The sequence below is a fragment of the Osmerus eperlanus genome, chromosome 13, assembly GCF_963692335.1.
Source record: "Osmerus eperlanus chromosome 13, fOsmEpe2.1, whole genome shotgun sequence".
Taxonomy (NCBI): domain Eukaryota; kingdom Metazoa; phylum Chordata; class Actinopteri; order Osmeriformes; family Osmeridae; genus Osmerus; species Osmerus eperlanus.
In genome coordinates, this window is record NC_085030.1 from 2126641 (window position 1) to 2198729 (window position 72089).

Sequence of the window (72089 nt, forward strand, 5' to 3'; positions counted from 1 at the left end):
GGGCTTTTCAGCTCCTGAATAGCCGTTCTCGATGCATTTACAATGTTTGGCATTGTACTAGTTCACATTACATGACTTTGTCTTAGATTTCAGCTTGAAAACAGGACACACTGACTCAAATCAACTGGAAATCACCGAATCCATGCTACTTGACAAGATTTAGCCATTAGATTCCGAGTTTTCAGACTTTCATTATTTTATTGCTTTAAAATGCTTTTCAGCTCCTGAATAGCCGTTCTCGATGCATTTACAATGTTTGGCATTGTACTAGTTCACATTACATGACTTTGACTTAGATTTCAGCTTGAAAACAGGCCACACTGACTCAAATCAACTGGAAATCACCGAATTTTTGCTACTTGACAAGATTTAGCCATTAGAGTCCGAGTTTTCAGACTTTCATTCTTTTATTGCTTTAAAGGGCTTTTCAGCTCCTGAATAGCCGTTTTCAATGCATTTACAATGTTTGGCAATGGACTAGATCACATTACATGACTTTGACTTCAGCTTGAAAACAGGACACACTGACTCAAATCAACTGGAAGTCACCGAATCCATGCTACTTGACAAGATTTAGCCATTAGATTCCGATTTTCAGACTTTCATTCTTTTATTGCTTTAAAGGGCTTTTCAGATCCTGAATAGCCGTTCTCGATGCATTTACAATGTTTGGCATTGTACTAGTTCACATTACATGACTTTGTATTAGATTTCAGCTTGAAAACAGGCCACACTGACTCAAATCAACTGGAAGTCACCGAATCCATGCTACTTGACAAGATTTAGCCATTAGATTCCGAGTTTTCAGACTTTCATTTTTTTATTGCTTTAAAGGGCTTTTCAGCTCCTTAATAGCCGTTCTCGATGCATTTACAATGTTTGGCATTGTACTAGTTCACATTACATGACTTTGACTTAGATTTCAGCTTGAAAACAGGACACACTGACTCAAATCAACTGGAAATCACCGAATCCATGCTACCTGACAAGATTTAGCCATTAGATTCCGAGTTTTCAGACTTTCATTCTTTTATTGCTTTAAAGGGCTTTTCAGCTCCGGAATAGCCGTTTTCAAAGTATTTACAATTTTTGACATTGTACTAGTTCACATTACTTTGACTTAGATTTCAGCTTAAAACAGGACACACTGACTCAAATCAACTGGAAGTCACCGAATCCATGCTACTTGACAAGATTTAGCCATTAGATTCCGAGTTTTCAGACTTTCATTCTTTTATTGCTTTAAAGGGCTTTTCAGATCCTGAATAGCCGTTCTCGATGCATTTACAATGTTTGGCATTGTACTAGTTCACATTACATGACTTTGTCTTAGATTTCAGCTTGAAAACAGGACACAATGACTCAAATCAACTGGAAATCACAGAATCCATGCTACTTGACAAGATTTAGCCATTAGATTCCGAGTTTTGAGACTTTCATTCTATTATTGCTTTAAAGTGCTTTTCAGCTCCTGAATAGCCGTTCTCGATGCATTTACAATGTTTGGCATTGTACTAGTTCACATCACTTTGACTTAGATTTCAGTCTAAAACAGGGCACACTGACTCAAATCAACTGGAAATCACCGAATCCATGCTACTTGACAAGATTTAGCCATTAGATTCCGAGTTTTCAGACTTTCATTCTTTTATTGCTTTAAAGTGCTTTTCAGCTCCTCAATAGCCGTTTTCAATGCATTTACAATGTTTGGCAATGTACTAGATCACATTACATGACTTTGACTTCAGCTTGAAAACAGGACACACTGACTCAAATCAACTGCAAATCATCGAATCCATGCTACTTGACAAGATTTAGCCATTAGATTCCAAGTTTTTAGACTCATTCTTTTATTGCTTTAAAGTGCTTTTCAGCTCCTTAACAGCAGTTTTCAATGTATTTACAACGTTTGGCATTGTACTAGTTCACATTACTTTGACTTAGATTTGCCTAAAACAGGCCACACTGACTCAAATCAACTGGAAATCACCAAATCCATGCTACTTGACAAGATTTAGCCATTAGATTCCAAGTTTTGAGACTCATTCTTTTATTGCTTTAAAGTGCTTTTCAACTTCTGAATAGCCGTTTTCAATGCATTTACAATGTTTGGCATTGTACTTGTTCACATTACATGACTTTGACTTAGATTTCAGCTTGAACACAGGCCACACTGACTCAAATCAACTGGAAATCACCGAATTTTTGCTACTTGACAAGATTTTAGCCATTAGAGTCCGAGTTTTGAGACTTTCATTCTTTTATTGCTTTAAAGTGCTTTTCAGCTCCCGAACAGCCGTTTTCAATGCATTTACAATGTTTTGCATTGTACTAGTTCACATTACATGACTTTGACTTAGATTTCAGCTTGAACACAGGCCACACTGACTCAAATCAACTGGAAATCACCGAATTTTTGCTACTTGACAAGATTTAGCCATTAGAGTCCAAGTTTTGAGACTTTCATTCTTTTATTGCTTTAAAGTGCTTTTCAGATCCTGAATAGCCATTTTCAATGCATTTACAATGTTTGGCATTGTACTAGATCACATTACAGGACTTTGACTTAGATTTCAGCTTGAAAACAGGACACACTGACTCAAATCAACTGGAAATCACCGAATCCATGCTACTTGACAAGATTTAGCAATTAGAGTCCGAGTTTTCAGACTTTCATTCTTTTATTACTTTAAAGGGCTTTTCAGCTCCTGAATAGCCGTTTTCAGTGCATTTACAATGTTTTGCATTGTACTAGTTCACATTACATGACTTTGACTTAGATTTCAGCTTGAACACAGGCCACACTGACTCAAATCAACTGGAAATCACCGAATTTTTGCTACTTGACAAGATTTAGCCATTAGAGTCCAAGTTTTGAGACTTTCATTCTTTTATTGCTTTAAAATGCTTTTCAGCTCCTGAATAGCCGTTTTCAATGCATTTACAATGTTTGGCATTGTACTAGTTCACATCACTTCGACTTAGATTTCAGTCTGAAACAGGGCACACTGACTCAAATCAACTGGAAGTCACCAAATCCATGCTACTTGACCAGATTTAGCCATTAGATTCCGAGTTTTCAGACTTTCATTCTTTTATTGCTTTAAAGTGCTTTTCAGCTCCTGAATAGCCGTTCTCGATGCATTTACAATGTTTGGCATTGTACTAGTTCACATTACATGACTTTGACTTAGATTTCAGCTTGAAAACAGGCCACATTGACTCAAATCAACTGGAAATCACCGAATTTTTGCTACTTGACAAGATTTAGCCATTAGAGTCCGAGTTTTGAGACTTTCATTCTTTTATTGCTTTAAAGTGCTTTTCAGCTCCTGAATAGCCGTTTTCAATGCATTTACAATGTTTGGCAATGTACTAGATCACATTACATGACTTTGACTTCAGCTTGAAAACAGGACACACTGACTCAAATCAACTGGAAATCACCGAATCCATGCTACTTGACAAGATTTAGCCATTAGATTCAAAGTTTTGAGACTCATTCTTTTATTGCTTTAAAGTGCTTTTCAGCTCCTGAATAGCCGTTCTCAATGCATTTACAATGTTTGGCATTGTACTAGTTCACATTACTTTGACTTAGATTTCATCTTGAAAACAGGACGCACTGACTCAAATCAACTGGAAATCACCGAATCCATGCTACTTGACAGGATTTAGCCATTAGAGTCCGAGTTTTGAGACTTTCATTCTTTTATTGCTTTAGAGTGCTTTTCAGCTCCTGAATAGCCGTTCTCAATGCATTTACAATGTTTGGCATTGTACTAGTTCACATTACATGACTTTGACTTAGATTTCAGCTTGAAAACAGGCCACACTGACTCAAATCAACTGGAAATCACCGAATCCATGCTACTTGACAAGATTCAGCCATTAGATTCCGAGTTTTCAGACTTTCATTCTTTTATTGCTTTAAAGGGCTTTTCAGCTCCTGAATAGCCGTTCTCGATGCATTTACAATGTTTGGCATTGTACTAGTTCACATTACATGACTTTGTCTTAGATTTCAGCTTGAAAACAGGACACACTGACTCAAATCAACTGGAAATCACCGAATCCATGCTACTTGACAAGATTTAGCCATTAGATTCCGAGTTTTCAGACTTTCATTATTTTATTGCTTTAAAATGCTTTTCAGCTCCTGAATAGCCGTTCTCGATGCATTTACAATGTTTGGCATTGTACTAGTTCACATTACATGACTTTGACTTAGATTTCAGCTTGAAAACAGGCCACACTGACTCAAATCAACTGGAAATCACCGAATTTTTGCTACTTGACAAGATTTAGCCATTAGAGTCCGAGTTTTCAGACTTTCATTCTTTTATTGCTTTAAAGGGCTTTTCAGCTCCTGAATAGCCGTTTTCAATGCATTTACAATGTTTGGCAATGTACTAGATCACATTACATGACTTTGACTTCAGCTTGAAAACAGGACACACTGACTCAAATCAACTGGAAATCGCCGAATCCATGCTACTTGACAAGATTTAGCCATTAGATTCAAAGTTTCGAGACTCATTCTTTTATTGCTTTAAAGTGCTTTTCAGCTCCTGAATAGCCGTTCTCAATGCATTTACAATGTTTGGCATTGTACTAGTTCACATTACTTTGACTTAGATTTCATCTTGAAAACAGGACGCACTGACTCAAATCAACTGGAAATCACCGAATCCATGCTACTTGACAGGATTTAGCCATTAGATTCCGAGTTTTCAGACTTTCATTATTTTATTGCTTTAAAATGCTTTTCAGCTCCTGAATAGCCGTTCTCGATGCATTTACAATGTTTGGCATTGTACTAGTTCACATTACATGACTTTGACTTAGATTTCAGCTTGAAAACAGGCCACACTGACTCAAATCAACTGGAAATCACCGAATTTTTGCTACTTGACAAGATTTAGCCATTAGAGTCCGAGTTTTCAGACTTTCATTCTTTTATTGCTTTAAAGGGCTTTTCAGCTCCTGAATAGCCGTTTTCAGTGCATTTACAATGTTTTGCATTGTACTAGTTCACATTACTTTGACTTAGATTTCAGCTTGAAAACAGGACGCACTGACTCAAATCAACTGGAAATCACCGAATCCATGCTACTTGACAGGATTTAGCCATTAGAGTCAGAGTTTTGAGACTTTCATTCTTTTATTGCTTTAAAGTGCTTTTCAGCTCCTGAATAGCAATTTTCAATGCATTTACAATGTTTGGCATTGTACTAGTTCACATTACATGACTTTGACTTAGATTTCATCTTGAACACAGGACACACTGACCCAAATCAACTGGAAATCACCGAATCCATGCTACTTGACAAGATTTAGCAATTAGAGTCCGAGTTTTCAGACTTTCATTCTTTTATTGCTTTAAAGGGCTTTTCAGCTCCTGAATAGCCGTTTTCAGTGCATTTACAATGTTTTGCATTGTACAAAGTGCTCACATTACATGAATTTGACTTAGATTTCAGTCTAAAACAGGCCACACTGACTCAAATCAACTGGAAGTCACCGAATCCATGCTACTTGACAAGATTTAGCCATTAGATTCCGAGTTTTCAGACTTTCATTCTTTTATTTTTTTGCTACTTGACAAGATTTATCCATTAGAGTCCGAGTTTTGAGACTTTCATTCTTTTATTGCTTTAAAGTGCTTTTCAGCTCCTGAATAGCTGTTTTCAATGCATTTACAATGTTTGGCAATGTACTAGATCACATTACATGACTTTGACTTCAGCTTGAAAACAGGCCACACTGACTCAAATCAACTGGAAATCACCGAATCCATGCTACTTGACAAGATTTAGCCATTAGAATCCAAGTTTTGAGTCTCATTCTTTTATTTCTTTAAAGTGCTTTTCAGCTCCTGAATAGCCGTTTTCAATGCATTTACAATGTTTGGCAATGTACTAGATCACATTACATGACTTTGACTTCAGCTTGAAAACAGGACACACTGACTCAAATCAACTGGAAGTCACCGAATCCATGCTACTTGACAAGATATAGCCATTAGATTCCGATTTTCAGACTTTCATTCTTTTATTGCTTTAAAGGGCTTTTCAGATCCTGAATAGCCGTTCTTGATGCATTTACAATGTTTGGCATTGTACTAGTTCACATTACATGACTTTGACTTAGATTTCAGCTTGAAAACAGGCCACACTGACTCAAATCAACTGGAAATCACCGAATTTTTGCTACTTGACAAGATTTAGCCATTAGAGTCCGAGTTTTCAGACTTTCATTCTTTTATTGCTTTAAAGGGCTTTTCAGCTCCTGAATAGCCGTTTTCAGTGCATTTACAATGTTTTGCATTGTACTAGTTCACATTACTTTGACTTAGATTTCAGCTTGAAAACAGGACGCACTGACTCAAATCAACTGGAAATCACCGAATCCATGCTACTTGACAGGATTTAGCCATTAGAGTCAGAGTTTTGAGACTTTCATTCTTTTATTGCTTTAAAGTGCTTTTCAGCTCCTGAATAGCAATTTTCAATGCATTTACAATGTTTGGCATTGTACTAGTTCACATTACATGACTTTGACTTAGATTTCATCTTGAACACAGGACACACTGACCCAAATCAACTGGAAATCACCGAATCCATGCTACTTGACAAGATTTAGCAATTAGAGTCCGAGTTTTCAGACTTTCATTCTTTTATTGCTTTAAAGGGCTTTTCAGCTCCTGAATAGCCGTTTTCAGTGCATTTACAATGTTTTGCATTGTACAAAGTGCTCACATTACATGAATTTGACTTAGATTTCAGTCTAAAACAGGCCACACTGACTCAAATCAACTGGAAGTCACCGAATCCATGCTACTTGACAAGATTTAGCCATTAGATTCCGAGTTTTCAGACTTTCATTCTTTTATTTTTTTGCTACTTGACAAGATGTATCCATTAGAGTCCGAGTTTTGAGACTTTCATTCTTTTATTGCTTTAAAGTGCTTTTCAGCTCCTGAATAGCTGTTTTCAATGCATTTACAATGTTTGGCAATGTACTAGATCACATTACATGACTTTGACTTCAGCTTGAAAACAGGCCACACTGACTCAAATCAACTGGAAATCACCGAATCCATGCTACTTGACAAGATTTAGCCATTAGAATCCAAGTTTTGAGTCTCATTCTTTTATTTCTTTAAAGTGCTTTTCAGCTCCTGAATAGCCGTTTTCAATGCATTTACAATGTTTGGCAATGTACTAGATCACATTACATGACTTTGGCTTCAGCTTGAAAACAGGACACACTGACTCAAATCAACTGGAAGTCACCGAATCCATGCTACTTGACAAGATATAGCCATTAGATTCCGATTTTCAGACTTTCATTCTTTTATTGCTTTAAAGGGCTTTTCAGATCCTGAATAGCCGTTCTTGATGCATTTACAATGTTTGGCATTGTACTAGTTCACATTACATGACTTTGACTTAGATTTCAGCTTGAAAACAGGACACACTGACTCAAATCAACTGGAAGTCACCGAATCCATGCTACTTGACAAGATTTAGCAATTAGAGTCCGAGTTTTCAGACTTTCATTCTATTATTGCTTTAAAGTGCTTTTCAGCTCCTGAATAGCCGTTCTCGATGCATTTACAATGTTTGGCATTGTACTAGTTCACATCACTTTGACTTAGATTTCAGTCTAAAACAGGGCACTCTGACTCAAATCAACTGGAAATCACCGAATCCATGCTACTTGACAAGATTTAGCCATTAGATTCCGAGTTTTCAGACTTTCATTCTTTTATTGCTTTAAAGTGCTTTTCAGCTCCTCAATAGCCGTTTTCAATGCATTTACAATGTTTGGCAATGTACTAGATCACATTACATGACTTTGACTTCAGCTTGAAAACAGGACACACTGACTCAAATCAACTGCAAATCACCGAATCCATGCTACTTGACAAGATTTAGCCATTAGATTCCAAGTTTTTAGACTCATTCTTTTATTGCTTTAAAGTGCTTTTCAGCTCCTTAACAGCCGTTTTCAATGTATTTACAACGTTTGGCATTGTACTAGTTCACATTACTTTGACTTAGATTTGCCTAAAACAGGCCACACTGACTCAAATCAACTGGAAATCACCAAATCCATGCTACTTGACAAGATTTAGCCATTAGATTCCAAGTTTTGAGACTCATTCTTTTATTGCTTTAAAGTGCTTTTCAGCTTCTGAATAGCCGTTTTCAATGCATTTACAATGTTTGGCATTGTACTTCTTCACATTACATGACTTTGACTTAGATTTCAGCTTGAACACAGGCCACACTGACTCAAATCAACTGGAAATCACCGAATTTTTTCTACTTGACAAGATTTTAGCCATTAGAGTCCGAGTTTTGAGACTTTCATTCTTTTATTGCTTTAAAGTGCTTTTCAGCTCCCGAACAGCCGTTTTCAATGCATTTACAATGTTTTGCATTGTACTAGTTCACATTACATGACTTTGACTTAGATTTCAGCTTGAACACAGGCCACACTGACTCAAATCAACTGGAAATCACCGAATTTTTGCTACTTGACAAGATTTAGCCATTAGAGTCCAAGTTTTGAGACTTTCATTCTTTTATTGCTTTAAAGGGCTTTTCAGCTCCTGAATAGCCGTTCTCGATGCATTTACAATGTTTGGCATTGTACTAGTTCACATTACATGACTTTGTCTTAGATTTCAGCTTGAAAACAGGACACACTGACTCAAATCAACTGGAAATCACCGAATCCATGCTACTTGACAAGATTTAGCCATTAGATTCCGAGTTTTCAGACTTTCATTATTTTATTGCTTTAAAATGCTTTTCAGCTCCTGAATAGCCGTTCTCGATGCATTTACAATGTTTGGCATTGTACTAGTTCACATTACATGACTTTGACTTAGATTTCAGCTTGAAAACAGGCCACACTGACTCAAATCAACTGGAAATCACCGAATTTTTGCTACTTGACAAGATTTAGCCATTAGAGTCCGAGTTTTCAGACTTTCATTCTTTTATTGCTTTAAAGGGCTTTTCAGCTCCTGAATAGCCGTTTTCAATGCATTTACAATGTTTGGCAATGTACTAGATCACATTACATGACTTTGACTTCAGCTTGAAAACAGGACACACTGACTCAAATCAACTGGAAATCACCGAATCCATGCTACTTGACAAGATTTAGCCATTAGATTCAAAGTTTCGAGACTCATTCTTTTATTGCTTTAAAGTGCTTTTCAGCTCCTGAATAGCCGTTCTCAATGCATTTACAATGTTTGGCATTGTACTAGTTCACATTACTTTGACTTAGATTTCATCTTGAAAACAGGACGCACTGACTCAAATCAACTGGAAATCACCGAATCCATGCTACTTGACAGGATTTAGCCATTAGAGTCCGAGTTTTGAGACTTTCATTCTTTTATTGCTTTAAAGTGCTTTTCAGCTCCTGAATAGCCGTTCTCAATGCATTTACAATGTTTGGCATTGTACTAGTTCACATTACATGACTTTGACTTAGATTTCAGCTTGAAAACAGGCCACACTGACTCAAATCAACTGGAAATCACCGAATCCATGCTACTTGACAAGATTCAGCCATTAGATTCCGAGTTTTCAGACTTTCATTCTTTTATTGCTTTAAAGGGCTTTTCAGCTCCTGAATAGCCGTTCTCGATGCATTTACAATGTTTGGCATTGTACTAGTTCACATTACATGACTTTGTCTTAGATTTCAGCTTGAAAACAGGACACACTGACTCAAATCAACTGGAAATCACCGAATCCATGCTACTTGACAAGATTTAGCCATTAGATTCCGAGTTTTCAGACTTTCATTATTTTATTGCTTTAAAATGCTTTTCAGCTCCTGAATAGCCGTTCTCGATGCATTTACAATGTTTGGCATTGTACTAGTTCACATTACATGACTTTGACTTAGATTTCAGCTTGAAAACAGGCCACACTGACTCAAATCAACTGGAAATCACCGAATTTTTGCTACTTGACAAGATTTAGCCATTAGAGTCCGAGTTTTCAGACTTTCATTCTTTTATTGCTTTAAAGGTCTTTTCAGCTCCTGAATAGCCGTTTTCAGTGCATTTACAATGTTTTGCATTGTACTAGTTCACATTACTTTGACTTAGATTTCAGCTTGAAAACAGGACGCACTGACTCAAATCAACTGGAAATCACCGAATCCATGCTACTTGACAGGATTTAGCCATTAGAGTCAGAGTTTTGAGACTTTCATTCTTTTATTGCTTTAAAGTGCTTTTCAGCTCCTGAATAGCAATTTTCAATGCATTTACAATGTTTGGCATTGTACTAGTTCACATTACATGACTTTGACTTAGATTTCATCTTGAACACAGGACACACTGACCCAAATCAACTGGAAATCACCGAATCCATGCTACTTGACAAGATTTAGCAATTAGAGTCCGAGTTTTCAGACTTTCATTCTTTTATTGCTTTAAAGGGCTTTTCAGCTCCTGAATAGCCGTTTTCAGTGCATTTACAATGTTTTGCATTGTACAAAGTGCTCACATTACATGAATTTGACTTAGATTTCAGTCTAAAACAGGCCACACTGACTCAAATCAACTGGAAGTCACCGAATCCATGCTACTTGACAAGATTTAGCCATTAGATTCCGAGTTTTCAGACTTTCATTCTTTTATTTTTTTGCTACTTGACAAGATTTATCCATTAGAGTCCGAGTTTTGGGACTTTCATTCTTTTATTGCTTTAAAGTGCTTTTCAGCTCCTGAATAGCTGTTTTCAATGCATTTACAATGTTTGGCAATGTACTAGATCACATTACATGACTTTGACTTCAGCTTGAAAACAGGCCACACTGACTCAAATCAACTGGAAATCACCGAATCCATGCTACTTGACAAGATTTAGCCATTAGAATCCAAGTTTTGAGTCTCATTCTTTTATTTCTTTAAAGTGCTTTTCAGCTCCTGAATAGCCGTTTTCAATGCATTTACAATGTTTGGCAATGTACTAGATCACATTACATGACTTTGACTTCAGCTTGAAAACAGGACACACTGACTCAAATCAACTGGAAGTCACCGAATCCATGCTACTTGACAAGATATAGCCATTAGATTCCGATTTTCAGACTTTCATTCTTTTATTGCTTTAAAGGGCTTTTCAGATCCTGAATAGCCGTTCTTGATGCATTTACAATGTTTGGCATTGTACTAGTTCACATTACATGACTTTGACTTAGATTTCAGCTTGAAAACAGGACACACTGACTCAAATCAACTGGAAGTCACCGAATCCATGCTACTTGACAAGATTTAGCAATTAGAGTCCGAGTTTTCAGACTTTCATTCTATTATTGCTTTAAAGTGCTTTTCAGCTCCTGAATAGCCGTTTTCAATGCATTTACAATGTTTGGCAATGTACTAGATCACATGACTTTGACTTCAGCTTGAAAACAGGACACACTGACTCAAATCAACTGGAAATCACCGAATCCATGCTACTTGACAAGATTTAGCCATTAGATTCAAAGTTTTGAGACTCATTCTTTTATTGGTTTAAAGTGCTTTTCAGCTCCTGAATAGCCGTTCTCAATGCATTTACAATGTTTGGCATTGTACTAGTTCACATTACTTTGACTTAGATTTCATCTTGAAAACAGGACGCACTGACTCAAATCAACTGGAAATCACCGAATCCATGCTACTTGACAGGATTTAGCCATTAGAGTCCGAGTTTTGAGACTTTCATTCTTTTATTGCTTTAAAGTGCTTTTCAGCTCCTGAATAGCCGTTCTCAATGCATTTACAATGTTTGGCATTGTACTAGTTCACATTACATGACTTTGACTTAGATTTCAGCTTGAAAACAGGCCACACTGACTCAAATCAACTGGAAATCACCGAATCAATGCTACTTGACAAGATTCAGCCATTAGATTCCGAGTTTTCAGACTTTCATTCTTTTATTGCTTTAAAGGGCTTTTCAGCTCCTGAATAGCCGTTCTCGATGCATTTACAATGTTTGGCATTGTACTAGTTCACATTACATGACTTTGTCTTAGATTTCAGCTTGAAAACAGGACACACTGACTCAAATCAACTGGAAATCACCGAATCCATGCTACTTGACAAGATTTAGCCATTAGATTCCGAGTTTTCAGACTTTCATTATTTTATTGCTTTAAAATGCTTTTCAGCTCCTGAATAGCCGTTCTCGATGCATTTACAATGTTTGGCATTGTACTAGTTCACATTACATGACTTTGACTTAGATTTCAGCTTGAAAACAGGCCACACTGACTCAAATCAACTGGAAATCACCGAATTTTTGCTACTTGACAAGATTTAGCCATTAGAGTCCGAGTTTTCAGACTTTCATTCTTTTATTGCTTTAAAGGGCTTTTCAGCTCCTGAATAGCCGTTTTCAATGCATTTACAATGTTTGGCAATGGACTAGATCACATTACATGACTTTGACTTCAGCTTGAAAACAGGACACACTGACTCAAATCAACTGGAAGTCACCGAATCCATGCTACTTGACAAGATTTAGCCATTAGATTCCGATTTTCAGACTTTCATTCTTTTATTGCTTTAAAGGGCTTTTCAGATCCTGAATAGCCGTTCTCGATGCATTTACAATGTTTGGCATTGTACTAGTTCACATTACATGACTTTGTATTAGATTTCAGCTTGAAAACAGGCCACACTGACTCAAATCAACTGGAAGTCACCGAATCCATGCTACTTGACAAGATTTAGCCATTAGATTCCGAGTTTTCAGACTTTCATTCTTTTATTGCTTTAAAGGGCTTTTCAGCTCCTTAATAGCCGTTCTCGATGCATTTACAATGTTTGGCATTGTACTAGTTCACATTACATGACTTTGACTTAGATTTCAGCTTGAAAACAGGACACACTGACTCAAATCAACTGGAAATCACCGAATCCATGCTACCTGACAAGATTTAGCCATTAGATTCCGAGTTTTCAGACTTTCATTCTTTTATTGCTTTAAAGGGCTTTTCAGCTCCGGAATAGCCGTTTTCCAAGTATTTACAATTTTTGACATTGTACTAGTTCACATTACTTTGACTTAGATTTCAGCTTAAAACAGGACACACTGACTCAAATCAACTGGAAGTCACCGAATCCATGCTACTTGACAAGATTTAGCCATTAGATTCCGAGTTTTCAGACTTTCATTCTTTTATTGCTTTAAAGGGCTTTTCAGATCCTGAATAGCCGTTCTCGATGCATTTACAATGTTTGGCATTGTACTAGTTCACATTACATGACTTTGTCTTAGATTTCAGCTTGAAAACAGGACACAATGACTCAAATCAACTGGAAATCACCGAATCCATGCTACTTGACAAGATTTAGCCATTAGATTCCGAGTTTTGAGACTTTCATTCTATTATTGCTTTAAAGTGCTTTTCAGCTCCTGAATAGCCGTTCTCGATGCATTTACAATGTTTGGCATTGTACTAGTTCACATCACTTTGACTTAGATTTCAGTCTAAAACAGGGCACACTGACTCAAATCAACTGGAAATCACCGAATCCATGCTACTTGACAAGATTTAGCCATTAGATTCCGAGTTTTCAGACTTTCATTCTTTTATTGCTTTAAAGTGCTTTTCAGCTCCTCAATAGCCGTTTTCAATGCATTTACAATGTTTGGCAATGTACTAGATCACATTACATGACTTTGACTTCAGCTTGAAAACAGGACACACTGACTCAAATCAACTGCAAATCACCGAATCCATGCTACTTGACAAGATTTAGCCATTAGATTCCAAGTTTTTAGACTCATTCTTTTATTGCTTTAAAGTGCTTTTCAGCTCCTTAACAGCCGTTTTCAATGTATTTACAACGTTTGGCATTGTACTAGTTCACATTACTTTGACTTAGATTTGCCTAAAACAGGCCACACTGACTCAAATCAACTGGAAATCACCAAATCCATGCTACTTGACAAGATTTAGCCATTAGATTCCAAGTTTTGAGACTCATTCTTTTATTGCTTTAAAGTGCTTTTCAACTTCTGAATAGCCGTTTTCAATGCATTTACAATGTTTGGCATTGTACTTGTTCACATTACATGACTTTGACTTAGATTTCAGCTTGAACACAGGCCACACTGACTCAAATCAACTGGAAATCACCGAATTTTTGCTACTTGACAAGATTTTAGCCATTAGAGTCCGAGTTTTGAGACTTTCATTCTTTTATTGCTTTAAAGTGCTTTTCAGCTCCCGAACAGCCGTTTTCAATGCATTTACAATGTTTTGCATTGTACTAGTTCACATTACATGACTTTGACTTAGATTTCAGCTTGAACACAGGCCACACTGACTCAAATCAACTGGAAATCACCGAATTTTTGCTACTTGACAAGATTTAGCCATTAGAGTCCAAGTTTTGAGACTTTCATTCTTTTATTGCTTTAAAGTGCTTTTCAGATCCTGAATAGCCATTTTCAATGCATTTACAATGTTTGGCATTGTACTAGATCACATTACAGGACTTTGACTTAGATTTCAGCTTGAAAACAGGACACACTGACTCAAATCAACTGGAAATCACCGAATCCATGCTACTTGACAAGATTTAGCAATTAGAGTCCGAGTTTTCAGACTTTCATTCTTTTATTACTTTAAAGGGCTTTTCAGCTCCTGAATAGCCGTTTTCAGTGCATTTACAATGTTTTGCATTGTACTAGTTCACATTACATGACTTTGACTTAGATTTCAGCTTGAACACAGGCCACACTGACTCAAATCAACTGGAAATCACCGAATTTTTGCTACTTGACAAGATTTAGCCATTAGAGTCCAAGTTTTGAGACTTTCATTCTTTTATTGCTTTAAAATGCTTTTCAGCTCCTGAATAGCCGTTTTCAATGCATTTACAATGTTTGGCATTGTACTAGTTCACATCACTTTGACTTAGATTTCAGTCTGAAACAGGGCACACTGACTCAAATCAACTGGAAATCACCGAATCCATGCTACTTGACAAGATTTAGCAATTAGAGTCCGAGTTTTCAGACTTTCATTCTTTTATTGCTTTAAAGGGCTTTTCAGCTCCTGAATAGCCGTTTTTAGTGCATTTACAATGTTTTGCATTGTACTAGTTCACATTACATGACTTTGACTTAGATTTCAGTCTAAAACAGGCCACACTGACTCAAATCAACTGGAAATCACCGAATTTTTGCTACTTGACAAGATTTAGCCATTAAAGTCCAAGTTTTGAGACTTTCATTCTTTTATTGCTTTAAAATGCTTTTCAGCTCCTGAATAGCCGTTTTCAATGCATTTACAATGTTTGGCATTGTACTAGTTCACATCACTTTGACTTAGATTTCAGTCTGAAACAGGGCACACTGACTCAAATCAACTGGAAGTCACCGAATCCATGCTACTTGACAAGATTTAGCCATTAGATTCCGAGTTTTCAGACTTTCATTCTTTTATTGCTTTAAAGGGCTTTTCAGCTCCTGAATAGCCGTTTTCAATGCATTTACAATGTTTGGCAATGGACTAGATCACATTACATGACTTTGACTTCAGCTTGAAAACAGGACACACTGACTCAAATCAACTGGAAGTCACCGAATCCATGCTACTTGACAAGATTTAGCCATTAGATTCCGATTTTCAGACTTTCATTCTTTTATTGCTTTAAAGTGCTTTTCAGCTCCTGAATAGCCGTTCTCGATGCATTTACAATGTTTGGCATTGTACTAGTTCACATTACATGACTTTGACTTAGATTTCAGCTTGAAAACAGGCCACATTGACTCAAATCAACTGGAAATCACCGAATTTTTGCTACTTGACAAGATTTAGCCATTAGAGTCCGAGTTTTGAGACTTTCATTCTTTTATTGCTTTAAAGTGCTTTTCAGCTCCTGAATATCCGTTTTCAATGCATTTACAATGTTTGGCAATGTACTAGATCACATTACATGACTTTGACTTCAGCTTGAAAACAGGACACACTGACTCAAATCAACTGGAAATCACCGAATCCATGCTACTTGACAAGATTTAGCCATTAGATTCAAAGTTTTGAGACTCATTCTTTTATTGCTTTAAAGTGCTTTTCAGCTCCTGAATAGCCGTTCTCAATGCATTTACAATGTTTGGCATTGTACTAGTTCACATTACTTTGACTTAGATTTCATCTTGAAAACAGGACGCACTGACTCAAATCAACTGGAAATCACCGAATCCATGCTACTTGACAGGATTTAGCCATTAGAGTCCGAGTTTTGAGACTTTCATTCTTTTATTGCTTTAGAGTGCTTTTCATCTCCTGAATAGCCGTTCTCAATGCATTTACAATGTTTGGCATTGTACTAGTTCACATTACATGACTTTGACTTAGATTTCAGCTTGAAAACAGGCCACACTGACTCAAATCAACTGGAAATCACCGAATCCATGCTACTTGACAAGATTCAGCCATTAGATTCCGAGTTTTCAGACTTTCATTCTTTTATTGCTTTAAAGGGCTTTTCAGCTCTTGAATAGCCGTTCTCGATGCATTTACAATGTTTGGCATTGTACTAGTTCACATTACATGACTTTGTCTTAGATTTCAGCTTGAAAACAGGACACACTGACTCAAATCAACTGGAAATCACCGAATCCATGCTACTTGACAAGATTTAGCCATTAGATTCCGAGTTTTCAGACTTTCATTATTTTATTGCTTTAAAATGCTTTTCAGCTCCTGAATAGCAGTTCTCGATGCATTTACAATGTTTGGCATTGTACTAGTTCACATTACATGACTTTGACTTAGATTTCAGCTTGAAAACAGGCCACACTGACTCAAATCAACTGGAAATCACCGAATTTTTGCTACTTGACAAGATTTAGCCATTAGAGTCCGAGTTTTCAGACTTTCATTCTTTTATTGCTTTAAAGGGCTTTTCAGCTCCTGAATAGCCGTTTTCAATGCATTTACAATGTTTGGCAATGTACTAGATCACATTACATGACTTTGACTTCAGCTTGAAAACAGGACACACTGACTCAAATCAACTGGAAATCACCGAATCCATGCTACTTGACAAGATTTAGCCATTAGATTCAAAGTTTCGAGACTCATTCTTTTATTGCTTTAAAGTGCTTTTCAGCTCCTGAATAGCCGTTCTCAATGCATTTACAATGTTTGGCATTGTACTAGTTCACATTACTTTGACTTAGATTTCATCTTGAAAACAGGACGCACTGACTCAAATCAACTGGAAATCACCGAATCCATGCTACTTGACAGGATTTAGCCATTAGAGTCCGAGTTTTGAGACTTTCATTCTTTTATTGCTTTAAAGTGCTTTTCAGCTCCTGAATAGCCGTTCTCAATGCATTTACAATGTTTGGCATTGTACTAGTTCACATTACATGACTTTGACTTAGATTTCAGCTTGAAAACAGGCCACACTGACTCAAATCAACTGGAAATCACCGAATCCATGCTACTTGACAAGATTCAGCCATTAGATTCCGAGTTTTCAGACTTTCATTCTTTTATTGCTTTAAAGGGCTTTTCAGCTCCTGAATAGCCGTTCTCGATGCATTTACAATGTTTGGCATTGTACTAGTTCACATTACATGACTTTGTCTTAGATTTCAGCTTGAAAACAGGACACACTGACTCAAATCAACTGGAAATCACCGAATCCATGCTACTTGACAAGATTTAGCCATTAGATTCCGAGTTTTCAGACTTTCATTATTTTAATGCTTTAAAATGCTTTTCAGCTCCTGAATAGCCGTTCTCGATGCATTTACAATGTTTGGCATTGTACTAGTTCACATTACATGACTTTGACTTAGATTTCAGCTTGAAAACAGGCCACACTGACTCAAATCAACTGGAAATCACCGAATTTTTGCTACTTGACAAGATTTAGCCATTAGAGTCCGAGTTTTCAGACTTTCATTCTTTTATTGCTTTAAAGGGCTTTTCAGCTCCTGAATAGCCGTTTTCAGTGCATTTACAATGTTTTGCATTGTACTAGTTCACATTACTTTGACTTAGATTTCAGCTTGAAAACAGGACGCACTGACTCAAATCAACTGGAAATCACCGAATCCATGCTACTTGACAGGATTTAGCCATTAGAGTCAGAGTTTTGAGACTTTCATTCTTTTATTGCTTTAAAGTGCTTTTCAGCTCCTGAATAGCCGTTTTCAATGCATTTACAATGTTTGGCATTGTACTAGTTCACATTACATGACTTTGACTTAGATTTCATCTTGAACACAGGACACACTGACCCAAATCAACTGGAAATCACCGAATCCATGCTACTTGACAAGATTTAGCAATTAGAGTCCGAGTTTTCAGACTTTCATTCTTTTATTGCTTTAAAGGGCTTTTCAGCTCCTGAATAGCCGTTTTCAGTGCATTTACAATGTTTTGCATTGTACAAAGTGCTCACATTACATGAATTTGACTTAGATTTCAGTCTAAAACAGGCCACACTGACTCAAATCAACTGGAAGTCACCGAATCCATGCTACTTGACAAGATTTAGCCATTAGATTCCGAGTTTTCAGACTTTCATTCTTTTATTTTTTTGCTACTTGACAAGATTTATCCATTAGAGTCCGAGTTTTGAGACTTTCATTCTTTTATTGCTTTAAAGTGCTTTTCAGCTCCTGAATAGCTGTTTTCAATGCATTTACAATGTTTGGCAATGTACTAGATCACATTACATGACTTTGACTTCAGCTTGAAAACAGGCCACACTGACTCAAATCAACTGGAAATCACCGAATCCATGCTACTTGACAAGATTTAGCCATTAGAATCCAAGTTTTGAGTCTCATTCTTTTATTTCTTTAAAGTGCTTTTCAGCTCCTGAATAGCCGTTTTCAATGCATTTACAATGTTTGGCAATGTACTAGATCACATTACATGACTTTGACTTCAGCTTGAAAACAGGACACACTGACTCAAATCAACTGGAAGTCACCGAATCCATGCTACTTGACAAGATATAGCCATTAGATTCCGATTTTCAGACTTTCATTCTTTTATTGCTTTAAAGGGCTTTTCAGATCCTGAATAGCCGTTCTCGATGCATTTACAATGTTTGGCATTGTACTAGTTCACATTACATGACTTTGACTTAGATTTCAGCTTGAAAACAGGACACACTGACTCAAATCAACTGGAAGTCACCGAATCCATGCTACTTGACAAGATTTAGCAATTAGAGTCCAAGTTTTCAGAATTTCATTCTATTATTGCTTTAAAGTGCTTTTCAGCTCCTGAATAGCCGTTCTCGATGCATTTACAATGTTTGGCATTGTACTAGTTCACATCACTTTGACTTAGATTTCAGTCTAAAACAGGGCACACTGACTCAAATCAACTGGAAATCACCGAATCCATGCTACTTGACAAGATTTAGCCATTAGATTCCGAGTTTTCAGACTTTCATTCTTTTATTGCTTTAAAGTGCTTTTCAGCTCCTCAATAGCCGTTTTCAATGCATTTACAATGTTTGGCAATGTACTAGATCACATTACATGACTTTGACTTCAGCTTGAAAACAGGACACACTGACTCAAATCAACTGCAAATCACCGAATCCATGCTACTTGACAAGATTTAGCCATTAGATTCCAAGTTTTTAGACTCATTCTTTTATTGCTTTAAAGTGCTTTTCAGCTCCTTAACAGCCGTTTTCAATGTATTTACAACGTTTGGCATTGTACTAGTTCACATTACTTTGACTTAGATTTGCCTAAAACAGGCCACACTGACTCAAATCAACTGGAAATCACCAAATCCATGCTACTTGACAAGATTTAGCCATTAGATTCCAAGTTTTGAGACTCATTCTTTTATTGCTTTAAAGTGCTTTTCAGCTTCTAAATAGCCGTTTTCAATGCATTTACAATGTTTGGCATTGTACTTGTTCACATCACATCACTTTGACTTAGATTTCAGCTTGAACACAGGCCACACTGACTCAAATCAACTGGAAATCACCGAATTTTTTCTACTTGACAAGATTTTAGCCATTAGAGTCCGAGTTTTGAGACTTTCATTCTTTTATTGCTTTAAAGGGCTTTTCAGCTCCGGAATAGCCGTTTTCCAAGTATTTACAATTTTTGACATTGTACTAGTTCACATTACTTTGACTTAGATTTCAGCTTAAAACAGGACACACTGACTCAAATCAACTGGAAGTCACCGAATCCATGCTACTTGACAAGATTTAGCCATTAGATTCCGAGTTTTCAGACTTTCATTCTTTTATTGCTTTAAAGGGCTTTTCAGATCCTGAATAGCCGTTCTCGATGCATTTACAATGTTTGGCATTGTACTAGTTCACATTACATGACTTTGTCTTAGATTTCAGCTTGAAAACAGGACACAATGACTCAAATCAACTGGAAATCACCGAATCCATGCTACTTGACAAGATTTAGCCATTAGATTCCGAGTTTTCAGACTTTCATTCTTTTATTGCTTTAAAGTGCTTTTCAGCTCCTGAATAGCCGTTCTCGATGCATTTACAATGTTTGGCATTGTACTAGTTCACATTACATGACTTTGACTTAGATTTCAGCTTGAAAACAGGCCACATTGACTCAAATCAACTGGAAATCACCGAATTTTTGCTACTTGACAAGATTTAGCCATTAGAGTCCGAGTTTTGAGACTTTCATTCTTTTATTGCTTTAAAGTGCTTTTCAGCTCCTGAATAGCCGTTTTCAATGCATTTACAATGTTTGGCAATGTACTAGATCACATTACATGACTTTGACTTCAGCTTGAAAACAGGACACACTGACTCAAATCAACTGGAAATCACCGAATCCATGCTACTTGACAAGATTTAGCCATTAGATTCAAAGTTTTGAGACTCATTCTTTTATTGCTTTAAAGTGCTTTTCAGCTCCTGAATAGCCGTTCTCAATGCATTTACAATGTTTGGCATTGTACTAGTTCACATTACTTTGACTTAGATTTCATCTTGAAAACAGGACGCACTGACTCAAATCAACTGGAAATCACCGAATCCATGCTACTTGACAGGATTTAGCCATTAGAGTCCGAGTTTTGAGACTTTCATTCTTTTATTGCTTTAGAGTGCTTTTCAGCTCCTGAATAGCCGTTCTCAATGCATTTACAATGTTTGGCATTGTACTAGTTCACATTACATGACTTTGACTTAGATTTCAGCTTGAAAACAGGCCACACTGACTCAAATCAACTGGAAATCACCGAATCCATGCTACTTGACAAGATTCAGCCATTAGATTCCGAGTTTTCAGACTTTCATTCTTTTATTGCTTTAAAGGGCTTTTCAGCTCCTGAATAGCCGTTCTCGATGCATTTACAATGTTTGGCATTGTACTAGTTCACATTACATGACTTTGTCTTAGATTTCAGCTTGAAAACAGGACACACTGACTCAAATCAACTGGAAATCACCGAATCCATGCTACTTGACAAGATTTAGCCATTAGATTCCGAGTTTTCAGACTTTCATTATTTTATTGCTTTAAAATGCTTTTCAGCTCCTGAATAGCCGTTCTCGATGCATTTACAATGTTTGGCATTGTACTAGTTCACATTACATGACTTTGACTTAGATTTCAGCTTGAAAACAGGCCACACTGACTCAAATCAACTGGAAATCACCGAATTTTTGCTACTTGACAAGATTTAGCCATTAGAGTCCGAGTTTTCAGACTTTCATTCTTTTATTGCTTTAAAGGGCTTTTCAGCTCCTGAATAGCCGTTTTCAATGCATTTACAATGTTTGGCAATGTACTAGATCACATTACATGACTTTGACTTCAGCTTGAAAACAGGACACACTGACTCAAATCAACTGGAAATCACCGAATCCATGCTACTTGACAAGATTTAGCCATTAGATTCAAAGTTTCGAGACTCATTCTTTTATTGCTTTAAAGTGCTTTTCAGCTCCTGAATAGCCGTTCTCAATGCATTTACAATGTTTGGCATTGTACTAGTTCACATTACTTTGACTTAGATTTCATCTTGAAAACAGGACGCACTGACTCAAATCAACTGGAAATCACCGAATCCATGCTACTTGACAGGATTTAGCCATTAGATTCCGAGTTTTCAGACTTTCATTATTTTATTGCTTTAAAATGCTTTTCAGCTCCTGAATAGCCGTTCTCGATGCATTTACAATGTTTGGCATTGTACTAGTTCACATTACATGACTTTGACTTAGATTTCAGCTTGAAAACAGGCCACACTGACTCAAATCAACTGGAAATCACCGAATTTTTGCTACTTGACAAGATTTAGCCATTAGAGTCCGAGTTTTCAGACTTTCATTCTTTTATTGCTTTAAAGGGCTTTTCAGCTCCTGAATAGCCGTTTTCAGTGCATTTACAATGTTTTGCATTGTACTAGTTCACATTACTTTGACTTAGATTTCAGCTTGAAAACAGGACGCACTGACTCAAATCAACTGGAAATCACCGAATCCATGCTACTTGACAGGATTTAGCCATTAGAGTCAGAGTTTTGAGACTTTCATTCTTTTATTGCTTTAAAGTGCTTTTCAGCTCCTGAATAGCAATTTTCAATGCATTTACAATGTTTGGCATTGTACTAGTTCACATTACATGACTTTGACTTAGATTTCATCTTGAACACAGGACACACTGACCCAAATCAACTGGAAATCACCGAATCCATGCTACTTGACAAGATTTAGCAATTAGAGTCCGAGTTTTCAGACTTTCATTCTTTTATTGCTTTAAAGGGCTTTTCAGCTCCTGAATAGCCGTTTTCAGTGCATTTACAATGTTTTGCATTGTACAAAGTGCTCACATTACATGAATTTGACTTAGATTTCAGTCTAAAACAGGCCACACTGACTCAAATCAACTGGAAGTCACCGAATCCATGCTACTTGACAAGATTTAGCCATTAGATTCCGAGTTTTCAGACTTTCATTCTTTTATTTTTTTGCTACTTGACAAGATTTATCCATTAGAGTCCGAGTTTTGAGACTTTCATTCTTTTATTGCTTTAAAGTGCTTTTCAGCTCCTGAATAGCTGTTTTCAATGCATTTACAATGTTTGGCAATGTACTAGATCACATTACATGACTTTGACTTCAGCTTGAAAACAGGCCACACTGACTCAAATCAACTGGAAATCACCGAATCCATGCTACTTGACAAGATTTAGCCATTAGAATCCAAGTTTTGAGTCTCATTCTTTTATTTCTTTAAAGTGCTTTTCAGCTCCTGAATAGCCGTTTTCAATGCATTTACAATGTTTGGCAATGTACTAGATCACATTACATGACTTTGACTTCAGCTTGAAAACAGGACACACTGACTCAAATCAACTGGAAGTCACCGAATCCATGCTACTTGACAAGATATAGCCATTAGATTCCGATTTTCAGACTTTCATTCTTTTATTGCTTTAAAGGGCTTTTCAGATCCTGAATAGCCGTTCTCAATGCATTTACAATGTTTGGCATTGTACTAGTTCACATTACTTTGACTTAGATTTCATCTTGAAAACAGGACGCACTGACTCAAATCAACTGGAAATCACCGAATCCATGCTACTTGACAGGATTTAGCCATTAGATTCCGAGTTTTCAGACTTTCATTATTTTATTGCTTTAAAATGCTTTTCAGCTCCTGAATAGCCGTTCTCGATGCATTTACAATGTTTGGCATTGTACTAGTTCACATTACATGACTTTGACTTAGATTTCAGCTTGAAAACAGGCCACACTGACTCAAATCAACTGGAAATCACCGAATTTTTGCTACTTGACAAGATTTAGCCATTAGAGTCCGAGTTTTCAGACTTTCATTCTTTTATTGCTTTAAAGGGCTTTTCAGCTCCTGAATAGCCGTTTTCAGTGCATTTACAATGTTTTGCATTGTACTAGTTCACATTACTTTGACTTAGATTTCAGCTTGAAAACAGGACGCACTGACTCAAATCAACTGGAAATCACCGAATCCATGCTACTTGACAGGATTTAGCCATTAGAGTCAGAGTTTTGAGACTTTCATTCTTTTATTGCTTTAAAGTGCTTTTCAGCTCCTGAATAGCAATTTTCAATGCATTTACAATGTTTGGCATTGTACTAGTTCACATTACATGACTTTGACTTAGATTTCATCTTGAACACAGGACACACTGACCCAAATCAACTGGAAATCACCGAATCCATGCTACTTGACAAGATTTAGCAATTAGAGTCCGAGTTTTCAGACTTTCATTCTTTTATTGCTTTAAAGGGCTTTTCAGCTCCTGAATAGCCGTTTTCAGTGCATTTACAATGTTTTGCATTGTACAAAGTGCTCACATTACATGAATTTGACTTAGATTTCAGTCTAAAACAGGCCACACTGACTCAAATCAACTGGAAGTCACCGAATCCATGCTACTTGACAAGATTTAGCCATTAGATTCCGAGTTTTCAGACTTTCATTCTTTTATTTTTTTGCTACTTGACAAGATTTATCCATTAGAGTCCGAGTTTTGAGACTTTCATTCTTTTATTGCTTTAAAGTGCTTTTCAGCTCCTGAATAGCTGTTTTCAATGCATTTACAATGTTTGGCAATGTACTAGATCACATTACATGACTTTGACTTCAGCTTGAAAACAGGCCACACTGACTCAAATCAACTGGAAATCACCGAATCCATGCTACTTGACAAGATTTAGCCATTAGAATCCAAGTTTTGAGTCTCATTCTTTTATTTCTTTAAAGTGCTTTTCAGCTCCTGAATAGCCGTTTTCAATGCATTTACAATGTTTGGCAATGTACTAGATCACATTACATGACTTTGACTTCAGCTTGAAAACAGGACACACTGACTCAAATCAACTGGAAGTCACCGAATCCATGCTACTTGACAAGATATAGCCATTAGATTCCGATTTTCAGACTTTCATTCTTTTATTGCTTTAAAGGGCTTTTCAGATCCTGAATAGCCGTTCTTGATGCATTTACAATGTTTGGCATTGTACTAGTTCACATTACATGACTTTGACTTAGATTTCAGCTTGAAAACAGGCCACACTGACTCAAATCAACTGGAAATCACCGAATTTTTGCTACTTGACAAGATTTAGCCATTAGAGTCCGAGTTTTCAGACTTTCATTCTTTTATTGCTTTAAAGGGCTTTTCAGCTCCTGAATAGCCGTTTTCAGTGCATTTACAATGTTTTGCATTGTACTAGTTCACATTACTTTGACTTAGATTTCAGCTTGAAAACAGGACGCACTGACTCAAATCAACTGGAAATCACCGAATCCATGCTACTTGACAGGATTTAGCCATTAGAGTCAGAGTTTTGAGACTTTCATTCTTTTATTGCTTTAAAGTGCTTTTCAGCTCCTGAATAGCAATTTTCAATGCATTTACAATGTTTGGCATTGTACTAGTTCACATTACATGACTTTGACTTAGATTTCATCTTGAACACAGGACACACTGACCCAAATCAACTGGAAATCACCGAATCCATGCTACTTGACAAGATTTAGCAATTAGAGTCCGAGTTTTCAGACTTTCATTCTTTTATTGCTTTAAAGGGCTTTTCAGCTCCTGAATAGCGTTTTCAGTGCATTTACAATGTTTTGCATTGTACAAAGTGCTCACATTACATGAATTTGACTTAGATTTCAGTCTAAAACAGGCCACACTGACTCAAATCAACTGGAAGTCACCGAATCCATGCTACTTGACAAGATTTAGCCATTAGATTCCGAGTTTTCAGACTTTCATTCTTTTATTTTTTTGCTACTTGACAAGATTTATCCATTAGAGTCCGAGTTTTGAGACTTTCATTCTTTTATTGCTTTAAAGTGCTTTTCAGCTCCTGAATAGCTGTTTTCAATGCATTTACAATGTTTGGCAATGTACTAGATCACATTACATGACTTTGACTTCAGCTTGAAAACAGGCCACACTGACTCAAATCAACTGGAAATCACCGAATCCATGCTACTTGACAAGATTTAGCCATTAGAATCCAAGTTTTGAGTCTCATTCTTTTATTTCTTTAAAGTGCTTTTCAGCTCCTGAATAGCCGTTTTCAATGCATTTACAATGTTTGGCAATGTACTAGATCACATTACATGACTTTGGCTTCAGCTTGAAAACAGGACACACTGACTCAAATCAACTGGAAGTCACCGAATCCATGCTACTTGACAAGATATAGCCATTAGATTCCGATTTTCAGACTTTCATTCTTTTATTGCTTTAAAGGGCTTTTCAGATCCTGAATAGCCGTTCTTGATGCATTTACAATGTTTGGCATTGTACTAGTTCACATTACATGACTTTGACTTAGATTTCAGCTTGAAAACAGGACACACTGACTCAAATCAACTGGAAGTCACCGAATCCATGCTACTTGACAAGATTTAGCAATTAGAGTCCGAGTTTTCAGACTTTCATTCTATTATTGCTTTAAAGTGCTTTTCAGCTCCTGAATAGCCGTTCTCGATGCATTTACAATGTTTGGCATTGTACTAGTTCACATCACTTTGACTTAGATTTCAGTCTAAAACAGGGCACACTGACTCAAATCAACTGGAAATCACCGAATCCATGCTACTTGACAAGATTTAGCCATTAGATTCCGAGTTTTCAGACTTTCATTCTTTTATTGCTTTAAAGTGCTTTTCAGCTCCTCAATAGCCGTTTTCAATGCATTTACAATGTTTGGCAATGTACTAGATCACATTACATGACTTTGACTTCAGCTTGAAAACAGGACACACTGACTCAAATCAACTGCAAATCACCGAATCCATGCTACTTGACAAGATTTAGCCATTAGATTCCAAGTTTTTAGACTCATTCTTTTATTGCTTTAAAGTGCTTTTCAGCTCCTTAACAGCCGTTTTCAATGTATTTACAACGTTTGGCATTGTACTAGTTCACATTACTTTGACTTAGATTTGCCTAAAACAGGCCACACTGACTCAAATCAACTGGAAATCACCAAATCCATGCTACTTGACAAGATTTAGCCATTAGATTCCAAGTTTTGAGACTCATTCTTTTATTGCTTTAAAGTGCTTTTCAACTTCTGAATAGCCGTTTTCAATGCATTTACAATGTTTGGCATTGTACTTGTTCACATTACATGACTTTGACTTAGATTTCAGCTTGAACACAGGCCACACTGACTCAAATCAACTAGAAATCACCGAATTTTTGCTACTTGACAAGATTTTAGCCATTAGAGTCCGAGTTTTGAGACTTTCATTCTTTTATTGCTTTAAAGTGCTTTTCAGCTCCCGAACAGCCGTTTTCAATGCATTTACAATGTTTTGCATTGTACTAGTTCACATTACATGACTTTGACTTAGATTTCAGCTTGAACACAGGCCACACTGACTCAAATCAACTGGAAATCACCGAATTTTTGCTACTTGACAAGATTTAGCCATTAGATTCCGAGTTTTCAGACTTTCATTATTTTATTGCTTTAAAATGCTTTTCAGCTCCTGAATAGCCGTTCTCGATGCATTTACAATGTTTGGCATTGTACTAGTTCACATTACATGACTTTGACTTAGATTTCAGCTTGAAAACAGGCCACACTGACTCAAATCAACTGGAAATCACCGAATTTTTGCTACTTGACAAGATTTAGCCATTAGAGTCCGAGTTTTCAGACTTTCATTCTTTTATTGCTTTAAAGGTCTTTTCAGCTCCTGAATAGCCGTTTTCAGTGCATTTACAATGTTTTGCATTGTACTAGTTCACATTACTTTGACTTAGATTTCAGCTTGAAAACAGGACGCACTGACTCAAATCAACTGGAAATCACCGAATCCATGCTACTTGACAGGATTTAGCCATTAGAGTCAGAGTTTTGAGACTTTCATTCTTTTATTGCTTTAAAGTGCTTTTCAGCTCCTGAATAGCAATTTTCAATGCATTTACAATGTTTGGCATTGTACTAGTTCACATTACATGACTTTGACTTAGATTTCATCTTGAACACAGGACACACTGACCCAAATCAACTGGAAATCACCGAATCCATGCTACTTGACAAGATTTAGCAATTAGAGTCCGAGTTTTCAGACTTTCATTCTTTTATTGCTTTAAAGGGCTTTTCAGCTCCTGAATAGCCGTTTTCAGTGCATTTACAATGTTTTGCATTGTACAAAGTGCTCACATTACATGAATTTGACTTAGATTTCAGTCTAAAACAGGCCACACTGACTCAAATCAACTGGAAGTCACCGAATCCATGCTACTTGACAAGATTTAGCCATTAGATTCCGAGTTTTCAGACTTTCATTCTTTTATTTTTTTGCTACTTGACAAGATTTATCCATTAGAGTCCGAGTTTTGGGACTTTCATTCTTTTATTGCTTTAAAGTGCTTTTCAGCTCCTGAATAGCTGTTTTCAATGCATTTACAATGTTTGGCAATGTACTAGATCACATTACATGACTTTGACTTCAGCTTGAAAACAGGCCACACTGACTCAAATCAACTGGAAATCACCGAATCCATGCTACTTGACAAGATTTAGCCATTAGAATCCAAGTTTTGAGTCTCATTCTTTTATTTCTTTAAAGTGCTTTTCAGCTCCTGAATAGCCGTTTTCAATGCATTTACAATGTTTGGCAATGTACTAGATCACATTACATGACTTTGACTTCAGCTTGAAAACAGGACACACTGACTCAAATCAACTGGAAGTCACCGAATCCATGCTACTTGACAAGATATAGCCATTAGATTCCGATTTTCAGACTTTCATTCTTTTATTGCTTTAAAAGGCTTTTCAGATCCTGAATAGCCGTTCTTGATGCATTTACAATGTTTGGCATTGTACTAGTTCACATTACATGACTTTGACTTAGATTTCAGCTTGAAAACAGGCCACACTGACTCAAATCAACTGGAAATCACCGAATCAATGCTACTTGACAAGATTCAGCCATTAGATTCCGAGTTTTCAGACTTTCATTCTTTTATTGCTTTAAAGGGCTTTTCAGCTCCTGAATAGCCGTTCTCGATGCATTTACAATGTTTGGCATTGTACTAGTTCACATTACATGACTTTGTCTTAGATTTCAGCTTGAAAACAGGACACACTGACTCAAATCAACTGGAAATCACCGAATCCATGCTACTTGACAAGATTTAGCCATTAGATTCCGAGTTTTCAGACTTTCATTATTTTATTGCTTTAAAATGCTTTTCAGCTCCTGAATAGCCGTTCTCGATGCATTTACAATGTTTGGCATTGTACTAGTTCACATTACATGACTTTGACTTAGATTTCAGCTTGAAAACAGGCCACACTGACTCAAATCAACTGGAAATCACCGAATTTTTGCTACTTGACAAGATTTAGCCATTAGAGTCCGAGTTTTCAGACTTTCATTCTTTTATTGCTTTAAAGGGCTTTTCAGCTCCTGAATAGCCGTTTTCAATGCATTTACAATGTTTGGCAATGGACTAGATCACATTACATGACTTTGACTTCAGCTTGAAAACAGGACACACTGACTCAAATCAACTGGAAGTCACCGAATCCATGCTACTTGACAAGATTTAGCCATTAGATTCCGATTTTCAGACTTTCATTCTTTTATTGCTTTAAAGGGCTTTTCAGATCCTGAATAGCCGTTCTCGATGCATTTACAATGTTTGGCATTGTACTAGTTCACATTACATGACTTTGTATTAGATTTCAGCTTGAAAACAGGCCACACTGACTCAAATCAACTGGAAGTCACCGAATCCATGCTACTTGACAAGATTTAGCCATTAGATTCCGAGTTTTCAGACTTTCATTCTTTTATTGCTTTAAAGGGCTTTTCAGCTCCTTAATAGCCGTTCTCGATGCATTTACAATGTTTGGCATTGTACTAGTTCACATTACATGACTTTGACTTAGATTTCAGCTTGAAAACAGGACACACTGACTCAAATCAACTGGAAATCACCGAATCCATGCTACCTGACAAGATTTAGCCATTAGATTCCGAGTTTTCAGACTTTCATTCTTTTATTGCTTTAAAGGGCTTTTCAGCTCCGGAATAGCCGTTTTCCAAGTATTTACAATTTTTGACATTGTACTAGTTCACATTACTTTGACTTAGATTTCAGCTTAAAACAGGACACACTGACTCAAATCAACTGGAAGTCACCGAATCCATGCTACTTGACAAGATTTAGCCATTAGATTCCGAGTTTTCAGACTTTCATTCTTTTATTGCTTTAAAGGGCTTTTCAGATCCTGAATAGCCGTTCTCGATGCATTTACAATGTTTGGCATTGTACTAGTTCACATTACATGACTTTGTCTTAGATTTCAGCTTGAAAACAGGACACAATGACTCAAATCAACTGGAAATCACCGAATCCATGCTACTTGACAAGATTTAGCCATTAGATTCCGAGTTTTGAGACTTTCATTCTATTATTGCTTTAAAGTGCTTTTCAGCTCCTGAATAGCCGTTCTCGATGCATTTACAATGTTTGGCATTGTACTAGTTCACATCACTTTGACTTAGATTTCAGTCTAAAACAGGGCACACTGACTCAAATCAACTGGAAATCACCGAATCCATGCTACTTGACAAGATTTAGCCATTAGATTCCGAGTTTTCAGACTTTCATTCTTTTATTGCTTTAAAGTGCTTTTCAGCTCCTCAATAGCCGTTTTCAATGCATTTACAATGTTTGGCAATGTACTAGATCACATTACATGACTTTGACTTCAGCTTGAAAACAGGACACACTGACTCAAATCAACTGCAAATCACCGAATCCATGCTACTTGACAAGATTTAGCCATTAGATTCCAAGTTTTTAGACTCATTCTTTTATTGCTTTAAAGTGCTTTTCAGCTCCTTAACAGCCGTTTTCAATGTATTTACAACGTTTGGCATTGTACTAGTTCACATTACTTTGACTTAGATTTGCCTAAAACAGGCCACACTGACTCAAATCAACTGGAAATCACCAAATCCATGCTACTTGACAAGATTTAGCCATTAGATTCCAAGTTTTGAGACTCATTCTTTTATTGCTTTAAAGTGCTTTTCAACTTCTGAATAGCCGTTTTCAATGCATTTACAATGTTTGGCATTGTACTTGTTCACATTACATGACTTTGACTTAGATTTCAGCTTGAACACAGGCCACACTGACTCAAATCAACTAGAAATCACCGAATTTTTGCTACTTGACAAGATTTTAGCCATTAGAGTCCGAGTTTTGAGACTTTCATTCTTTTATTGCTTTAAAGTGCTTTTCAGCTCCCGAACAGCCGTTTTCAATGCATTTACAATGTTTTGCATTGTACTAGTTCACATTACATGACTTTGACTTAGATTTCAGCTTGAACACAGGCCACACTGACTCAAATCAACTGGAAATCACCGAATTTTTGCTACTTGACAAGATTTAGCCATTAGATTCCGAGTTTTCAGACTTTCATTATTTTATTGCTTTAAAATGCTTTTCAGCTCCTGAATAGCCGTTCTCGATGCATTTACAATGTTTGGCATTGTACTAGTTCACATTACATGACTTTGACTTAGATTTCAGCTTGAAAACAGGCCACACTGACTCAAATCAACTGGAAATCACCGAATTTTTGCTACTTGACAAGATTTAGCCATTAGAGTCCGAGTTTTCAGACTTTCATTCTTTTATTGCTTTAAAGGTCTTTTCAGCTCCTGAATAGCCGTTTTCAGTGCATTTACAATGTTTTGCATTGTACTAGTTCACATTACTTTGACTTAGATTTCAGCTTGAAAACAGGACGCACTGACTCAAATCAACTGGAAATCACCGAATCCATGCTACTTGACAGGATTTAGCCATTAGAGTCAGAGTTTTGAGACTTTCATTCTTTTATTGCTTTAAAGTGCTTTTCAGCTCCTGAATAGCAATTTTCAATGCATTTACAATGTTTGGCATTGTACTAGTTCACATTACATGACTTTGACTTAGATTTCATCTTGAACACAGGACACACTGACCCAAATCAACTGGAAATCACCGAATCCATGCTACTTGACAAGATTTAGCAATTAGAGTCCGAGTTTTCAGACTTTCATTCTTTTATTGCTTTAAAGGGCTTTTCAGCTCCTGAATAGCCGTTTTCAGTGCATTTACAATGTTTTGCATTGTACAAAGTGCTCACATTACATGAATTTGACTTAGATTTCAGTCTAAAACAGGCCACACTGACTCAAATCAACTGGAAGTCACCGAATCCATGCTACTTGACAAGATTTAGCCATTAGATTCCGAGTTTTCAGACTTTCATTCTTTTATTTTTTTGCTACTTGACAAGATTTATCCATTAGAGTCCGAGTTTTGGGACTTTCATTCTTTTATTGCTTTAAAGTGCTTTTCAGCTCCTGAATAGCTGTTTTCAATGCATTTACAATGTTTGGCAATGTACTAGATCACATTACATGACTTTGACTTCAGCTTGAAAACAGGCCACACTGACTCAAATCAACTGGAAATCACCGAATCCATGCTACTTGACAAGATTTAGCCATTAGAATCCAAGTTTTGAGTCTCATTCTTTTATTTCTTTAAAGTGCTTTTCAGCTCCTGAATAGCCGTTTTCAATGCATTTACAATGTTTGGCAATGTACTAGATCACATTACATGACTTTGACTTCAGCTTGAAAACAGGACACACTGACTCAAATCAACTGGAAGTCACCGAATCCATGCTACTTGACAAGATATAGCCATTAGATTCCGATTTTCAGACTTTCATTCTTTTATTGCTTTAAAAGGCTTTTCAGATCCTGAATAGCCGTTCTTGATGCATTTACAATGTTTGGCATTGTACTAGTTCACATTACATGACTTTGACTTAGATTTCAGCTTGAAAACAGGACACACTGACTCAAATCAACTGGAAGTCACCGAATCCATGCTACTTGACAAGATTTAGCAATTAGAGTCCGAGTTTTCAGACTTTCATTCTATTATTGCTTTAAAGTGCTTTTCAGCTCCTGAATAGCCGTTTTCAATGCATTTACAATGTTTGGCAATGTACTAGATCACATGACTTTGACTTCAGCTTGAAAACAGGACACACTGACTCAAATCAACTGGAAATCACCGAATCCATGCTACTTGACAAGATTTAGCCATTAGATTCAAAGTTTTGAGACTCATTCTTTTATTGGTTTAAAGTGCTTTTCAGCTCCTGAATAGCCGTTCTCAATGCATTTACAATGTTTGGCATTGTACTAGTTCACATTACTTTGACTTAGATTTCATCTTGAAAACAGGACGCACTGACTCAAATCAACTGGAAATCACCGAATCCATGCTACTTGACAGGATTTAGCCATTAGAGTCCGAGTTTTGAGACTTTCATTCTTTTATTGCTTTAAAGTGCTTTTCAGCTCCTGAATAGCCGTTCTCAATGCATTTACAATGTTTGGCATTGTACTAGTTCACATTACATGACTTTGACTTAGATTTCAGCTTGAAAACAGGCCACACTGACTCAAATCAACTGGAAATCACCGAATCAATGCTACTTGACAAGATTCAGCCATTAGATTCCGAGTTTTCAGACTTTCATTCTTTTATTGCTTTAAAGGGCTTTTCAGCTCCTGAATAGCCGTTCTCGATGCATTTACAATGTTTGGCATTGTACTAGTTCACATTACATGACTTTGTCTTAGATTTCAGCTTGAAAACAGGACACACTGACTCAAATCAACTGGAAATCACCGAATCCATGCTACTTGACAAGATTTAGCCATTAGATTCCGAGTTTTCAGACTTTCATTATTTTATTGCTTTAAAATGCTTTTCAGCTCCTGAATAGCCGTTCTCGATGCATTTACAATGTTTGGCATTGTACTAGTTCACATTACATGACTTTGACTTAGATTTCAGCTTGAAAACAGGCCACACTGACTCAAATCAACTGGAAATCACCGAATTTTTGCTACTTGACAAGATTTAGCCATTAGAGTCCGAGTTTTCAGACTTTCATTCTTTTATTGCTTTAAAGGGCTTTTCAGCTCCTGAATAGCCGTTTTCAATGCATTTACAATGTTTGGCAATGGACTAGATCACATTACATGACTTTGACTTCAGCTTGAAAACAGGACACACTGACTCAAATCAACTGGAAGTCACCGAATCCATGCTACTTGACAAGATTTAGCCATTAGATTCCGATTTTCAGACTTTCATTCTTTTATTGCTTTAAAGGGCTTTTCAGATCCTGAATAGCCGTTCTCGATGCATTTACAATGTTTGGCATTGTACTAGTTCACATTACATGACTTTGTATTAGATTTCAGCTTGAAAACAGGCCACACTGACTCAAATCAACTGGAAGTCACCGAATCCATGCTACTTGACAAGATTTAGCCATTAGATTCCGAGTTTTCAGACTTTCATTCTTTTATTGCTTTAAAGGGCTTTTCAGCTCCTTAATAGCCGTTCTCGATGCATTTACAATGTTTGGCATTGTACTAGTTCACATTACATGACTTTGACTTAGATTTCAGCTTGAAAACAGGACACACTGACTCAAATCAACTGGAAATCACCGAATCCATGCTACCTGACAAGATTTAGCCATTAGATTCCGAGTTTTCAGACTTTCATTCTTTTATTGCTTTAAAGGGCTTTTCAGCTCCGGAATAGCCGTTTTCCAAGTATTTACAATTTTTGACATTGTACTAGTTCACATTACTTTGACTTAGATTTCAGCTTAAAACAGGACACACTGACTCAAATCAACTGGAAGTCACCGAATCCATGCTACTTGACAAGATTTAGCCATTAGATTCCGAGTTTTCAGACTTTCATTCTTTTATTGCTTTAAAGGGCTTTTCAGATCCTGAATAGCCGTTCTCGATGCATTTACAATGTTTGGCATTGTACTAGTTCACATTACATGACTTTGTCTTAGATTTCAGCTTGAAAACAGGACACAATGACTCAAATCAACTGGAAATCACCGAATCCATGCTACTTGACAAGATTTAGCCATTAGATTCCGAGTTTTGAGACTTTCATTCTATTATTGCTTTAAAGTGCTTTTCAGCTCCTGAATAGCCGTTCTCGATGCATTTACAATGTTTGGCATTGTACTAGTTCACATCACTTTGACTTAGATTTCAGTCTAAAACAGGGCACACTGACTCAAATCAACTGGAAATCACCGAATCCATGCTACTTGACAAGATTTAGCCATTAGATTCCGAGTTTTCAGACTTTCATTCTTTTATTGCTTTAAAGTGCTTTTCAGCTCCTCAATAGCCGTTTTCAATGCATTTACAATGTTTGGCAATGTACTAGATCACATTACATGACTTTGACTTCAGCTTGAAAACAGGACACACTGACTCAAATCAACTGCAAATCACCGAATCCATGCTACTTGACAAGATTTAGCCATTAGATTCCAAGTTTTTAGACTCATTCTTTTATTGCTTTAAAGTGCTTTTCAGCTCCTTAACAGCCGTTTTCAATGTATTTACAACGTTTGGCATTGTACTAGTTCACATTACTTTGACTTAGATTTGCCTAAAACAGGCCACACTGACTCAAATCAACTGGAAATCACCAAATCCATGCTACTTGACAAGATTTAGCCATTAGATTCCAAGTTTTGAGACTCATTCTTTTATTGCTTTAAAGTGCTTTTCAACTTCTGAATAGCCGTTTTCAATGCATTTACAATGTTTGGCATTGTACTTGTTCACATTACATGACTTTGACTTAGATTTCAGCTTGAACACAGGCCACACTGACTCAAATCAACTAGAAATCACCGAATTTTTGCTACTTGACAAGATTTTAGCCATTAGAGTCCGAGTTTTGAGACTTTCATTCTTTTATTGCTTTAAAGTGCTTTTCAGCTCCCGAACAGCCGTTTTCAATGCATTTACAATGTTTTGCATTGTACTAGTTCACATTACATGACTTTGACTTAGATTTCAGCTTGAACACAGGCCACACTGACTCAAATCAACTGGAAATCACCGAATTTTTGCTACTTGACAAGATTTAGCCATTAGATTCCGAGTTTTCAGACTTTCATTATTTTATTGCTTTAAAATGCTTTTCAGCTCCTGAATAGCCGTTCTCGATGCATTTACAATGTTTGGCATTGTACTAGTTCACATTACATGACTTTGACTTAGATTTCAGCTTGAAAACAGGCCACACTGACTCAAATCAACTGGAAATCACCGAATTTTTGCTACTTGACAAGATTTAGCCATTAGAGTCCGAGTTTTCAGACTTTCATTCTTTTATTGCTTTAAAGGTCTTTTCAGCTCCTGAATAGCCGTTTTCAGTGCATTTACAATGTTTTGCATTGTACTAGTTCACATTACTTTGACTTAGATTTCAGCTTGAAAACAGGACGCACTGACTCAAATCAACTGGAAATCACCGAATCCATGCTACTTGACAGGATTTAGCCATTAGAGTCAGAGTTTTGAGACTTTCATTCTTTTATTGCTTTAAAGTGCTTTTCAGCTCCTGAATAGCAATTTTCAATGCATTTACAATGTTTGGCATTGTACTAGTTCACATTACATGACTTTGACTTAGATTTCATCTTGAACACAGGACACACTGACCCAAATCAACTGGAAATCACCGAATCCATGCTACTTGACAAGATTTAGCAATTAGAGTCCGAGTTTTCAGACTTTCATTCTTTTATTGCTTTAAAGGGCTTTTCAGCTCCTGAATAGCCGTTTTCAGTGCATTTACAATGTTTTGCATTGTACAAAGTGCTCACATTACATGAATTTGACTTAGATTTCAGTCTAAAACAGGCCACACTGACTCAAATCAACTGGAAGTCACCGAATCCATGCTACTTGACAAGATTTAGCCATTAGATTCCGAGTTTTCAGACTTTCATTCTTTTATTTTTTTGCTACTTGACAAGATTTATCCATTAGAGTCCGAGTTTTGGGACTTTCATTCTTTTATTGCTTTAAAGTGCTTTTCAGCTCCTGAATAGCTGTTTTCAATGCATTTACAATGTTTGGCAATGTACTAGATCACATTACATGACTTTGACTTCAGCTTGAAAACAGGCCACACTGACTCAAATCAACTGGAAATCACCGAATCCATGCTACTTGACAAGATTTAGCCATTAGAATCCAAGTTTTGAGTCTCATTCTTTTATTTCTTTAAAGTGCTTTTCAGCTCCTGAATAGCCGTTTTCAATGCATTTACAATGTTTGGCAATGTACTAGATCACATTACATGACTTTGACTTCAGCTTGAAAACAGGACACACTGACTCAAATCAACTGGAAGTCACCGAATCCATGCTACTTGACAAGATATAGCCATTAGATTCCGATTTTCAGACTTTCATTCTTTTATTGCTTTAAAAGGCTTTTCAGATCCTGAATAGCCGTTCTTGATGCATTTACAATGTTTGGCATTGTACTAGTTCACATTACATGACTTTGACTTAGATTTCAGCTTGAAAACAGGACACACTGACTCAAATCAACTGGAAGTCACCGAATCCATGCTACTTGACAAGATTTAGCAATTAGAGTCCGAGTTTTCAGACTTTCATTCTATTATTGCTTTAAAGTGCTTTTCAGCTCCTGAATAGCCGTTTTCAATGCATTTACAATGTTTGGCAATGTACTAGATCACATGACTTTGACTTCAGCTTGAAAACAGGACACACTGACTCAAATCAACTGGAAATCACCGAATCCATGCTACTTGACAAGATTTAGCCATTAGATTCAAAGTTTTGAGACTCATTCTTTTATTGGTTTAAAGTGCTTTTCAGCTCCTGAATAGCCGTTCTCAATGCATTTACAATGTTTGGCATTGTACTAGTTCACATTACTTTGACTTAGATTTCATCTTGAAAACAGGACGCACTGACTCAAATCAACTGGAAATCACCGAATCCATGCTACTTGACAGGATTTAGCCATTAGAGTCCGAGTTTTGAGACTTTCATTCTTTTATTGCTTTAAAGTGCTTTTCAGCTCCTGAATAGCCGTTCTCAATGCATTTACAATGTTTGGCATTGTACTAGTTCACATTACATGACTTTGACTTAGATTTCAGCTTGAAAACAGGACACACTGACTCAAATCAACTGGAAATCACCGAATCAATGCTACTTGACAAGATTCAGCCATTAGATTCCGAGTTTTCAGACTTTCATTCTTTTATTGCTTTAAAGGGCTTTTCAGCTCCTGAATAGCCGTTCTCGATGCATTTACAATGTTTGGCATTGTACTAGTTCACATTACATGACTTTGTCTTAGATTTCAGCTTGAAAACAGGACACACTGACTCAAATCAACTGGAAATCACCGAATCCATGCTACTTGACAAGATTTAGCCATTAGATTCCGAGTTTTCAGACTTTCATTATTTTATTGCTTTAAAATGCTTTTCAGCTCCTGAATAGCCGTTCTCGATGCATTTACAATGTTTGGCATTGTACTAGTTCACATTACATGACTTTGACTTAGATTTCAGCTTGAAAACAGGCCACACTGACTCAAATCAACTGGAAATCACCGAATTTTTGCTACTTGACAAGATTTAGCCATTAGAGTCCGAGTTTTCAGACTTTCATTCTTTTATTGCTTTAAAGGGCTTTTCAGCTCCTGAATAGCCGTTTTCAATGCATTTACAATGTTTGGCAATGGACTAGATCACATTACATGACTTTGACTTCAGCTTGAAAACAGGACACACTGACTCAAATCAACTGGAAGTCACCGAATCCATGCTACTTGACAAGATTTAGCCATTAGATTCCGATTTTCAGACTTTCATTCTTTTATTGCTTTAAAGGGCTTTTCAGATCCTGAATAGCCGTTCTCGATGCATTTACAATGTTTGGCATTGTACTAGTTCACATTACATGACTTTGTATTAGATTTCAGCTTGAAAACAGGCCACACTGACTCAAATCAACTGGAAGTCACCGAATCCATGCTACTTGACAAGATTTAGCCATTAGATTCCGAGTTTTCAGACTTTCATTCTTTTATTGCTTTAAAGGGCTTTTCAGCTCCTTAATAGCCGTTCTCGATGCATTTACAATGTTTGGCATTGTACTAGTTCACATCACTTTGACTTATATTTCAGTCTAAAACAGGCCACACTGACTCAAATCAACTGGAAGTCACCGAATCCATGCTACTTGACAAGATTTAGCCATTAGATTCCGAGTTTTCAGACTTTCATTCTTTTATTGCTTTAAAGTGCTTTTCAGCTCCTCAATAGCCGTTTTCAATGCATTTACAATGTTTGGCAATGTACTAGATCACATTACATGACTTTGACTTCAGCTTGAAAACAGGACACACTGACTCAAATCAACTGCAAATCACCGAATCCATGCTACTTGACAAGATTTAGCCATTAGATTCCAAGTTTTTAGACTCATTCTTTTATTGCTTTAAAGTGCTTTTCAGCTCCTTAACAGCCGTTTTCAATGTATTTACAACGTTTGGCATTGTACTAGTTCACATTACTTTGACTTAGATTTGCCTAAAACAGGCCACACTGACTCAAATCAACTGGAAATCACCAAATCCATGCTACTTGACAAGATTTAGCCATTAGATTCCAAGTTTTGAGACTCATTCTTTTATTGCTTTAAAGTGCTTTTCAACTTCTGAATAGCCGTTTTCAATGCATTTACAATGTTTGGCATTGTACTTGTTCACATTACATGACTTTGACTTAGATTTCAGCTTGAACACAGGCCACACTGACTCAAATCAACTAGAAATCACCGAATTTTTGCTACTTGACAAGATTTTAGCCATTAGAGTCCGAGTTTTGAGACTTTCATTCTTTTATTGCTTTAAAGTGCTTTTCAGCTCCCGAACAGCCGTTTTCAATGCATTTACAATGTTTTGCATTGTACTAGTTCACATTACATGACTTTGACTTAGATTTCAGCTTGAACACAGGCCACACTGACTCAAATCAACTGGAAATCACCGAATTTTTGCTACTTGACAAGATTTAGCCATTAGATTCCGAGTTTTCAGACTTTCATTATTTTATTGCTTTAAAATGCTTTTCAGCTCCTGAATAGCCGTTCTCGATGCATTTACAATGTTTGGCATTGTACTAGTTCACATTACATGACTTTGACTTAGATTTCAGCTTGAAAACAGGCCACACTGACTCAAATCAACTGGAAATCACCGAATTTTTGCTACTTGACAAGATTTAGCCATTAGAGTCCGAGTTTTCAGACTTTCATTCTTTTATTGCTTTAAAGGTCTTTTCAGCTCCTGAATAGCCGTTTTCAGTGCATTTACAATGTTTTGCATTGTACTAGTTCACATTACTTTGACTTAGATTTCAGCTTGAAAACAGGACGCACTGACTCAAATCAACTGGAAATCACCGAATCCATGCTACTTGACAGGATTTAGCCATTAGAGTCAGAGTTTTGAGACTTTCATTCTTTTATTGCTTTAAAGTGCTTTTCAGCTCCTGAATAGCAATTTTCAATGCATTTACAATGTTTGGCATTGTACTAGTTCACATTACATGACTTTGACTTAGATTTCATCTTGAACACAGGACACACTGACCCAAATCAACTGGAAATCACCGAATCCATGCTACTTGACAAGATTTAGCAATTAGAGTCCGAGTTTTCAGACTTTCATTCTTTTATTGCTTTAAAGGGCTTTTCAGCTCCTGAATAGCCGTTTTCAGTGCATTTACAATGTTTTGCATTGTACAAAGTGCTCACATTACATGAATTTGACTTAGATTTCAGTCTAAAACAGGCCACACTGACTCAAATCAACTGGAAGTCACCGAATCCATGCTACTTGACAAGATTTAGCCATTAGATTCCGAGTTTTCAGACTTTCATTCTTTTATTTTTTTGCTACTTGACAAGATTTATCCATTAGAGTCCGAGTTTTGGGACTTTCATTCTTTTATTGCTTTAAAGTGCTTTTCAGCTCCTGAATAGCTGTTTTCAATGCATTTACAATGTTTGGCAATGTACTAGATCACATTACATGACTTTGACTTCAGCTTGAAAACAGGCCACACTGACTCAAATCAACTGGAAATCACCGAATCCATGCTACTTGACAAGATTTAGCCATTAGAATCCAAGTTTTGAGTCTCATTCTTTTATTTCTTTAAAGTGCTTTTCAGCTCCTGAATAGCCGTTTTCAATGCATTTACAATGTTTGGCAATGTACTAGATCACATTACATGACTTTGACTTCAGCTTGAAAACAGGACACACTGACTCAAATCAACTGGAAGTCACCGAATCCATGCTACTTGACAAGATATAGCCATTAGATTCCGATTTTCAGACTTTCATTCTTTTATTGCTTTAAAAGGCTTTTCAGATCCTGAATAGCCGTTCTTGATGCATTTACAATGTTTGGCATTGTACTAGTTCACATTACATGACTTTGACTTAGATTTCAGCTTGAAAACAGGACACACTGACTCAAATCAACTGGAAATCACCGAATTTTTGCTACTTGACAAGATTTAGCCATTAGAGTCCGAGTTTTCAGACTTTCATTCTTTTATTGCTTTAAAGGGCTTTTCAGCTCCTGAATAGCCGTTTTCAATGCATTTACAATGTTTGGCAATGGACTAGATCACATTACATGACTTTGACTTCAGCTTGAAAACAGGACACACTGACTCAAATCAACTGGAAGTCACCGAATCCATGCTACTTGACAAGATTTAGCCATTAGATTCCGATTTTCAGACTTTCATTCTTTTATTGCTTTAAAGGGCTTTTCAGATCCTGAATAGCCGTTCTCGATGCATTTACAATGTTTGGCATTGTACTAGTTCACATTACATGACTTTGTATTAGATTTCAGCTTGAAAACAGGCCACACTGACTCAAATCAACTGGAAGTCACCGAATCCATGCTACTTGACAAGATTTAGCCATTAGATTCCGAGTTTTCAGACTTTCATTCTTTTATTGCTTTAAAGGGCTTTTCAGCTCCTTAATAGCCGTTCTCGATGCATTTACAATGTTTGGCATTGTACTAGTTCACATTACATGACTTTGACTTAGATTTCAGCTTGAAAACAGGACACACTGACTCAAATCAACTGGAAATCACCGAATCCATGCTACCTGACAAGATTTAGCCATTAGATTCCGAGTTTTCAGACTTTCATTCTTTTATTGCTTTAAAGGGCTTTTCAGCTCCGGAATAGCCGTTTTCCAAGTATTTACAATTTTTGACATTGTACTAGTTCACATTACTTTGACTTAGATTTCAGCTTAAAACAGGACACACTGACTCAAATCAACTGGAAGTCACCGAATCCATGCTACTTGACAAGATTTAGCCATTAGATTCCGAGTTTTCAGACTTTCATTCTTTTATTGCTTTAAAGGGCTTTTCAGATCCTGAATAGCCGTTCTCGATGCATTTACAATGTTTGGCATTGTACTAGTTCACATTACATGACTTTGTCTTAGATTTCAGCTTGAAAACAGGACACAATGACTCAAATCAACTGGAAATCACCGAATCCATGCTACTTGACAAGATTTAGCCATTAGATTCCGAGTTTTGAGACTTTCATTCTATTATTGCTTTAAAGTGCTTTTCAGCTCCTGAATAGCCGTTCTCGATGCATTTACAATGTTTGGCATTGTACTAGTTCACATCACTTTGACTTAGATTTCAGTCTAAAACAGGGCACACTGACTCAAATCAACTGGAAATCACCGAATCCATGCTACTTGACAAGATTTAGCCATTAGATTCCGAGTTTTCAGACTTTCATTCTTTTATTGCTTTAAAGTGCTTTTCAGCTCCTCAATAGCCGTTTTCAATGCATTTACAATGTTTGGCAATGTACTAGATCACATTACATGACTTTGACTTCAGCTTGAAAACAGGACACACTGACTCAAATCAACTGCAAATCACCGAATCCATGCTACTTGACAAGATTTAGCCATTAGATTCCAAGTTTTTAGACTCATTCTTTTATTGCTTTAAAGTGCTTTTCAGCTCCTTAACAGCCGTTTTCAATGTATTTACAACGTTTGGCATTGTACTAGTTCACATTACTTTGACTTAGATTTGCCTAAAACAGGCCACACTGACTCAAATCAACTGGAAATCACCAAATCCATGCTACTTGACAAGATTTAGCCATTAGATTCCAAGTTTTGAGACTCATTCTTTTATTGCTTTAAAGTGCTTTTCAACTTCTGAATAGCCGTTTTCAATGCATTTACAATGTTTGGCATTGTACTTGTTCACATTACATGACTTCTACTTAGATTTCAGCTTGAACACAGGCCACACTGACTCAAATCAACTAGAAATCACCGAATTTTTGCTACTTGACAAGATTTTAGCCATTAGAGTCCGAGTTTTGAGACTTTCATTCTTTTATTGCTTTAAAGTGCTTTTCAGCTCCCGAACAGCCGTTTTCAATGCATTTACAATGTTTTGCATTGTACTAGTTCACATTACATGACTTTGACTTAGATTTCAGCTTGAACACAGGCCACACTGACTCAAATCAACTGGAAATCACCGAATTTTTGCTACTTGACAAGATTTAGCCATTAGAGTCCAAGTTTTGAGACTTTCATTCTTTTATTGCTTTAAAGTGCTTTTCAGATCCTGAATAGCCATTTTCAATGCATTTACAATGTTTGGCATTGTACTAGATCACATTACAGGACTTTGACTTAGATTTCAGCTTGAAAACAGGACACACTGACTCAAATCAACTGGAAATCACCGAATCCATGCTACTTGACAAGATTTAGCAATTAGAGTCCGAGTTTTCAGACTTTCATTCTTTTATTACTTTAAAGGGCTTTTCAGCTCCTGAATAGCCGTTTTCAGTGCATTTACAATGTTTTGCATTGTACTAGTTCACATTACATGACTTTGACTTAGATTTCAGCTTGAACACAGGCCACACTGACTCAAATCAACTGGAAATCACCGAATTTTTGCTACTTGACAAGATTTAGCCATTAGAGTCCAAGTTTTGAGACTTTCATTCTTTTATTGCTTTAAAATGCTTTTCAGCTCCTGAATAGCCGTTTTCAATGCATTTACAATGTTTGGCATTGTACTAGTTCACATCACTTTGACTTAGATTTCAGTCTGAAACAGGGCACACTGACTCAAATCAACTGGAAATCACCGAATCCATGCTACTTGACAAGATTTAGCAATTAGAGTCCGAGTTTTCAGACTTTCATTCTTTTATTGCTTTAAAGGGCTTTTCAGCTCCTGAATAGCCGTTTTTAGTGCATTTACAATGTTTTGCATTGTACTAGTTCACATTACATGACTTTGACTTAGATTTCAGTCTAAAACAGGCCACACTGACTCAAATCAACTGGAAATCACCGAATTTTTGCTACTTGACAAGATTTAGCCATTAAAGTCCAAGTTTTGAGACTTTCATTCTTTTATTGCTTTAAAATGCTTTTCAGCTCCTGAATAGCCGTTTTCAATGCATTTACAATGTTTGGCATTGTACTAGTTCACATCACTTTGACTTAGATTTCAGTCTGAAACAGGGCACACTGACTCAAATCAACTGGAAGTCACCGAATCCATGCTACTTGACAAGATTTAGCCATTAGATTCCGAGTTTTCAGACTTTCATTCTTTTATTGCTTTAAAGGGCTTTTCAGCTCCTGAATAGCCGTTTTCAATGCATTTACAATGTTTGGCAATGGACTAGATCACATTACATGACTTTGACTTCAGCTTGAAAACAGGACACACTGACTCAAATCAACTGGAAGTCACCGAATCCATGCTACTTGACAAGATTTAGCCATTAGATTCCGATTTTCAGACTTTCATTCTTTTATTGCTTTAACCTTTTCATGTTCCTGTTAAATTTGCCTGAAAACGCCTAAACAGCATACCCAAAGTAAATTGGAAGCTGTTCTTGAACCATTTGGAGTACATGCATGTAAATGATCTCTTTTGAAAGCTGACACTCTGAAGTTATGTCCCCTGTTGTCAGGACCCCTGTCAGTCCTTCTAGTGTTGAGTAATAGAAGCTTGAACACAAGGAAAGTGAAAATTTCTATTTCCGCCTAGATTTTGTTTTGAAAACAGAGGCCTGAAGAGGCCTAGAGGTGGTAGGTATTATCTGGAAGACTAAATTGGACCACAGGTTGAAGCCTTACCCAATTCAAATCAAAAGTCAAACATAATACCACAATATATTCATATTTGACACATGTTTTTATAAGAGTACATCCAGGAATTTTCTAAAAGGGTCTTTTGGAGACTCCAAAATGACCCTTTGTAACCAAGGTCAAGGTCAAATAAAAAGGTATTATTTTTCATAATTGTTATCTCTAATGAAAGGTGGTACTTAGAACTATCATATATAATAGCTAAATCCCTAATTAGTAATACTGAAACACAAAAACTGAAGCATGAACACATTGGAGTGCTTTATCTGATTCCAAGGATTGGCGCACAAAGAACACTGATTCTGTCAACCATATTGCGCAATCGACTGTTATTTTGAAGGCTCCACAGACGCATACAAATGAGGTATTGGCATTTTCAGCTAGCTGTCAGCTACAAGGCTAACGAGCTAATTTCAGAGCCAGTCGAAGCCAGTTCGAGAAATTTGTTTAGAACGAGTGTGGGGGGGGGGGCGGGGGGGGGCAGGACGCACAGACCTAGTTGGCTTTAGAGGGCTGTCAACGGGGCATGGAAGCTCCTATTGGGTCGAACAAGGTGTCAATCAAAAGGGGAGGGTTCAACGGACATTTTGAGACCTTCATTTTGTAAATACTCCGTTGATAAATCGGAGAAAATAACACTTTTATGTGAACAAGTTGTTTCTTCCGTCGGCTAACTTGCATAATGAAACAAAGGATAATGGCTATTCATGAACGTAAAACATTGTATTTGGACGAATTACTTTACATGGTTAGATACTTTGAACCCTTGGGACTTACGCAGATCAAGTTTTGATGGCATGATTTGCACACCTGGACCTATTTGAACAACTTAGGGTGAGTACAACTTTTTTCTTTGGCATTGTTGAAGGAATGTTCACCGGAAAAAGACGTTGACTTTGCTTGCTATTGCGACTTGATCTTGAATTGGTTTATTTCAATGGAAGCACAAGAATCGTAGCTTTCCAACGATGTATAACATGTGTAGCGTCTAAAAAATATATTTTTTAGAATTTAGTGCGTCGTAACTGAGGAAGGGGGAGGCAGCATTTTTGTCTCGCGGGCGAAACAGGAGCGTAAACAGGTTAAAGTGCTTTTCAGCTCCTGAATAGCCGTTCTCGATGCATTTACAATGTTTGGCATTGTACTAGTTCACATTACATGACTTTGACTTAGATTTCAGCTTGAAAACAGGCCACATTGACTCAAATCAACTGGAAATCACCGAATTTTTGCTACTTGACAAGATTTAGCCATTAGAGTCCGAGTTTTGAGACTTTCATTCTTTTATTGCTTTAAAGTGCTTTTCAGCTCCTGAATATCCGTTTTCAATGCATTTACAATGTTTGGCAATGTACTAGATCACATTACATGACTTTGACTTCAGCTTGAAAACAGGACACACTGACTCAAATCAACTGGAAATCACCGAATCCATGCTACTTGACAAGATTTAGCCATTAGATTCAAAGTTTTGAGACTCATTCTTTTATTGCTTTAAAGTGCTTTTCAGCTCCTGAATAGCCGTTCTCAATGCATTTACAATGTTTGGCATTGTACTAGTTCACATTACTTTGACTTAGATTTCATCTTGAAAACAGGACGCACTGACTCAAATCAACTGGAAATCACCGAATCCATGCTACTTGACAGGATTTAGCCATTAGAGTCCGAGTTTTGAGACTTTCATTCTTTTATTGCTTTAGAGTGCTTTTCATCTCCTGAATAGCCGTTCTCAATGCATTTACAATGTTTGGCATTGTACTAGTTCACATTACATGACTTTGACTTAGATTTCAGCTTGAAAACAGGCCACACTGACTCAAATCAACTGGAAATCACCGAATCCATGCTACTTGACAAGATTCAGCCATTAGATTCCGAGTTTTCAGACTTTCATTATTTTATTGCTTTAAAATGCTTTTCAGCTCCTGAATAGCCGTTCTCGATGCATTTACAATGTTTGGCATTGTACTAGTTCACATTACATGACTTTGACTTAGATTTCAGCTTGAAAACAGGCCACACTGACTCAAATCAACTGGAAATCACCGAATCCATGCTACTTGACAAGATTCAGCCATTAGATTCCGAGTTTTCAGACTTTCATTCTTTTATTGCTTTAAAGGGCTTTTCAGCTCCTGAATAGCCGTTCTCGATGCATTTACAATGTTTGGCATTGTACTAGTTCACATTACATGACTTTGTCTTAGATTTCAGCTTGAAAACAGGACACACTGACTCAAATCAACTGGAAATCACAGAATCCATGCTACTTGACAAGATTTAGCCATTAGATTCCGAGTTTTCAGACTTTCATTATTTTATTGCTTTAAAATGCTTTTCAGCTCCTGAATAGCAGTTCTCGATGCATTTACAATGTTTGGCATTGTACTAGTTCACATTACATGACTTTGACTTAGATTTCAGCTTGAAAACAGGCCACACTGACTCAAATCAACTGGAAATCACCGAATTTTTGCTACTTGACAAGATTTAGCCATTAGAGTCCGAGTTTTCAGACTTTCATTCTTTTATTGCTTTAAAGGGCTTTTCAGCTCCTGAATAGCCGTTTTCAATGCATTTACAATGTTTGGCAATGTACTAGATCACATTACATGACTTTGACTTCAGCTTGAAAACAGGACACACTGACTCAAATCAACTGGAAATCACCGAATCCATGCTACTTGACAAGATTTAGCCATTAGATTCAAAGTTTCGAGACTCATTCTTTTATTGCTTTAAAGTGCTTTTCAGCTCCTGAATAGCCGTTCTCAATGCATTTACAATGTTTGGCATTGTACTAGTTCACATTACTTTGACTTAGATTTCATCTTGAAAACAGGACGCACTGACTCAAATCAACTGGAAATCACCGAATCCATGCTACTTGACAGGATTTAGCCATTAGAGTCCGAGTTTTGAGACTTTCATTCTTTTATTGCTTTAAAGTGCTTTTCAGCTCCTGAATAGCCGTTCTCAATGCATTTACAATGTTTGGCATTGTACTAGTTCACATTACATGACTTTGACTTAGATTTCAGCTTGAAAACAGGCCACACTGACTCAAATCAACTGGAAATCACCGAATCCATGCTACTTGACAAGATTCAGCCATTAGATTCCGAGTTTTCAGACTTTCATTCTTTTATTGCTTTAAAGGGCTTTTCAGCTCCTGAATAGCCGTTCTCGATGCATTTACAATGTTTGGCATTGTACTAGTTCACATTACATGACTTTGTCTTAGATTTCAGCTTGAAAACAGGACACACTGACTCAAATCAACTGGAAATCACCGAATCCATGCTACTTGACAAGATTTAGCCATTAGATTCCGAGTTTTCAGACTTTCATTATTTTATTGCTTTAAAATGCTTTTCAGCTCCTGAATAGCCGTTCTCGATGCATTTACAATGTTTGGCATTGTACTAGTTCACATTACATGACTTTGACTTAGATTTCAGCTTGAAAACAGGCCACACTGACTCAAATCAACTGGAAATCACCGAATTTTTGCTACTTGACAAGATTTAGCCATTAGAGTCCGAGTTTTCAGACTTTCATTCTTTTATTGCTTTAAAGGGCTTTTCAGCTCCTGAATAGCCGTTTTTAGTGCATTTACAATGTTTTGCATTGTACTAGTTCACATTACATGACTTTGACTTAGATTTCAGTCTAAAACAGGCCACACTGACTCAAATCAACTGGAAATCACCGAATTTTTGCTACTTGACAAGATTTAGCCATTAAAGTCCAAGTTTTGAGACTTTCATTCTTTTATTGCTTTAAAATGCTTTTCAGCTCCTGAATAGCCGTTTTCAATGCATTTACAATGTTTGGCATTGTACTAGTTCACATCACTTTGACTTAGATTTCAGTCTGAAACAGGGCACACTGACTCAAATCAACTGGAAGTCACCGAATCCATGCTACTTGACAAGATTTAGCCATTAGATTCCGAGTTTTCAGACTTTCATTCTTTTATTGCTTTAAAGGGCTTTTCAGCTCCTGAATAGCCGTTTTCAATGCATTTACAATGTTTGGCAATGGACTAGATCACATTACATGACTTTGACTTCAGCTTGAAAACAGGACACACTGACTCAAATCAACTGGAAGTCACCGAATCCATGCTACTTGACAAGATTTAGCCATTAGATTCCGATTTTCAGACTTTCATTCTTTTATTGCTTTAAAGTGCTTTTCAGCTCCTGAATAGCCGTTCTCGATGCATTTACAATGTTTGGCATTGTACTAGTTCACATTACATGACTTTGACTTAGATTTCAGCTTGAAAACAGGCCACATTGACTCAAATCAACTGGAAATCACCGAATTTTTGCTACTTGACAAGATTTAGCCATTAGAGTCCGAGTTTTGAGACTTTCATTCTTTTATTGCTTTAAAGTGCTTTTCAGCTCCTGAATATCCGTTTTCAATGCATTTACAATGTTTGGCAATGTACTAGATCACATTACATGACTTTGACTTCAGCTTGAAAACAGGACACACTGACTCAAATCAACTGGAAATCACCGAATCCATGCTACTTGACAAGATTTAGCCATTAGATTCAAAGTTTTGAGACTCATTCTTTTATTGCTTTAAAGTGCTTTTCAGCTCCTGAATAGCCGTTCTCAATGCATTTACAATGTTTGGCATTGTACTAGTTCACATTACTTTGACTTAGATTTCATCTTGAAAACAGGACGCACTGACTCAAATCAACTGGAAATCACCGAATCCATGCTACTTGACAGGATTTAGCCATTAGAGTCCGAGTTTTGAGACTTTCATTCTTTTATTGCTTTAGAGTGCTTTTCATCTCCTGAATAGCCGTTCTCAATGCATTTACAATGTTTGGCATTGTACTAGTTCACATTACATGACTTTGACTTAGATTTCAGCTTGAAAACAGGCCACACTGACTCAAATCAACTGGAAATCACCGAATCCATGCTACTTGACAAGATTCAGCCATTAGATTCCGAGTTTTCAGACTTTCATTCTTTTATTGCTTTAAAGGGCTTTTCAGCTCTTGAATAGCCGTTCTCGATGCATTTACAATGTTTGGCATTGTACTAGTTCACATTACATGACTTTGTCTTAGATTTCAGCTTGAAAACAGGACACACTGACTCAAATCAACTGGAAATCACCGAATCCATGCTACTTGACAAGATTTAGCCATTAGATTACGAGTTTTCAGACTTTCATTATTTTATTGCTTTAAAATGCTTTTCAGCTCCTGAATAGCCGTTCTCGATGCATTTACAATGTTTGGCATTGTACTAGTTCACATTACATGACTTTGACTTAGATTTCAGCTTGAAAACAGGCCACACTGACTCAAATCAACTGGAAATCACCGAATCCATGCTACTTGACAAGATTCAGCCATTAGATTCCGAGTTTTCAGACTTTCATTCTTTTATTGCTTTAAAGGGCTTTTCAGCTCCTGAATAGCCGTTCTCGATGCATTTACAATGTTTGGCATTGTACTAGTTCACATTACATGACTTTGTCTTAGATTTCAGCTTGAAAACAGGACACACTGACTCAAATCAACTGGAAATCACAGAATCCATGCTACTTGACAAGATTTAGCCATTAGATTCCGAGTTTTCAGACTTTCATTATTTTATTGCTTTAAAATGCTTTTCAGCTCCTGAATAGCAGTTCTCGATGCATTTACAATGTTTGGCATTGTACTAGTTCACATTACATGACTTTGACTTAGATTTCAGCTTGAAAACAGGCCACACTGACTCAAATCAACTGGAAATCACCGAATTTTTGCTACTTGACAAGATTTAGCCATTAGAGTCCGAGTTTTCAGACTTTCATTCTTTTATTGCTTTAAAGGGCTTTTCAGCTCCTGAATAGCCGTTTTCAATGCATTTACAATGTTTGGCAATGTACTAGATCACATTACATGACTTTGACTTCAGCTTGAAAACAGGACACACTGACTCAAATCAACTGGAAATCACCGAATCCATGCTACTTGACAAGATTTAGCCATTAGATTCAAAGTTTCGAGACTCATTCTTTTATTGCTTTAAAGTGCTTTTCAGCTCCTGAATAGCCGTTCTCAATGCATTTACAATGTTTGGCATTGTACTAGTTCACATTACTTTGACTTAGATTTCATCTTGAAAACAGGACGCACTGACTCAAATCAACTGGAAATCACCGAATCCATGCTACTTGACAGGATTTAGCCATTAGAGTCCGAGTTTTGAGACTTTCATTCTTTTATTGCTTTAAAGTGCTTTTCAGCTCCTGAATAGCCGTTCTCAATGCATTTACAATGTTTGGCATTGTACTAGTTCACATTACATGACTTTGACTTAGATTTCAGCTTGAAAACAGGCCACACTGACTCAAATCAACTGGAAATCACCGAATCCATGCTACTTGACAAGATTCAGCCATTAGATTCCGAGTTTTCAGACTTTCATTCTTTTATTGCTTTAAAGGGCTTTTCAGCTCCTGAATAGCCGTTCTCGATGCATTTACAATGTTTGGCATTGTACTAGTTCACATTACATGACTTTGTCTTAGATTTCAGCTTGAAAACAGGACACACTGACTCAAATCAACTGGAAATCACCGAATCCATGCTACTTGACAAGATTTAGCCATTAGATTCCGAGTTTTCAGACTTTCATTATTTTATTGCTTTAAAATGCTTTTCAGCTCCTGAATAGCCGTTCTCGATGCATTTACAATGTTTGGCATTGTACTAGTTCACATTACATGACTTTGACTTAGATTTCAGCTTGAAAACAGGCCACACTGACTCAAATCAACTGGAAATCACCGAATTTTTGCTACTTGACAAGATTTAGCCATTAGAGTCCGAGTTTTCAGACTTTCATTCTTTTATTGCTTTAAAGGGCTTTTCAGCTCCTGAATAGCCGTTTTCAGTGCATTTACAATGTTTTGCATTGTACTAGTTCACATTACTTTGACTTAGATTTCAGCTTGAAAACAGGACGCACTGACTCAAATCAACTGGAAATCACCGAATCCATGCTACTTGACAGGATTTAGCCATTAGAGTCAGAGTTTTGAGACTTTCATTCTTTTATTGCTTTAAAGTGCTTTTCAGCTCCTGAATAGCCGTTTTCAATGCATTTACAATGTTTGGCATTGTACTAGTTCACATTACATGACTTTGACTTAGATTTCATCTTGAACACAGGACACACTGACCCAAATCAACTGGAAATCACCGAATCCATGCTACTTGACAAGATTTAGCAATTAGAGTCCGAGTTTTCAGACTTTCATTCTTTTATTGCTTTAAAGGGCTTTTCAGCTCCTGAATAGCCGTTTTCAGTGCATTTACAATGTTTTGCATTGTACAAAGTGCTCACATTACATGAATTTGACTTAGATTTCAGTCTAAAACAGGCCACACTGACTCAAATCAACTGGAAGTCACCGAATCCATGCTACTTGACAAGATTTAGCCATTAGATTCCGAGTTTTCAGACTTTCATTCTTTTATTTTTTTGCTACTTGACAAGATTTATCCATTAGAGTCCGAGTTTTGAGACTTTCATTCTTTTATTGCTTTAAAGTGCTTTTCAGCTCCTGAATAGCTGTTTTCAATGCATTTACAATGTTTGGCAATGTACTAGATCACATTACATGACTTTGACTTCAGCTTGAAAACAGGCCACACTGACTCAAATCAACTGGAAATCACCGAATCCATGCTACTTGACAAGATTTAGCCATTAGAATCCAAGTTTTGAGTCTCATTCTTTTATTTCTTTAAAGTGCTTTTCAGCTCCTGAATAGCCGTTTTCAATGCATTTACAATGTTTGGCAATGTACTAGATCACATTACATGACTTTGACTTCAGCTTGAAAACAGGACACACTGACTCAAATCAACTGGAAGTCACCGAATCCATGCTACTTGACAAGATATAGCCATTAGATTCCGATTTTCAGACTTTCATTCTTTTATTGCTTTAAAGGGCTTTTCAGATCCTGAATAGCCGTTCTCGATGCATTTACAATGTTTGGCATTGTACTAGTTCACATTACATGACTTTGACTTAGATTTCAGCTTGAAAACAGGACACACTGACTCAAATCAACTGGAAGTCACCGAATCCATGCTACTTGACAAGATTTAGCAATTAGAGTCCAAGTTTTCAGAATTTCATTCTATTATTGCTTTAAAGTGCTTTTCAGCTCCTGAATAGCCGTTCTCGATGCATTTACAATGTTTGGCATTGTACTAGTTCACATCACTTTGACTTAGATTTCAGTCTAAAACAGGGCACACTGACTCAAATCAACTGGAAATCACCGAATCCATGCTACTTGACAAGATTTAGCCATTAGATTCCGAGTTTTCAGACTTTCATTCTTTTATTGCTTTAAAGTGCTTTTCAGCTCCTCAATAGCCGTTTTCAATGCATTTACAATGTTTGGCAATGTACTAGATCACATTACATGACTTTGACTTCAGCTTGAAAACAGGACACACTGACTCAAATCAACTGCAAATCACCGAATCCATGCTACTTGACAAGATTTAGCCATTAGATTCCAAGTTTTTAGACTCATTCTTTTATTGCTTTAAAGTGCTTTTCAGCTCCTTAACAGCCGTTTTCAATGTATTTACAACGTTTGGCATTGTACTAGTTCACATTACTTTGACTTAGATTTGCCTAAAACAGGCCACACTGACTCAAATCAACTGGAAATCACCAAATCCATGCTACTTGACAAGATTTAGCCATTAGATTCCAAGTTTTGAGACTCATTCTTTTATTGCTTTAAAGTGCTTTTCAGCTTCTAAATAGCCGTTTTCAATGCATTTACAATGTTTGGCATTGTACTTGTTCACATCACATCACTTTGACTTAGATTTCAGCTTGAACACAGGCCACACTGACTCAAATCAACTGGAAATCACCGAATTTTTTCTACTTGACAAGATTTTAGCCATTAGAGTCCGAGTTTTGAGACTTTCATTCTTTTATTGCTTTAAAGGGCTTTTCAGCTCCGGAATAGCCGTTTTCCAAGTATTTACAATTTTTGACATTGTACTAGTTCACATTACTTTGACTTAGATTTCAGCTTAAAACAGGACACACTGACTCAAATCAACTGGAAGTCACCGAATCCATGCTACTTGACAAGATTTAGCCATTAGATTCCGAGTTTTCAGACTTTCATTCTTTTATTGCTTTAAAGGGCTTTTCAGATCCTGAATAGCCGTTCTCGATGCATTTACAATGTTTGGCATTGTACTAGTTCACATTACATGACTTTGTCTTAGATTTCAGCTTGAAAACAGGACACAATGACTCAAATCAACTGGAAATCACCGAATCCATGCTACTTGACAAGATTTAGCCATTAGATTCCGAGTTTTGAGACTTTCATTCTATTATTGCTTTAAAGTGCTTTTCAGCTCCTGAATAGCCGTTCTCGATGCATTTACAATGTTTGGCATTGTACTAGTTCACATCACTTTGACTTAGATTTCAGTCTAAAACAGGGCACACTGACTCAAATCAACTGGAAATCACCGAATCCATGCTACTTGACAAGATTTAGCCATTAGATTCCGAGTTTTCAGACTTTCATTCTTTTATTGCTTTAAAGTGCTTTTCAGCTCCTCAATAGCCGTTTTCAATGCATTTACAATGTTTGGCAATGTACTAGATCACATTACATGACTTTGACTTCAGCTTGAAAACAGGACACACTGACTCAAATCAACTGCAAATCACCGAATCCATGCTACTTGACAAGATTTAGCCATTAGATTCCAAGTTTTTAGACTCATTCTTTTATTGCTTTAAAGTGCTTTTCAGCTCCTTAACAGCCGTTTTCAATGTATTTACAACGTTTGGCATTGTACTAGTTCACATTACTTTGACTTAGATTTGCCTAAAACAGGCCACACTGACTCAAATCAACTGGAAATCACCAAATCCATGCTACTTGACAAGATTTAGCCATTAGATTCCAAGTTTTGAGACTCATTCTTTTATTGCTTTAAAGTGCTTTTCAACTTCTGAATAGCCGTTTTCAATGCATTTACAATGTTTGGCATTGTACTTGTTCACATTACATGACTTTGACTTAGATTTCAGCTTGAACACAGGCCACACTGACTCAAATCAACTGGAAATCACCGAATTTTTGCTACTTGACAAGATTTTAGCCATTAGAGTCCGAGTTTTGAGACTTTCATTCTTTTATTGCTTTAAAGTGCTTTTCAGCTCCCGAACAGCCGTTTTCAATGCATTTACAATGTTTTGCATTGTACTAGTTCACATTACATGACTTTGACTTAGATTTCAGCTTGAACACAGGCCACACTGACTCAAATCAACTGGAAATCACCGAATTTTTGCTACTTGACAAGATTTAGCCATTAGAGTCCAAGTTTTGAGACTTTCATTCTTTTATTGCTTTAAAGTGCTTTTCAGATCCTGAATAGCCATTTTCAATGCATTTACAATGTTTGGCATTGTACTAGATCACATTACAGGACTTTGACTTAGATTTCAGCTTGAAAACAGGACACACTGACTCAAATCAACTGGAAATCACCGAATCCATGCTACTTGACAAGATTTAGCCATTAGAGTCCGAGTTTTCAGACTTTCATTCTTTTATTACTTTAAAGGGCTTTTCAGCTCCGGAATAGCCGTTTTCCAAGTATTTACAATTTTTGACATTGTACTAGTTCACATTACTTTGACTTAGATTTCAGCTTAAAACAGGACACACTGACTCAAATCAACTGGAAGTCACCGAATCCATGCTACTTGACAAGATTTAGCCATTAGATTCCGAGTTTTCAGACTTTCATTCTTTTATTGCTTTAAAGGGCTTTTCAGATCCTGAATAGCCGTTCTCGATGCATTTACAATGTTTGGCATTGTACTAGTTCACATTACATGACTTTGTCTTAGATTTCAGCTTGAAAACAGGACACAATGACTCAAATCAACTGGAAATCACCGAATCCATGCTACTTGACAAGATTTAGCCATTAGATTCCGAGTTTTGAGACTTTCATTCTATTATTGCTTTAAAGTGCTTTTCAGCTCCTGAATAGCCGTTCTCGATGCATTTACAATGTTTGGCATTGTACTAGTTCACATCACTTTGACTTAGATTTCAGTCTAAAACAGGGCACACTGACTCAAATCAACTGGAAATCACCGAATCCATGCTACTTGACAAGATTTAGCCATTAGATTCCGAGTTTTCAGACTTTCATTCTTTTATTGCTTTAAAGTGCTTTTCAGCTCCTCAATAGCCGTTTTCAATGCATTTACAATGTTTGGCAATGTACTAGATCACATTACATGACTTTGACTTCAGCTTGAAAACAGGACACACTGACTCAAATCAACTGCAAATCACCGAATCCATGCTACTTGACAAGATTTAGCCATTAGATTCCAAGTTTTTAGACTCATTCTTTTATTGCTTTAAAGTGCTTTTCAGCTCCTTAACAGCCGTTTTCAATGTATTTACAACGTTTGGCATTGTACTAGTTCACATTACTTTGACTTAGATTTGCCTAAAACAGGCCACACTGACTCAAATCAACTGGAAATCACCAAATCCATGCTACTTGACAAGATTTAGCCATTAGATTCCAAGTTTTGAGACTCATTCTTTTATTGCTTTAAAGTGCTTTTCAACTTCTGAATAGCCGTTTTCAATGCATTTACAATGTTTGGCATTGTACTTGTTCACATTACATGACTTTGACTTAGATTTCAGCTTGAACACAGGCCACACTGACTCAAATCAACTGGAAATCACCGAATTTTTGCTACTTGACAAGATTTAGCCATTAGAGTCCAAGTTTTGAGACTTTCATTCTTTTATTGCTTTAAAGTGCTTTTCAGATCCTGAATAGCCATTTTCAATGCATTTACAATGTTTGGCATTGTACTAGATCACATTACAGGACTTTGACTTAGATTTCAGCTTGAAAACAGGACACACTGACTCAAATCAACTGGAAATCACCGAATCCATGCTACTTGACAAGATTTAGCAATTAGAGTCCGAGTTTTCAGACTTTCATTCTTTTATTACTTTAAAGGGCTTTTCAGCTCCTGAATAGCCGTTTTCAGTGCATTTACAATGTTTTGCATTGTACTAGTTCACATTACATGACTTTGACTTAGATTTCAGCTTGAACACAGGCCACACTGACTCAAATCAACTGGAAATCACCGAATTTTTGCTACTTGACAAGATTTAGCCATTAGAGTCCAAGTTTTGAGACTTTCATTCTTTTATTGCTTTAAAATGCTTTTCAGCTCCTGAATAGCCGTTTTCAATGCATTTACAATGTTTGGCATTGTACTAGTTCACATCACTTTGACTTAGATTTCAGTCTGAAACAGGGCACACTGACTCAAATCAACTGGAAATCACCGAATCCATGCTACTTGACAAGATTTAGCAATTAGAGTCCGAGTTTTCAGACTTTCATTCTTTTATTGCTTTAAAGGGCTTTTCAGCTCCTGAATAGCCGTTTTTAGTGCATTTACAATGTTTTGCATTGTACTAGTTCACATTACATGACTTTGACTTAGATTTCAGTCTAAAACAGGCCACACTGACTCAAATCAACTGGAAATCACCGAATTTTTGCTACTTGACAAGATTTAGCTATTAAAGTCCAAGTTTTGAGACTTTCATTCTTTTATTGCTTTAAAATGCTTTTCAGCTCCTGAATAGCCGTTTTCAATGCATTTACAATGTTTGGCATTGTACTAGTTCACATCACTTTGACTTAGATTTCAGTCTGAAACAGGGCACACTGACTCAAATCAACTGGAAGTCACCGAATCCATGCTACTTGACAAGATTTAGCCATTAGATTCCGAGTTTTCAGACTTTCATTCTTTTATTGCTTTAAAGGGCTTTTCAGCTCCTGAATAGCCGTTTTCAATGCATTTACAATGTTTGGCAATGGACTAGATCACATTACATGACTTTGACTTCAGCTTGAAAACAGGACACACTGACTCAAATCAACTGGAAGTCACCGAATCCATGCTACTTGACAAGATTTAGCCATTAGATTCCGATTTTCAGACTTTCATTCTTTTATTGCTTTAAAGTGCTTTTCAGCTCCTGAATAGCCGTTCTCGATGCATTTACAATGTTTGGCATTGTACTAGTTCACATTACATGACTTTGACTTAGATTTCAGCTTGAAAACAGGCCACATTGACTCAAATCAACTGGAAATCACCGAATTTTTGCTACTTGACAAGATTTAGCCATTAGAGTCCGAGTTTTGAGACTTTCATTCTTTTATTGCTTTAAAGTGCTTTTCAGCTCCTGAATATCCGTTTTCAATGCATTTACAATGTTTGGCAATGTACTAGATCACATTACATGACTTTGACTTCAGCTTGAAAACAGGACACACTGACTCAAATCAACTGGAAATCACCGAATCCATGCTACTTGACAAGATTTAGCCATTAGATTCAAAGTTTTGAGACTCATTCTTTTATTGCTTTAAAGTGCTTTTCAGCTCCTGAATAGCCGTTCTCAATGCATTTACAATGTTTGGCATTGTACTAGTTCACATTACTTTGACTTAGATTTCATCTTGAAAACAGGACGCACTGACTCAAATCAACTGGAAATCACCGAATCCATGCTACTTGACAGGATTTAGCCATTAGAGTCCGAGTTTTGAGACTTTCATTCTTTTATTGCTTTAGAGTGCTTTTCATCTCCTGAATAGCCGTTCTCAATGCATTTACAATGTTTGGCATTGTACTAGTTCACATTACATGACTTTGACTTAGATTTCAGCTTGAAAACAGGCCACACTGACTCAAATCAACTGGAAATCACCGAATCCATGCTACTTGACAAGATTCAGCCATTAGATTCCGAGTTTTCTGACTTTCATTCTTTTATTGCTTTAAAGGGCTTTTCAGCTCTTGAATAGCCGTTCTCGATGCATTTACAATGTTTGGCATTGTACTAGTTCACATTACATGACTTTGTCTTAGATTTCAGCTTGAAAACAGGACACACTGACTCAAATCAACTGGAAATCACCGAATCCATGCTACTTGACAAGATTTAGCCATTAGATTACGAGTTTTCAGACTTTCATTATTTTATTGCTTTAAAATGCTTTTCAGCTCCTGAATAGCCGTTCTCGATGCATTTACAATGTTTGGCATTGTACTAGTTCACATTACATGACTTTGACTTAGATTTCAGCTTGAAAACAGGCCACACTGACTCAAATCAACTGGAAATCACCGAATCCATGCTACTTGACAAGATTCAGCCATTAGATTCCGAGTTTTCAGACTTTCATTCTTTTATTGCTTTAAAGGGCTTTTCAGCTCCTGAATAGCCGTTCTCGATGCATTTACAATGTTTGGCATTGTACTAGTTCACATTACATGACTTTGTCTTAGATTTCAGCTTGAAAACAGGACACACTGACTCAAATCAACTGGAAATCACCGAATCCATGCTACTTGACAAGATTTAGCCATTAGATTCCGAGTTTTCAGACTTTCATTATTTTATTGCTTTAAAATGCTTTTCAGCTCCTGAATAGCAGTTCTCGATGCATTTACAATGTTTGGCATTGTACTAGTTCACATTACATGACTTTGACTTAGATTTCAGCTTGAAAACAGGCCACACTGACTCAAATCAACTGGAAATCACCGAATTTTTGCTACTTGACAAGATTTAGCCATTAGAGTCCGAGTTTTCAGACTTTCATTCTTTTATTGCTTTAAAGGGCTTTTCAGCTCCTGAATAGCCGTTTTCAATGCATTTACAATGTTTGGCAATGTACTAGATCACATTACATGACTTTGACTTCAGCTTGAAAACAGGACACACTGACTCAAATCAACTGGAAATCACCGAATCCATGCTACTTGACAAGATTTAGCCATTAGATTCAAAGTTTCGAGACTCATTCTTTTATTGCTTTAAAGTGCTTTTCAGCTCCTGAATAGCCGTTCTCAATGCATTTACAATGTTTGGCATTGTACTAGTTCACATTACTTTGACTTAGATTTCATCTTGAAAACAGGACGCACTGACTCAAATCAACTGGAAATCACCGAATCCATGCTACTTGACAGGATTTATTCATTAGAGTCCGAGTTTTGAGACTTTCATTCTTTTATTGCTTTAAAGTGCTTTTCAGCTCCTGAATAGCCGTTCTCAATGCATTTACAATGTTTGGCATTGTACTAGTTCACATTACATGACTTTGACTTAGATTTCAGCTTGAAAACAGGCCACACTGACTCAAATCAACTGGAAATCACCGAATCCATGCTACTTGACAAGATTCAGCCATTAGATTCCGAGTTTTCAGACTTTCATTCTTTTATTGCTTTAAAGGGCTTTTCAGCTCCTGAATAGCCGTTCTCGATGCATTTACAATGTTTGGCATTGTACTAGTTCACATTACATGACTTTGTCTTAGATTTCAGCTTGAAAACAGGACACACTGACTCAAATCAACTGGAAATCACCGAATCCATGCTACTTGACAAGATTTAGCCATTAGATTCCGAGTTTTCAGACTTTCATTATTTTATTGCTTTAAAATGCTTTTCAGCTCCTGAATAGCCGTTCTCGATGCATTTACAATGTTTGGCATTGTACTAGTTCACATTACATGACTTTGACTTAGATTTCAGCTTGAAAACAGGCCACACTGACTCAAATCAACTGGAAATCACCGAATTTTTGCTACTTGACAAGATTTAGCCATTAGAGTCCGAGTTTTCAGACTTTCATTCTTTTATTGCTTTAAAGGGCTTTTCAGCTCCTGAATAGCCGTTTTCAGTGCATTTACAATGTTTTGCATTGTACTAGTTCACATTACTTTGACTTAGATTTCAGCTTGAAAACAGGACGCACTGACTCAAATCAACTGGAAATCACCGAATCCATGCTACTTGACAGGATTTAGCCATTAGAGTCAGAGTTTTGAGACTTTCATTCTTTTATTGCTTTAAAGTGCTTTTCAGCTCCTGAATAGCCGTTTTCAATGCATTTACAATGTTTGGCATTGTACTAGTTCACATTACATGACTTTGACTTAGATTTCATCTTGAACACAGGACACACTGACCCAAATCAACTGGAAATCACCGAATCCATGCTACTTGACAAGATTTAGCAATTAGAGTCCGAGTTTTCAGACTTTCATTCTTTTATTGCTTTAAAGGGCTTTTCAGCTCCTGAATAGCCGTTTTCAGTGCATTTACAATGTTTTGCATTGTACAAAGTGCTCACATTACATGAATTTGACTTAGATTTCAGTCTAAAACAGGCCACACTGACTCAAATCAACTGGAAGTCACCGAATCCATGCTACTTGACAAGATTTAGCCATTAGATTCCGAGTTTTCAGACTTTCATTCTTTTATTTTTTTGCTACTTGACAAGATTTAGCCATTAGAGTCCGAGTTTTGAGACTTTCATTCTTTTATTGCTTTAAAGTGCTTTTCAGCTCCTGAATAGCTGTTTTCAATGCATTTACAATGTTTGGCAATGTACTAGATCACATTACATGACTTTGACTTCAGCTTGAAAACAGGCCACACTGACTCAAATCAACTGGAAATCACCGAATCCATGCTACTTGACAAGATTTAGCCATTAGAATCCAAGTTTTGAGTCTCATTCTTTTATTTCTTTAAAGTGCTTTTCAGCTCCTGAATAGCCGTTTTCAATGCATTTACAATGTTTGGCAATGTACTAGATCACATTACATGACTTTGACTTCAGCTTGAAAACAGGACACACTGACTCAAATCAACTGGAAGTCACCGAATCCATGCTACTTGACAAGATATAGCCATTAGATTCCGATTTTCAGACTTTCATTCTTTTATTGCTTTAAAGGGCTTTTCAGATCCTGAATAGCCGTTCTCGATGCATTTACAATGTTTGGCATTGTACTAGTTCACATTACATGACTTTGACTTAGATTTCAGCTTGAAAACAGGACACACTGACTCAAATCAACTGGAAGTCACCGAATCCATGCTACTTGACAAGATTTAGCAATTAGAGTCCAAGTTTTCAGAATTTCATTCTATTATTGCTTTAAAGTGCTTTTCAGCTCCTGAATAGCCGTTCTCGATGCATTTACAATGTTTGGCATTGTACTAGTTCACATCACTTTGACTTAGATTTCAGTCTAAAACAGGGCACACTGACTCAAATCAACTGGAAATCACCGAATCCATGCTACTTGACAAGATTTAGCCATTAGATTCCGAGTTTTCAGACTTTCATTCTTTTATTGCTTTAAAGTGCTTTTCAGCTCCTCAATAGCCGTTTTCAATGCATTTACAATGTTTGGCAATGTACTAGATCACATTACATGACTTTGACTTCAGCTTGAAAACAGGACACACTGACTCAAATCAACTGCAAATCACCGAATCCATGCTACTTGACAAGATTTAGCCATTAGATTCCAAGTTTTTAGACTCATTCTTTTATTGCTTTAAAGTGCTTTTCAGCTCCTTAACAGCCGTTTTCAATGTATTTACAACGTTTGGCATTGTACTAGTTCACATTACTTTGACTTAGATTTGCCTAAAACAGGCCACACTGACTCAAATCAACTGGAAATCACCAAATCCATGCTACTTGACAAGATTTAGCCATTAGATTCCAAGTTTTGAGACTCATTCTTTTATTGCTTTAAAGTGCTTTTCAGCTTCTAAATAGCCGTTTTCAATGCATTTACAATGTTTGGCATTGTACTTGTTCACATCACATCACTTTGACTTAGATTTCAGCTTGAACACAGGCCACACTGACTCAAATCAACTGGAAATCACCGAATTTTTTCTACTTGACAAGATTTTAGCCATTAGAGTCCGAGTTTTGAGACTTTCATTCTTTTATTGCTTTAAAGGGCTTTTCAGCTCCGGAATAGCCGTTTTCCAAGTATTTACAATTTTTGACATTGTACTAGTTCACATTACTTTGACTTAGATTTCAGCTTAAAACAGGACACACTGACTCAAATCAACTGGAAGTCACCGAATCCATGCTACTTGACAAGATTTAGCCATTAGATTCCGAGTTTTCAGACTTTCATTCTTTTATTGCTTTAAAGGGCTTTTCAGATCCTGAATAGCCGTTCTCGATGCATTTACAATGTTTGGCATTGTACTAGTTCACATTACATGACTTTGTCTTAGATTTCAGCTTGAAAACAGGACACAATGACTCAAATCAACTGGAAATCACCGAATAAATGCTACTTGACAAGATTTAGCCATTAGATTCCGAGTTTTGAGACTTTCATTCTATTATTGCTTTAAAGTGCTTTTCAGCTCCTGAATAGCCGTTCTCGATGCATTTACAATGTTTGGCATTGTACTAGTTCACATCACTTTGACTTAGATTTCAGTCTAAAACAGGGCACACTGACTCAAATCAACTGGAAATCACCGAATCCATGCTACTTGACAAGATTTAGCCATTAGATTCCGAGTTTTCAGACTTTCATTCTTTTATTGCTTTAAAGTGCTTTTCAGCTCCTCAATAGCCGTTTTCAATGCATTTACAATGTTTGGCAATGTACTAGATCACATTACATGACTTTGACTTCAGCTTGAAAACAGGACACACTGACTCAAATCAACTGCAAATCACCGAATCCATGCTACTTGACAAGATTTAGCCATTAGATTCCAAGTTTTTAGACTCATTCTTTTATTGCTTTAAAGTGCTTTTCAGCTCCTTAACAGCCGTTTTCAATGTATTTACAACGTTTGGCATTGTACTAGTTCACATTACTTTGACTTAGATTTGCCTAAAACAGGCCACACTGACTCAAATCAACTGGAAATCACCAAATCCATGCTACTTGACAAGATTTAGCCATTAGATTCCAAGTTTTGAGACTCATTCTTTTATTGCTTTAAAGTGCTTTTCAACTTCTGAATAGCCGTTTTCAATGCATTTACAATGTTTGGCATTGTACTTGTTCACATTACATGACTTTGACTTAGATTTCAGCTTGAACACAGGCCACACTGACTCAAATCAACTGGAAATCACCGAATTTTTGCTACTTGACAAGATTTTAGCCATTAGAGTCCGAGTTTTGAGACTTTCATTCTTTTATTGCTTTAAAGTGCTTTTCAGCTCCCGAACAGCCGTTTTCAATGCATTTACAATGTTTTGCATTGTACTAGTTCACATTACATGACTTTGACTTAGATTTCAGCTTGAACACAGGCCACACTGACTCAAATCAACTGGAAATCACCGAATTTTTGCTACTTGACAAGATTTAGCCATTAGAGTCCAAGTTTTGAGACTTTCATTCTTTTATTGCTTTAAAGTGCTTTTCAGATCCTGAATAGCCATTTTCAATGCATTTACAATGTTTGGCATTGTACTAGATCACATTACAGGACTTTGACTTAGATTTCAGCTTGAAAACAGGACACACTGACTCAAATCAACTGGAAATCACCGAATCCATGCTACTTGACAAGATTTAGCCATTAGAGTCCGAGTTTTCAGACTTTCATTCTTTTATTACTTTAAAGGGCTTTTCAGCTCCTGAATAGCCGTTTTCAGTGCATTTACAATGTTTTGCATTGTACTAGTTCACATTACATGACTTTGACTTAGATTTCAGCTTGAACACAGGCCACACTGACTCAAATCAACTGGAAATCACCGAATTTTTGCTACTTGACAAGATTTAGCCATTAGAGTCCAAGTTTTGAGACTTTCATTCTTTTATTGCTTTAAAATGCTTTTCAGCTCCTGAATAGCCGTTTTCAATGCATTTACAATGTTTGGCATTGTACTAGTTCACATCACTTTGACTTAGATTTCAGTCTGAAACAGGGCACACTGACTCAAATCAACTGGAAATCACCGAATCCATGCTACTTGACAAGATTTAGCCATTAGAGTCCAAGTTTTGAGACTTTCATTCTTTTATTGCTTTAAAGTGCTTTTCAGATCCTGAATAGCCATTTTCAATGCATTTACAATGTTTGGCATTGTACTAGATCACATTACAGGACTTTGACTTAGATTTCAGCTTGAAAACAGGACACACTGACTCAAATCAACTGGAAATCACCGAATCCATGCTACTTGACAAGATTTAGCCATTAGAGTCCGAGTTTTCAGACTTTCATTCTTTTATTACTTTAAAGGGCTTTTCAGCTCCTGAATAGCCGTTTTCAGTGCATTTACAATGTTTTGCATTGTACTAGTTCACATTACATGACTTTGACTTAGATTTCAGCTTGAACACAGGCCACACTGACTCAAATCAACTGGAAATCACCGAATTTTTGCTACTTGACAAGATTTAGCCATTAGAGTCCAAGTTTTGAGACTTTCATTCTTTTATTGCTTTAAAATGCTTTTCAGCTCCTGAATAGCCGTTTTCAATGCATTTACAATGTTTGGCATTGTACTAGTTCACATCACTTTGACTTAGATTTCAGTCTGAAACAGGGCACACTGACTCAAATCAACTGGAAATCACCGAATCCATGCTACTTGACAAGATTTAGCAATTAGAGTCCGAGTTTTCAGACTTTCATTCTTTTATTGCTTTAAAGGGCTTTTCAGCTCCTGAATAGCCGTTTTTAGTGCATTTACAATGTTTTGCATTGTACTAGTTCACATTACATGACTTTGACTTAGATTTCAGTCTAAAACAGGCCACACTGACTCAAATCAACTGGAAATCACCGAATTTTTGCTACTTGACAAGATTTAGCCATTAGAGTCCGAGTTTTCAGACTTTCATTCTTTTATTGCTTTAAAGGGCTTTTCAGCTCCTGAATAGCCGTTTTCAATGCATTTACAATGTTTGGCAATGTACTAGATCACATTACATGACTTTGACTTCAGCTTGAAAACAGGACACACTGACTCAAATCAACTGGAAATCACCGAATCCATGCTACTTGACAAGATTTAGCCATTAGATTCAAAGTTTCGAGACTCATTCTTTTATTGCTTTAAAGTGCTTTTCAGCTCCTGAATAGCCGTTCTCAATGCATTTACAATGTTTGGCATTGTACTAGTTCACATTACTTTGACTTAGATTTCATCTTGAAAACAGGACGCACTGACTCAAATCAACTGGAAATCACCGAATCCATGCTACTTGACAGGATTTAGCCATTAGAGTCCGAGTTTTGAGACTTTCATTCTTTTATTGCTTTAAAGTGCTTTTCAGCTCCTGAATAGCCGTTCTCAATGCATTTACAATGTTTGGCATTGTACTAGTTCACATTACATGACTTTGACTTAGATTTCAGCTTGAAAACAGGCCACACTGACTCAAATCAACTGGAAATCACCGAATCCATGCTACTTGACAAGATTCAGCCATTAGATTCCGAGTTTTCAGACTTTCATTCTTTTATTGCTTTAAAGGGCTTTTCAGCTCCTGAATAGCCGTTCTCGATGCATTTACAATGTTTGGCATTGTACTAGTTCACATTACATGACTTTGTCTTAGATTTCAGCTTGAAAACAGGACACACTGACTCAAATCAACTGGAAATCACCGAATCCATGCTACTTGACAAGATTTAGCCATTAGATTCCGAGTTTTCAGACTTTCATTATTTTATTGCTTTAAAATGCTTTTCAGCTCCTGAATAGCCGTTCTCGATGCATTTACAATGTTTGGCATTGTACTAGTTCACATTACATGACTTTGACTTAGATTTCAGCTTGAAAACAGGCCACACTGACTCAAATCAACTGGAAATCACCGAATTTTTGCTACTTGACAAGATTTAGCCATTAGAGTCCGAGTTTTCAGACTTTCATTCTTTTATTGCTTTAAAGGGCTTTTCAGCTCCTGAATAGCCGTTTTCAGTGCATTTACAATGTTTTGCATTGTACTAGTTCACATTACTTTGACTTAGATTTCAGCTTGAAAACAGGACGCACTGACTCAAATCAACTGGAAATCACCGAATCCATGCTACTTGACAGGATTTAGCCATTAGAGTCAGAGTTTTGAGACTTTCATTCTTTTATTGCTTTAAAGTGCTTTTCAGCTCCTGAATAGCCGTTTTCAATGCATTTACAATGTTTGGCATTGTACTAGTTCACATTACATGACTTTGACTTAGATTTCATCTTGAACACAGGACACACTGACCCAAATCAACTGGAAATCACCGAATCCATGCTACTTGACAAGATTTAGCAATTAGAGTCCGAGTTTTCAGACTTTCATTCTTTTATTGCTTTAAAGGGCTTTTCAGCTCCTGAATAGCCGTTTTCAGTGCATTTACAATGTTTTGCATTGTACAAAGTGCTCACATTACATGAATTTGACTTAGATTTCAGTCTAAAACAGGCCACACTGACTCAAATCAACTGGAAGTCACCGAATCCATGCTACTTGACAAGATTTAGCCATTAGATTCCGAGTTTTCAGACTTTCATTCTTTTATTTTTTTGCTACTTGACAAGATTTAGCCATTAGAGTCCGAGTTTTGAGACTTTCATTCTTTTATTGCTTTAAAGTGCTTTTCAGCTCCTGAATAGCTGTTTTCAATGCATTTACAATGTTTGGCAATGTACTAGATCACATTACATGACTTTGACTTCAGCTTGAAAACAGGCCACACTGACTCAAATCAACTGGAAATCACCGAATCCATGCTACTTGACAAGATTTAGCCATTAGAATCCAAGTTTTGAGTCTCATTCTTTTATTTCTTTAAAGTGCTTTTCAGCTCCTGAATAGCCGTTTTCAATGCATTTACAATGTTTGGCAATGTACTAGATCACATTACATGACTTTGACTTCAGCTTGAAAACAGGACACACTGACTCAAATCAACTGGAAGTCACCGAATCCATGCTACTTGACAAGATATAGCCATTAGATTCCGATTTTCAGACTTTCATTCTTTTATTGCTTTAAAGGGCTTTTCAGATCCTGAATAGCCGTTCTCGATGCATTTACAATGTTTGGCATTGTACTAGTTCACATTACATGACTTTGACTTAGATTTCAGCTTGAAAACAGGACACACTGACTCAAATCAACTGGAAGTCACCGAATCCATGCTACTTGACAAGATTTAGCAATTAGAGTCCAAGTTTTCAGAATTTCATTCTATTATTGCTTTAAAGTGCTTTTCAGCTCCTGAATAGCCGTTCTCGATGCATTTACAATGTTTGGCATTGTACTAGTTCACATCACTTTGACTTAGATTTCAGTCTAAAACAGGGCACACTGACTCAAATCAACTGGAAATCACCGAATCCATGCTACTTGACAAGATTTAGCCATTAGATTCCGAGTTTTCAGACTTTCATTCTTTTATTGCTTTAAAGTGCTTTTCAGCTCCTCAATAGCCGTTTTCAATGCATTTACAATGTTTGGCAATGTACTAGATCACATTACATGACTTTGACTTCAGCTTGAAAACAGGACACACTGACTCAAATCAACTGCAAATCACCGAATCCATGCTACTTGACAAGATTTAGCCATTAGATTCCAAGTTTTTAGACTCATTCTTTTATTGCTTTAAAGTGCTTTTCAGCTCCTTAACAGCCGTTTTCAATGTATTTACAACGTTTGGCATTGTACTAGTTCACATTACTTTGACTTAGATTTGCCTAAAACAGGCCACACTGACTCAAATCAACTGGAAATCACCAAATCCATGCTACTTGACAAGATTTAGCCATTAGATTCCAAGTTTTGAGACTCATTCTTTTATTGCTTTAAAGTGCTTTTCAGCTTCTAAATAGCCGTTTTCAATGCATTTACAATGTTTGGCATTGTACTTGTTCACATCACATCACTTTGACTTAGATTTCAGCTTGAACACAGGCCACACTGACTCAAATCAACTGGAAATCACCGAATTTTTTCTACTTGACAAGATTTTAGCCATTAGAGTCCGAGTTTTGAGACTTTCATTCTTTTATTGCTTTAAAGGGCTTTTCAGCTCCGGAATAGCCGTTTTCCAAGTATTTACAATTTTTGACATTGTACTAGTTCACATTACTTTGACTTAGATTTCAGCTTAAAACAGGACACACTGACTCAAATCAACTGGAAGTCACCGAATCCATGCTACTTGACAAGATTTAGCCATTAGATTCCGAGTTTTCAGACTTTCATTCTTTTATTGCTTTAAAGGGCTTTTCAGATCCTGAATAGCCGTTCTCGATGCATTTACAATGTTTGGCATTGTACTAGTTCACATTACATGACTTTGTCTTAGATTTCAGCTTGAAAACAGGACACAATGACTCAAATCAACTGGAAATCACCGAATAAATGCTACTTGACAAGATTTAGCCATTAGATTCCGAGTTTTGAGACTTTCATTCTATTATTGCTTTAAAGTGCTTTTCAGCTCCTGAATAGCCGTTCTCGATGCATTTACAATGTTTGGCATTGTACTAGTTCACATCACTTTGACTTAGATTTCAGTCTAAAACAGGGCACACTGACTCAAATCAACTGGAAATCACCGAATCCATGCTACTTGACAAGATTTAGCCATTAGATTCCGAGTTTTCAGACTTTCATTCTTTTATTGCTTTAAAGTGCTTTTCAGCTCCTCAATAGCCGTTTTCAATGCATTTACAATGTTTGGCAATGTACTAGATCACATTACATGACTTTGACTTCAGCTTGAAAACAGGACACACTGACTCAAATCAACTGCAAATCACCGAATCCATGCTACTTGACAAGATTTAGCCATTAGATTCCAAGTTTTTAGACTCATTCTTTTATTGCTTTAAAGTGCTTTTCAGCTCCTTAACAGCCGTTTTCAATGTATTTACAACGTTTGGCATTGTACTAGTTCACATTACTTTGACTTAGATTTGCCTAAAACAGGCCACACTGACTCAAATCAACTGGAAATCACCAAATCCATGCTACTTGACAAGATTTAGCCATTAGATTCCAAGTTTTGAGACTCATTCTTTTATTGCTTTAAAGTGCTTTTCAACTTCTGAATAGCCGTTTTCAATGCATTTACAATGTTTGGCATTGTACTTGTTCACATTACATGACTTTGACTTAGATTTCATCTTGAACACAGGCCACACTGACTCAAATCAACTGGAAATCACCGAATTTTTGCTACTTGACAAGATTTTAGCCATTAGAGTCCGAGTTTTGAGACTTTCATTCTTTTATTGCTTTAAAGTGCTTTTCAGCTCCCGAACAGCCGTTTTCAATGCATTTACAATGTTTTGCATTGTACTAGTTCACATTACATGACTTTGACTTAGATTTCAGCTTGAACACAGGCCACACTGACTCAAATCAACTGGAAATCACCGAATTTTTGCTACTTGACAAGATTTAGCCATTAGAGTCCAAGTTTTGAGACTTTCATTCTTTTATTGCTTTAAAGTGCTTTTCAGATCCTGAATAGCCATTTTCAATGCATTTACAATGTTTGGCATTGTACTAGATCACATTACAGGACTTTGACTTAGATTTCAGCTTGAAAACAGGACACACTGACTCAAATCAACTGGAAATCACCGAATCCATGCTACTTGACAAGATTTAGCCATTAGAGTCCGAGTTTTCAGACTTTCATTCTTTTATTACTTTAAAGGGCTTTTCAGCTCCTGAATAGCCGTTTTCAGTGCATTTACAATGTTTTGCATTGTACTAGTTCACATTACATGACTTTGACTTAGATTTCAGCTTGAACACAGGCCACACTGACTCAAATCAACTGGAAATCACCGAATTTTTGCTACTTGACAAGATTTAGCCATTAGAGTCCAAGTTTTGAGACTTTCATTCTTTTATTGCTTTAAAATGCTTTTCAGCTCCTGAATAGCCGTTTTCAATGCATTTACAATGTTTGGCATTGTACTAGTTCACATCACTTTGACTTAGATTTCAGTCTGAAACAGGGCACACTGACTCAAATCAACTGGAAATCACCGAATCCATGCTACTTGACAAGATTTAGCCATTAGAGTCCAAGTTTTGAGACTTTCATTCTTTTATTGCTTTAAAGTGCTTTTCAGATCCTGAATAGCCATTTTCAATGCATTTACAATGTTTGGCATTGTACTAGATCACATTACAGGACTTTGACTTAGATTTCAGCTTGAAAACAGGACACACTGACTCAAATCAACTGGAAATCACCGAATCCATGCTACTTGACAAGATTTAGCCATTAGAGTCCGAGTTTTCAGACTTTCATTCTTTTATTACTTTAAAGGGCTTTTCAGCTCCTGAATAGCCGTTTTCAGTGCATTTACAATGTTTTGCATTGTACTAGTTCACATTACATGACTTTGACTTAGATTTCAGCTTGAACACAGGCCACACTGACTCAAATCAACTGGAAATCACCGAATTTTTGCTACTTGACAAGATTTAGCCATTAGAGTCCAAGTTTTGAGACTTTCATTCTTTTATTGCTTTAAAGTGCTTTTCAGATCCTGAATAGCCATTTTCAATGCATTTACAATGTTTGGCATTGTACTAGATCACATTACATGACTTTGACTTAGATTTCAGCTTGAACACAGGCCACACTGACTCAAATCAACTGGAAATCACCGAATTTTTGCTACTTGACAAGATTTAGCCATTAGAGTCCAAGTTTTGAGACTTTCATTCTTTTATTGCTTTAAAATGCTTTTCAGCTCCTGAATAGCCGTTTTCAATGCATTTACAATGTTTGGCATTGTACTAGTTCACATCACTTTGACTTAGATTTCA